The 72089-nt window shown below is 31.6% G+C and overlaps 2 protein-coding genes across 2 annotated transcripts; both read left to right on the top strand.

Annotated features, from left to right (window-relative positions):
* The first annotated feature begins 34537 nt into the window (after positions 1-34537).
* LOC137828496 (probable protein S-acyltransferase 15) lies at positions 34538-41381 on the top strand. The gene is made up of 7 exons (XM_068635105.1): positions 34538-34913; positions 35523-35615; positions 35716-35817; positions 35895-35966; positions 40381-40479; positions 40567-40662; positions 40760-41381. The coding sequence occupies exons 1-7, from the start codon at positions 34659-34661 to the stop codon at positions 40853-40855; spliced, it is 813 nt and encodes a 270-aa protein (XP_068491206.1). The 5' UTR covers positions 34538-34658; the 3' UTR covers positions 40856-41381.
* Positions 41382-51287: 9906 nt separating this feature from the next.
* Positions 51288-52177, top strand: LOC137829028 (uncharacterized). The gene is made up of 2 exons (XM_068635825.1): positions 51288-52115; positions 52160-52177. The coding sequence occupies exons 1-2, from the start codon at positions 51288-51290 to the stop codon at positions 52175-52177; spliced, it is 846 nt and encodes a 281-aa protein (XP_068491926.1).
* The last annotated feature ends 19912 nt before the right edge of the window (positions 52178-72089 follow it).

Genomic DNA, 72089 nt, shown 5'->3' with positions numbered 1-72089 from the left:
AATAAGGATTCGTAAGTAACACTACAAGAAAATCATGAAATAGAAACCAATTTTTAGAGACCAAAATAATTAGTTGTAATAATAACTAAATTAGAGACCATTTTAGAAACTAAAAGAAAAATTGGTTTCTAAATTAGTTTATATTATTGTTAAATAGTTTCTAAATTTGTATCTAATTAGCAACCAAGGTTTTAACTACCAATTATTTAGTTTCTAAATTTGGTCTCGAAAACCTTGGTTGCTAATTAGATACCAATTTAGAAACTATTTAACAATAATATAAACTAATTTAGAAACAAATTTTTCTTTTAGTTTCTAAAATGGTCTCTAATTTAGTTACTATTGCAACTTGCTGATAAAAAAAAAAAAACTATTGCAACTAATTATTTTGGTATCTAAAAATTGATTTCTATTTCATGATTTTCTTGTAGTGTAATACTTATGGATAAGGATATCTGAGTAATAATTTGTAGGTAATGATGAATTTATGTACGGATTCATATCCGTGGGTAATAATTGATAGATAATGTTAAATTTACCTACGAATTTATATTCATGGGTAAAATTGATTTTTTTTTAGTGACAAGTTTCACGATATATCATCCAATATTATATCCCTTACACTTATTAATTTAATTTCTCCCTTTGTATATTGATCTCGTTAATTAATTATAACATTTCATCCACCATTGATTTCTCCCATTAAAATCATTCCTTCTTCCGTCTAAAACTTCAAGACCATTGATTTTCTTGCCATATACAGTTCTCCTTTATCCATAATCCCTTTTTTTTCTAAATTAACATACATTCTTGGATGTTTCTAATTTAAAGGTTTATCTTTTATCCATGTGTCATCCAAAATAAAATCGTCTTCCTACACCTAATTTTCCACATTATATTATTTCTAAACTATTTTCTCCTTTTTTTTTATAAAAAACTTTTATGTTAGACATCACTATGCTACTTGACATCTCAACTAGGCTGACACATCAAGTAACAACAATCATTTGTCATCACATGAAAAAAAAATATTATTAAAAAATAAAAAAAATAAAAAAATATGGGGGAACTAGACCAAAACTCACATGTTAACAAAAACGATACATAGGTAGATTATACATATTAATAAAGAATTATAAGAACAGATTAGATGGAAGCCTATTATACCAATGAAAGGATTATCTATGAATAAATTCTAAATTAGCCAACTTATCAGCACTCGCATTCCCTTTAAAAATATGAGTAACCCTAAATCTGATTTTTCCACAGTAATTAAGACAAGTATTTCATCGATTACGAAACATCCAAGGAACATTTATTCTAACACTAAACGCAGCACAAACCAAGGCAGAGTCACATCCCAACCAAACATTGGAAGGAGTCGTAACTACTCACTTTATTATCATTTAATGATCACCACATCCCGTCTTTTGTCCTTTCTTGATCTCTAAGTCCACTTACCTAGGAAAGCTTTATTGAAACATCTAAATCTCTTAACTACCCTTTTTCTGTAGGTTTGCATATATTTTCTTATCATACTATATTCTTCCCTTCTTGACATTTTATTTCTGTTAGAATATCTTCTTCGTTCTAAAAGTAATGCATTTTAGTTATATTTAAGTCCCACATATCTTGATGTAATGACCATGTGGGACATCATGCACCACAACAATGTTAGCATGTGGCCATGTGTTATTGCGTATAAGTTGCAAAGCAAAGCTGAGAGGAAAGGTTTCATACAGAAAAATATGAATACAAATGACAAAAACGGTGCAGTAGTATTCCATTTATAATGATCATCACAGTGATAATAAGTTAAAATTGGTACATAGTGAATATCTCTTTCGCTAATTTTTTTGTTGGTGGAATTAAAGTTTAAGCAGGGAGAATATTGCTTTGTTTTGATGTTTGATCATGTTATAATAAAGTCTTAACAAAAGGTTACAATATTACTCACGCATAACAAAGACAACCAACAAAAATCAAATTTGAGATTTATGAGTCTACTTTGAGTCACTTCTCATTGCCAAGATAAAATCTCTCCATGCTAATCCTCATCAAATGTGCAGCTAATTAACAATAGTGAAGAAAAAAACAATTAATTAACAATAGTGAAGAAAAAACATTTATCAATGCTAAATTTGTCGGTATTATGAAATTTGTTATCTTCCTATGTGAACACAAACTTTCCCAAAGAGTTCGGTGGAAGAGAAGCATTTATATTATTATATAAAGTGGCTACAAATTTATAAACAGTAGTTGATTCCTGGTCCAATACCCTGAGAGAAGACAGAAAAAAAAACCTTAAAAATTATAGTATAATGTTCTTGATGTTTGAGCATTCATATTCATAAATAACAAATTATGGCTTGCTAATCACCACACTAATTTTTCTTTTAAAGTATGCTTCCCATTCAGATCCCACTCCGTTTATGAAGGTCAAGTTCAGAATGGTATTGAAAATAAATAAAATCCTTTCACATTTTTTCATAATTTTTTCTTTTCCCCTTCTAATCATTATTGTCTCTTTTAATAAATGATTCCATTCTATCAAGTTAGAATTAAAATTTCAATTATGTTTATCATGTTATTTAAGATTGTGCATTATTGTTATAACTAAACATTAAAGTAATATGGCGTGGAAGTAATAGATCTTTATTCTATTTCGCACAGTGCTTTTTTTTTTTTCATTGTTCATTTTTATGATTGAGGCTTAATATCAATATTGGGTTTCGTTTTCATATATCATCATGAGCACAAATTTCCTCACATCTTCAGATTATTTGCATCTCTAAAGTTGGAAAAAAATTAGAAAGATTTTTTTTTCATCATTAATTAAATTATAGTAATTTATAAACATGACTTATTTTTTAAATTAACAATAAACAAGTTATCAGATTCTCACTTCTTATCCAATTACTGCATAAGTTTGATTATTATAACTTTGAATATTTAGTTATACATATTTAGTTTTTATAATTGAACTGATAGAAATCACTTGTTATATAAAATCATTTGTATGTCATGTTAAGTTTTAAAAACACATTAGGTGAAAGCGTGAGAAGTTTTTCTTACATAAAGTGTGAGAAGTTAATCTTAGACATATAATTTCACGAATAACATTTAATTTTTTTTATTAACAATAAATTAATAGAATAAATGGACACTTTAGTATCCCAACAAATAACATTTATGATTATTTTAAAATAAAACAGATTTTGGTCTTTTATTATAATTTATAATTATCAAGATTAGTTGTTTTTTCCTTTTATCCAATACGCTCACATTATTGAAAAACACATGTTAATGTGTTTTATTAATATATATATATATATATATATATTGTAAAATTATTTAAACTAAAATATATTTAAAATAAAATACATTGTATTTGAAAAAATAACAATGGTCTTATTAATAATATTCTTTTATAAATTAAGATTATATTAAAATATAATTTACATCTGATGCACACTCAGTGTAAAATGTAATTACTTATTTAATTTCTATATATGCATAAACCTTCTTTTTTTTAGTTTATTTTAGTTCATACACATAATTTTAACTTTCTTTAGTTCCTAAAACATGTATATACTTTTAATTTTACTTAATTTCTATCATCTAAACGTGTTATTAGATAGATATAAAAAAAATATGTTATCTTAGGTAACATATAATTGGATAAAAAATAAATGTTTACGACTGAAACTTAGAAAAACAATGCAGTGATATATAAAACCCATATTTCACATGGGTACTTTTACTTTTAATTTTATTTTTAATTTGTGTTGCGTCACATTTGGTCCTTTTATTTTCCGTTAGTTGTCGTGACCTTTTTTTTAAAAAAAAATAAAGAAATGATTTTCCGTACGTTCTTCACGTGGGTCAGATTTTGAAAAGAAGAGTAAAAATAAACTATTCTAATTATTACGTTTTTACTATTTATTATAGGAAACGCGCGTGTCTACGTTGTTTATATCAATTACACTTTTTCCACATTTTTAATTTTATTTTAATAATAATATCACATTTATGTATTAGTATATATAGATTATTTATATGAGGGTAAATAGTTTTTTCAAAAACAGAGTAAATTAATCATTTGTATTTTTCTACACCGCTGAGATACTAAAGTTATCTATTAACTCGGTCAAACTTTAAATATAAACTAACTCTGATAAATTAAAGTTTGTTTCGATTTTTTAAACAATTAAAATAGAATAAAAATTATATAATTTATAAAAAAAATTTAATATTAATATAATTTTTAACGTATACATGAACTAATTTTAATTTATTGATAAAATTTATTTTTTAAATATTTAACTTAAAAGTCATATTATTTTAATATTTAATTAGTTTTAGTATTTTTTTTAAAAAAAAACTAACTGCATAAAATTAAAATCTTTATGTAATACTTTATAACAATTTTATTATAATATTAGTTTTATTATAAAGTTGCTCTTATTAAAAAATGTAATTTAATCTCTTTTATGAATAAAATACTACACAAATCTATTATATATTCTCATTTTTTTATACTTTACAGCCTTATTATTTAAAGGAAGATTAAAAAATGTGTACCATTATTAACTCATAACCTAAAAGTCATTCAACCCTAAAGTGTTGGTTGAGATGAAGAAGATAAAATTCCTATACCCTTTTCTTTAAAATCAAGTAAATATAAATTTCCAAAAAATACTTTTTAAACCTAAAAGCTCCCCCTACCATAGGTTAGAACCATCTCCTTCACCTAAAATTTTGGATTGAAAGGAATCCATCATGTCAAGTTCATGTCTTTTAATGATAAATAAAATAATGATTCTCGTTTCTTCATGAAGAACGAGAGAGGACTAAGCAAGCAGCTAGAAATTTTCCAATGAAAATAATAAATTTGTAATTACTCAGTTGAATCTATTTGTCAGCTTTTGGATTATTGTATCAATACAAATTATTAACTTTTATAATAGTTTTTTAAATCATATATAAAATTTAATTTGGGAATAGTATAAAAAAATAATATTATGATAGTATATGAAAATTAAACTCAGTTATTAAAATATGATAAATTCTAAAAATTTATTTTACAAATTATGGGTAAGAAAAAAGAAAGAAGAAACTAAAAAAAATAACTTCTATTTTTTTATCGATAAAAATTAAATAAATTAAATAAGAGATATCTCAACTCTTATGTATATATATTCTATATATATATAGTAAAATTAAAACAAGAAGTCAGCACTTAAAAAAAAAAAAAAACAACTGTATACAAAAAATAACAAAAAAAAATTATCAACTATTCTACTAATGGTTTATCCAAGTAGATTTTACATTTATCAAATATGAATTTGTGTAATTGATAAAAATGGATTAAAAATATCAATTTGTGTGTCTAATCAAAATAATATAATATTCTCATCAAATTATTAATTAGTAATATATTATATTTGTGAGATTGTATTTGACGAAGAATTTTTTAATTTCACTGTTATTTTAGAAAAACTAGAAATCTCCATGTGAATAATATTTGAACACCTATCTCTCTGGAACATCACCCAATTTATTGTGAAACATATTATTCTTAAGTTTGTTACAATACCATACCGACTTGGACCATCAGAAAAAATATTTATAATACCTGTTGTAATTAAATAGTTCACATATAACTTTATGGTTTGTTTCAGTTATTTTGGAAGTTAGAGATTTTTGTAATAGTAGAGTTAATTTGCCACATGTGATTAAATATATTATCTTTGATTACTTATTTACATTGGTATAATTTTATATTTGTCATTTATTTATTTACTAAAAAATATTTATTCTTAAATGCTTATTATAATGAGAAAATATCGAATTTTTTTTTTATCGGCAATAAAAAAATATCGAATTTTGTAATTGTTAAAGTAATTTCTATTATCTCGAATGATAATTAATTAATTTCTGTTAATAACTCAAGGTAATTTTTTGTTAATTGAATACAAAATTAAACTCTAAAAAATATTATATGAAAAATGAGAATATAATTATTGAGAGTTTCACAATAACAGTTAATAATTAAAAAAAAAAAACTTTGTCATCTTTCGCTCTTGACAGATAGTGAAGCCGTTGGTAACACAGCATTTAACATCGCGTGTGTTTGTGTGTGTGACAACCTCAAACTAAACCCTTCTCTACTTTCTCTTTCTCTTTCTCTCTCAACAGTTATATATACAGCAGATTCAATTGCAACTGGATCTTGACCTACCAGCTGCAAGTCTTTTTTTAATATTGCCAAACTTTTACTCATTTCTTCACCCACACCATGTTTCTTCTTCTTCTTCTTCTTCTTCCTTTTTTTATTGTTTTCAATCTTCTATTTCTTTTTTATGCTATTTGGCTCAGTGTTTATTAAATGGAACACAAGGGTGCTCTCAAAAAGACAAACTATATAACCATCCATTTCGTTCTAATCCAAGACCACCATCTGATGGGCATTCTAATGAATCATTCACTGTATATAATCAAAACCACCTATTGGATTGTGTTATTTGCATTATATATATACACAAAATCACCACCAATGATAGAAACACACAGAACCCATGAATCATCCACCAATTAAAGGCTATTTAGCTTTACTTTAACTAGTTTGTCTACTTTAATTGCTTCCCTCCCTTTCATATGCTTTGCTACTGTTCACAATCTTTTTATATCTATTTCTCTCTCTCTCTCTCTATATATATGTGTGTCTATGTTGAATCTGCAGCCTGTGGTGGAAACTGTATATTCTGTTAGGGCTCCCTAAATTGTTCACTTATATTCTGCTATGTATATCTGTCGTATATATAGCAAAGTACCATGGTTGAGGGTGCATGATAATCTTGTTCTCCCACTGAGTCAATTGGATCCAAAATTCAATCATAGCTCAAGATGAGAAAGGAAGTTGAAGCTACAAGGATTTATATCTAGTCGTTGTTTGCAGGTGCAGCAGCATCAAGATTCACACACAAATTCTACCTCCATGGGGGAATGTTTTGGAGTTGAGAATCTTGATGATGCTGCATCAGCAATAGACGATTCATGCTCTTTTCCCAACATTAGGAGATCTTCATCAACTAAACCAGTTCTATTTCTATTTCTCCAACATGGGTAGCTCTTGATAGACTTTCATGTCTGCCGGGTAAGATTGCAATTAATACCCTTAATATTGGTATTTATGTTCATAACATTAATTATTATTATCTTTGGAAAGTTATTAGTCTGTGTTCCAGGCAGTTGAAGTTAGAAAACAATACAGTATGTGTGGATGTAAGTTTGAACTAATGTTTTCTTAAGAATTTCATTGATCGGATGGTTTTTCCTGGTTCAATTATTAGGGTTTTAAGGATATGAAAGCAAATGTTAATTTCATTTCATGTTGCTGCAGATTTGTTCATAATATTGTATACAAGATGCATAAACAATATTCATAATTTTGGTGAGTGTCTGTTATGCATTTAGGTTTCGTTTACCTTATTCAAGTTCATCATCAGGTAAACTACCTTTCTCTGACATACACATGTGCAACCAGTTTCACGTCTCTTCTTAAAATGCAAAATAATGGTTCAGTCATCCATTAATTTATCAACTTCTACATTAATTAAAATTAACATTGCTCACCATGCACAGTTTAAGAATTAGTTGAGTATAAAAAATTTAGGTGTGTATACAAAAAAAAATTATCTAATTTTAAATCACCAGCTACATATCCAATTCCAGTGTTTTTCCTTGAGATGCAGATACAATAAATTTAAGCATTTTTTAATTTGTAAAAAAATTTCAAAGTTAAGAAAACATTAAAAAACTTTATTTGGATTCTGAGTATGTCATTAAACTTCTGCTGTACCACATTTATACATAAAAAAAGTGTTTCATTACATCTACCATAAAAGAAAAGAGCTTATGTCTGAAATCTGAATCAATTGTTTGTTGTTCTACCTATGGTGGATTTCAGTACTAATTGCCAGCTGGATGATATTGCACTTTGAATTGCCACATATAATTTGCAGGGAATATTATATAAACTAGTTAAAGCTTTTAGATTCAGTGCTGGCATGGTGGTGAGTAGACTCCACTTTATAATCTTGTTTCATTGAAAGTACAAGTAGCAGTTATTAATATCCATATTATATATGTTGAATGTATATAATTACGGTTTTGACATGTATTCTACTGAGATGGAAGAGAACCCAATTCACACTTTTGCATAGATCTGCTTTGTGGAGTAGTACTGTACTACAGTTTTTTCTTTCTTCTTTTGGTTGTTATTGTAAACACACAAGTTACGAAAGGGAACTATGAGTTAATTTCTAAAATGGTATGCATGGTTATGATATAATGAGAAGAAAAGTAGCAGTGCAATGACATAAACGATTAAGATTGATGTCTGCTTGATGAGACATGCTATGCAGACAGCCTTTGTGTTGTGCCACTTCATGTCCTCGATGTAAACCAAGGATGCAACCAAGTTTCCAAAGAACTCTTAGTTTTTGTTTTCAGTGGTTAAAATTTAAAAAATGTTACTTTCTAAACTATGCAGTCAAATACATGCAGTGGTTAAAATTAAAAAACAATCTTACTTTCTAAACTATTTACTCAAATACATGCACTCAAATATCTCTTTATAATTTTATAATTGTTTTCTCATTATTTAGAAATCAAGGTTAAACACAGTTTATATATTTTTTTCTTCTTTAATTCGTTAAGATAATTTTTAAAGATAAAACCGTAACAAAACAAATATTTCTACAACTAGAATACCTCAAATATGATAATTTACTTTAAATATATTATCTCTCTCAAAATTGAGGTAAGAACATTAATCTTTAATAAAACAAACTATCTTTTCTTATTGATCAACATTTATAATCTAACACAATCACATATATCTTAAAACTAATGGAGATAAGTTTTAGCATATTAGTATGAGGTTTAATTAAAGATAATAATTTTCTAATTAATACAATAAACATCACAATGATTTTTTTGGTACCTCTATACATCAACTTGTCACTCAGATAATTTTCGATGATAGGAAATTGGAATCATTACTAGTTTGTTGTACATTGGTACTTTTTTTTGCTCTTTACGCATGGATTTAGAGAAAAGAAAACGCTTCATCCAAATTGTGAGGTGTTGGACCACTTCTCTAGAAATATTTCTAAAAATATATATATATATATATCAATTTATTCACAGGTTAAAGTTAATTAAAAATAAAAATTTATAAAAATAATATAAAAGATCATTTTATAAATAAATTTATGTATAAACTAAATTTAATTTATAAATAAATAAATTATTTTTTTCTGAAAATGACCAGGTAACTAGAGGTGTTTGTAGCATCTCTTTAATCTCTTTTGCTTAAGTAGTTAGGAGTCTGTTCTTATGTATCACAGAATAATTATATGTTTTTATGTAGCTCTATACTCATTTACATAGACTTTTAAGTGTTTGGTGGTTCACCTGAATGTTTATTTTGTGCTCTTTCGGATGCATGCCTAATTTTGGATTTGATTTTTTCAAGGTTATGCATGAATTATAAATTTTTTTTTTATAATAAAGTTGAAGAACATTTTAAAGTGCTTCATATTTATTTATTTTATAAAAAATATAAAATTTAATTTGGTTTAGTATTTTTATATTTTAATATGATTTTATTGTATAACTTTTATTAACATATGTATTTAATTTTATTATTATGAAGTGGACTTTAAGCCTAACTCAACTTCATAAAACCGGCTCATGAAATTTGCACCTAGTTATATACAATGAATTGTCCTCATCTCTAGTCGGATGTGGGATCTCCAACATTTATCTTTTTGATATGTTGATTTAATATTATATCTTGATGAATAATTTTATTTTTTACTATAGTATATATATTAGTATTAAATAATTTATTCACACATAATGACAATTTTTTTTATTGGCAAAGGAATTAGAATAAACTATAAAAGCACAAGAATATTTTATGTTTTTACAATAAAGAACAACAAACAAATAATATTGTTGTATTATGACATAAATATTATATACATGATCTACCTAGTCTAACAAACCCAGTGCAAATACTTTGCACACAATATTACAAGAAATTAAAAACATAACATCAAAATAATTAGTCTATCTGAATTGTTTTCTCGTATTTTTTATTTTGTTTTAGCATTTTTCTCCTTGAAGGTTAACAATATAACATTCACCTTATGCAGACAACTCTTATTTCACTTCATTCATATATTAAATATATTACGTTATTCATCTTTCACACATTTAAATCTTCTTTTTACATATATGTCTTTAGAATATGATTGAAATAATAAATAATATAATTATATTTAAATAATTGATTTTCATCTAGTTCAAATTAGTTTCAATGTTAAATCTCAAATCTTACCAAAACGCTCAATTTAAAAAAAAATAAATCCAAATCGATTAAAAAATATTCGATTTTAATTGATTATTAATTTTTTAATCTTTTAGATATGTTTTCATTGTTTCATCGCCTAATATCATATATCATATATCAATATCAATATAATAAATAAATAAATGAAACTTAAGATATAGTTTTACAATCATGTTGTAAAAGGAAGCCTCACCTTTCACAATGCTTCCAAGTGTAAAGAGTGTAAACGCATCATTGATTTTTATATGAAGTATTTGTGATTGACACCATTAAGTAAATATATTCCCATGGCGTGTAAAAAAAAGCCATTTATACCTTTATGTCGATGTTATGGCGTAAATACCACTTATTTCTATCTCTCAAACCTATCTTTCACTTTCTTGATCCTTTCATCTTTATATATTTGCTTCACTTGGCAGATCTAACAACACCTACTCATCACATTGAAAAAGTAATACATACATATATTATTTTTACTTTCATCTCCATTCTCATTCTCCCACCACTTGTATCACTAATTGAGACACTTTTATTTACCAAAAATATTTTTCTAAACCTATCTTTTACAAGACTTTCCTCCACTTAATTAATTCATCATTTTACTAGAATAAAGTGTCACTCAATTCACCATACTAGAATAAAGTGTGACTCTTTTATAGCAAGGACTAACAATGACCACAGGCCCACTAGACTTAAGACCCAACCAGAATAGATGAAAGATTATATTGTGTAATAGGTCATGCTAGTTTTAGTAATTCAAGTTTTAATAGGGAATCAAGGTCCAACTATGTGTATCTGATGGGAAAAACGCACGCGGAAACAACACACATAATCACAAATCAACTGTAGAAAATAAACAACACATGATTTAACGTGGTTTGGTCGCCAACTGCAACCTACATCCACACGGGCAACTATTAGGTTTTCATTATATCTCGTTGCACACCAATTACAAGTACAATGATCTCTTTAAATAGAGATAAATAAAGATAATAAAGGGACACAATGATTAAGCTCACTCACTAAAACATGGTGTCTAATCAGCCCAACCCAATTGGTCCTGGCTTCATTGCCCAATAGTATCAGCCAAAACATCACCTATTTAGGTGACACCAACCATGAATAATACATGAATGAAGTTTTCCCTTAACCTAGATATTGTCTTTCTTAAGGATTCAGTAGCGCAAGCCTAACATTGGTGCTTTCATCGCCATTCCCCATGCCTTCCAAACATAATCTAAAGACCTTGAGGAAATCCTCAAAGCCACCCAGGAACGACTCTCAATTATGCAAGCTTAAATGGAGGCCACCGAAACCAGACAGATGAATATCGAAGCCAGGAATGAATTCCTGCATTCATCACTCACATCTGTAATAGACCAGGTTTCCTCTCTCCCACCTCCTAAATTTTTCCCACATAATTGTACACAGGATTAGTCCCACACTCATCCCCCATCGTTACCCACCATAAGACCACCAAAACTACAACTCAAATTTTTTTAAGGCTCGGAACTTTTAGACTGGTTATTTCTAGCTAACCAATATTTCACGTCCTACCAAATTCCCTTAGAACAAAGATTATCCATGGCTACCTTTCACATTAAAGGGGAAGCTCTTAGCTAGTTTAAATGGATGCATCAAAACAACCTCCTCACTTATTGACCCTCTTTTACCTGTGCCTTAGAACTCTGTTTTGGTCCATCATCATACACCAACCATCAAGTAGAATTATTCAAATTGGTTCAACACTCTTCAGTTTTAGAATATCAAGCTAGATTTGAAAAAAATATGTAACTGTGTGAGGCTTGTCCGTTAAAACCATATTAAATTGCTTCACCTTAGGCCTCCACCCAGAGATTCGTAGGGAACTAGCTATACTTAACCCTTACTCCATATCCCAAGTCATTAGCCTAGCCAAACTAATTGAGGACAAAATAAAGGACTCCAAACCCAAACCCTTTCATTCCACCACCTACCCCCTTTGCCATTTTACCAACCCTCAAACGATCCCGCCTACCCAAACCAATAGTGATAGTTCCACTACCCCACATACCACGACCCACAGTTAAACAACTACAAGAAAGGAGAGCATTGAGGTTATGCAATAACTGTGATGAGAAATTCTATCCAGGACACAAATGCTCCAACTCTAGATTTTTGCTACTCCTGGATAACCCAGATTCCCCTCCAGAACCATCTGAGGACACCATTGAAGCAACCCACAGTGAGGACATTATCCATTTTCATCTCTGACCACAAGCCCTTAACGAAAACCTTTCACCAGAAACCCTAAAATTCACTGGTCTAATTCAAAACCTCCCAGTCACAGTCTTAATCGATTTAGGTAGCTCCCACAATCCTACAACCCCATATTGCCAACTACCTCCATCTACCCATTTCTCTCTCTCGGAAACAAAGCTGTTATCAAAAGCTAAGGCATTTCCCCTTAGTAGATATAGTTATCCAAAACACTACGTTCACCATTCCCCTATACCTTCTCCCAAATGAAGGTGTGGATGTTGTTTTAGGCATTGAATGCGCACCTTGGGCCCTATTACAACCGATTTCTCTATTCCCAACATAGCCTTCAACCACCTCAATCAATAGATCACCCTAAAAGCCATCACAACTACCAAACCAACTTAAGCCGCCTATCATCAATTTTGCCAACGTATCTCCACCAAATCCATGGCATCCCTCCATCTATTATCCATTGACACAACCTCCCACTGCTTCCTTCCCTTAGACATCAACTTACAAACATCATCCTCCCCTTTATACTCTTTTCCATTCTCAATCCAATCCATTCTACTCCAACATCCAACCATCTTCCACGTTCCCAGAGGCCTACCACCTCCTCGCCCACACGACCACCACATTCCACTTCTCCCTAACACTTCCCCCATCCAGGTGAACCCCTACCGCTACCCTCATTCACAAAAAAACATCATATCTATCCTCATTCAATAAATGATCCAAGAATGAATTATTCGGCCCAGCACAAGCCCGTTCTCCTCCCCCGTCTTCTTGATAACAAAAAAGAGGGTACATGGAGGTTTTGCATATATTACAGAGCTTTAAATGCAGTCACCATTCGTGATCATTTTCCCATACCTACCATTGATGGATTGGTAAATGAGTTAGGCTTATCTATTGTTTTCACTAAGATTGACCTATACTCTGGTTACCACCAAATTCACCTCACCCCATAAGACACTCACAAAACAACTTTCACAACCATGGATGGCCAATACGAATTCCTAGTGATGTCGTTAGATTGACAAATGCACCATCAACATTTCAAGAAGCTATGAATGATCTTCTAAGACCATGTCTGAGACTATTTGTTCTTGTTTTCTTTGATGATATTTTAATCTACAGTCCCACTCTACAGGACCACCTAAGTCATTTAAAGCTTATCTTGGATTTATTAGAAAAACATCAATTTTTTGCTAAGTTGTCTAAATGTAGTTTTTCTACCTCACAAGTTAGCTATTTAGGCCACCTAATTTCATCTACAGGTGTGGCACCTGATCCACAAAAAATTCATGCAATCATCGAATGATCGCAACCACGTTCTCTAAGGATTTAAGAGCTTTTCTTAGCCTCTCCGAATTTTACAAAAAATTCGTACACCACTACGCCACTCTCGCATCTCCGTTCACCGATTTACTACAAAATAAACAGTTTACATGGACACCAACGACATAACAAGCCTTTACTACATTACAAATACAAATGGCAACAATAATTACACTACAACTTCCAAACATCCAACAACCCTTCATAGTGGAGAGAGATGCTTTTGTTGTCGCCATAGGAGTCGTCTTCAGCCAGGCAAACCACCCCATTTGTTTCTTCAGCAAAAAGATGTGTCCCCATCTCCAAGCAACATCAGCTTATGTTCAGGAAATGTACGCCATCACTAAATCAATTAAAAAGTCGGGTTAGTATTTATTAGGCACTTCATTCACCATTTACACAAACAAAAACAACCTCAACTCCCTTTTATCCCAAACAATTCAAACCCCACAACAACATAAATGGACTGCTAAACTACAAGGGTATGACTTGATAGTGTACAAACCTAGCAAAACCAATGTAGTGGTTGATGCCCTCCCCTGATAAGAATCGTCGTCCCAGTCGTTTCTATTTGCCATCTCTTCTCCCATACCCACAATCCTCCAAGAAATTCAACAATATTATTCCATTATTGAAGGCCTCAACGTAATTCAGCAGCACGCCCAGAACCAGCCAACCCCATCCTTATTCCGTATGTGCAACAGACTCTTGCTCTTTCGAAATCAAATTTTTCTCCCAAACGCTATGAATTTTCAAAAACAAATTGTGAATGTCACGAATCCCCCACGACAGGACACTCCGGTTTAAAACCTGCCATGGCAAGAGTAGCAACCTCCTTTTATTGGCCAGGTTGAACTCGTGACGTTACGACCTTTGTTCAACATTGCTCCACATGCCAAAGATGCAAATACCTGCCAACAAAACTCAACAGGTTACTCCAACCGTTGCCAACACCAACCCAAGTTTGGGAAGATTTGACCATGGATTTCATCACCCACTTACCTTCTTCAGCAGGGCACACCGTAATATGGGTCATATGTGATCGCCTCACAAAATATGCACACTTCCAGGTGCTTCCTACTCATTGCACAGCTCAAGCCATTGCCCGCAGATTCTCCAGTGAGATTTGTTGCCTTCATAGAGTCCCAAAATCGATAATCTCATACTAGGATCCCATCTTCATTAGCAATTTTTTGCGAAACCTGTTTCAAGCCCAAGGAACCACTCTCAAATACAGTTCATCATATCATACCCAGATAGATGGTCAGACAAAAGTTCTAAATAGGGGATTAGAAGCATACCTCCATTATTTTACAAGTGACCAACCCAATTCCTGGTATCAGTTCCTCCACCTCGCGGAACTATGGTACAATACATCATATCACTCCGCCATCGGAACATCTCCCTTCACGGTGCTCTACGACCATCCACCTTAGACTTACTTCACACCCCACGGTCAGGCACCAACGTTTCCGATCTACTCAACCAACACACCCCCATTCTACACGAATTGAAGCGACACCTCCAATACACATGATAACGAATGCGCGACCAAGTAGATCGCCACTGCTTCAACGCGTTGTTCACCGTCGACAACTGGGTATGGCTCTGCCTCTAGCCGTACCGCCAACAGTTAGTAGAACGACGATAATCACCTAAGCTCGCACCATGCTACTCCGATCTTTATAAAATCCTCCGCCGCATCGGCACGGTGGGCTACGAAATACGGTTGCCGACGACCTAAAAAATCCATCCTGTCTTTCACGTTTCTTTGTTGTGACCCTTCAATGGTTCCCCACCCTCACACATTTCCAACTCAAACTCCAACTCTCTTCCCACCTAAAAGCACCCATGCAATCTCATAAACTCCCTCTCACCAAACTCCCTGACAGCACCTCTCCAATCCACCAATACCCACCATCCACGTCACAAGGCCTATGTGCCCCACTCCCTCGAGCCACTCAATCCCCATTCCCTCAAACCACTAAATTCCCCAATGCTCTAGAGCATTCCTTCCACACCTTTCACTAACCCTAATATTCCCAATGAGGACCCAAAACCCACAAGCCCAACCCAACTCCATCCATCTCTCCACTTTGAGGACAAAGTATCTCCTCAAACTGATGGTATTGTTACAACAAGGACCAACAATGACCACGGACCCACTAGACTTAAGGCCCAACCAACATGGATGAAAGATTATATTGTGTAATAGGTGATGCTAGTTTTAGTAATTCAAGTTTGTAATAGGGAATTAGGGCCCAACTATGTGTATCATAAAAGGATCTAAAATATAACATTAGAGTATAAGTGGTATATTTTAAATGATACCTGAATATTTTATTATTAAAATGAAAATGACATATAAATAGAAAATTCAGTTATTTAGGTTTCATTTTAAAAGAATCACCATCTCTCTAAAAGTTTCCCTTTTCCTTTCTCTCCCTTCTTTGGTGATCGAAGTCTGCCATTGGACTCGTGGCAGCAAAGACTACAAGACTGCCCGATCAGAATCTCTTATAGAGTAAGTTCAGTTTTGTTCCTCGTTTTCCTTTTCTCTTCCTTCTCTTTAAGATGCTGATCTCCTCACTTATCAGTTTGGCGATCGGAGTCTGCCATTGGACTCCTGGCAGTGAACCCTATAAGATTGCCCAATCAAAATCTCAGATAGAGTAAGTTCATTCTTGACTCCTTTTTCTTTTGAGTTAATTTTGATCTTATTTATGTTTTGCATATGATTCTTTTAGCTTCAGGGTTAATTTTGTTAACAAAGGGTCCTAATTATATAGTTAGATTTTTATCAGGATTCTATGGTGCAGGTTAAATTACCTTTAGGCTTTTGGTAGATTTGGAGCTCCTAGTGAGCATCAACTAAAGTTTAGGTAAAGGAAGCTAGTTTTAAATTGCCAATAGAACCCTAGGCTAATGTGGGGGGTGACGTGGTCACCTGTTTCAAATTTTCTTACAGGATCTCTTGTTTTTGTGTAGATTGAAAATTGTTTGAGATTGAAATGAAAAATTTAGATATAGTAGATGGTGTAGAATGTATATAAGTTTGGAATTGAATGAATTACTGAATGTATTTGAAAAAGGTTTGTGATGATTTTTCTTGACAATTTCAGAGCATATATTTTGATTATTTCGTGATGATTCAGTTTATGAACTAAAAATTCTTTGTGACAATTTTTAAATTAAATTGTGAGTTGATTTTTTGGAGAATTGCTATGTTGATTGTAATCTGAATTCTGGTGATTTGGAGATAAATTAGTTGTTGGATTTAACAATTGGTGATCAAACTTTAATTTTCATGTTGTGATTTCCCCATCCTTTTTATTAAATAATGTTGGATACGTGGTGCTAGGTATATCTAAAGTAAAAAGAAGAACATTTATTGTTCATGCTCTTTTCTTTCATTCTATAAATGTTATACAATGTTGGATAATACTTTTCTTTTCTCCTTTTATAATTGGTGTAACAATCTTGCAATAATTCTAAATATTAAAGTATTACAATACATGTTGGAATTAGTTCTTGCTTGTGCAAATTTGAAGAAGTTGAGAGCTGTTGGATATAGTTGTAGTTGAGAGATAATTTTCTTTCATTCTCCTTTTATTGTCTCTCTTTTTGGATAGTAAAACTTGATGTTATTTAGATACACTTTGGAGCCCTTTTGATTAAAGACATTTATATGATTAGTAAATGAATTGTTGTGTGTTTTGGAAATTCTAAAATTTGGAATGATTTGATTGTTTGATGTTGGAGATTGTGATGTTTAGAATATGAATTTTAATCAAAACATAGTATTTTCAGGAAAAAAAAATACCGTGTTAAGATTGTTTAGGATGTGCATTGACTAGGGATTCGTCTAGAAGGAGATATCCTGACTCTCCTGAGATAATGGAATCATATAGATGAAGTTATTCAGGTGGTGAGAGTCGAAGGAGGTTCATATGAATGGGTAAGTTGTTTGAAAGATAACTAACTTGACTTGTTATAAGAGTTAACCCTGTCATACTAGGAGAGATATGATATTGAGATTCTTTATGCGCATAGTTGTTTGGATTTCACAGTGAGATAGTATGACAGGTGCAGATCTCTGAGTCTAAGTCAACGCACGAGTCTTCCGGAAGTAGGGTCAAGTGTCTATGTGTTGTGAGTCAGTAGAAGTCTGACATATGAAAGATGAATTTTATGAATGTAATAGACACTTGATGGTTTGAGAAATCATATGAGAATTGATGAATTATGCTTATTAATTTGAAATTTAAATTATATCAAAACTTTTTATATAGATAGCTGACCCTGTTATTTGTTTGTGTTTGTTTCTTTATCTATGATGACTGTGTTTTACACAGGAGCATATGAGATTGCAGGTAATAGAGCTCTTTAGTGAGCAGCTGGAGGATGAAATAGTTTTATTTGAATGCTTTGTTTTGTTGTTAAAACTTTTGATGTATATATTAAATCCCTATGAAGAAGGATATTTCTTTTGAGATACACATATGAGAAAGTAGTATATGTTTATTTGTAATTAGATATTGCTTGTTTTACTTTTATCTCATTATATATGGGTAAAAATAAGGATGTTACATATCAACCCAAACATCACCTATTTAGGTTATGCCAACCATGAATAATACATGAATGAAGTTTTCCCTTAACCTAAATAATGTCTTTCTTAAGGATTCAATAGTGCAAGCCTAACGCACTCTCATCTCCTGTCATCCATCACACTGAACATGAAACAAATTAACATTTTTCAAAATAAATAAATTAATGTGTTTTTTTTATTGTGGATGCGTTTTTTTTTTATGTTTGACTTTTGGGATTTGGAAAGTTAGTTACATAGGAGGACTGATTATGGGTTTAATGTTGAATTGTTTGATGAGTATAGGGATTGTAAGTTATTAGGAGAACATATTTTATTTTATAAAGTTTGAGACATCTCTCAAATATCTTATCTATGTTTTTTTTTTCATAGTAAAAAAATGAATAAATTAATATATTCCAACCTCCTTCGAAGGTTGAAATCAAATTACAACAAAGTGCCTTCAAATCTTAATTTCAAAACAATGTTTTTTTCTTAAAAAGTAGTATTTTTATCAATCAATTTGATTTTAGTTGCTAAATTCCTACAAATCAACAATTAAATTAGATTTTCGTTGCAAATTTGTATTTATTTACAATCAAAATCAAACTAGTTACTAAATACGAATATATCACTATAAATTAATGATAAAGTTAAAAATTATTTTATTTTTATGATTATAATTATTTTTTTATTATGATTATTATTATAATTATTTTATTTTATGGTTATTATGATTTTATTTTTTTATGATTATTTTTATTATTATGATTATTGTTTTGATTATTATTAATATAGTAGTAATATTAATTGTATTAATAATATTACTAATATGATAATAGTAAACATAATAATAGTAATTAATAATAATAATCAACATAATAATAATTTAATAATAATTATTATTATTATAATAATAATATCATCATAATAATAATATTATTATTATGATTATAAATTACTCACATGCCTTGGTTTTGATTCTTAAGGTTAATAATAATAGTACCGAATTATAGTCACTAAAAATTGTTTAGTTTTAATTATTAAATTTAATTTCATTAATGACCAAATTTTTCATAAATTTTTTGTTATTAAATTGGATGACCAAATCCTTTGCAAAAGAATTGCAATCAATTTTTTTTGTAATCAATGAAAAAAGTGATCACTAAGTAATGGGACTAGAATTTTTACTACCAGTATTTGATCGCTATTTTGGTAGAAAATCTGATTGATTTTTAAACTTTAGGGATCGATTTTGATAATCGTATTTTTTTTGTGTGTAATTGAAACACAATAATTCAATGATTTATTTTACTTTAAGAAAAAACAACCCCCAATATAGCTTTTCACAATCTTGGTTTAAAAGGTAGCCATAAAATATCAATCATTACCAAAAAAAATCAACAATTAGTGATTACATTTGGTACAGAAAATTGTCTTTACTTAGAGTAATTAAAATATATAAGACCAAACCTCTGGCTGCGATCAGAATAACGACCAATTTTTTCGGTTATAATTTTGTGACCAAAGAAAAAATATCATGAAATAATTTACAGTTAAATTTTTACTACCATGTTTAATTTTCAGTAAAAACATAAATATAAGAACCAATTTTAAAGATGATGCATAAAAGACTTTTTTTTAGTGATTCAAAACACAATAATTCAATGATTATTTTACTTTAAAAAAAACAATAACCCACAATAGTGCAAAAATAGCTCTTGACAATCCTGGTTTAGAAGATAACCCATAAAAATATCAATCACTGCTAAAAAAAGTCAACAATTAGTGATTAGATTTGGTGAAGAAAATTGTCATAATTGGTGTTCCTGCCGGTTGACCAAGCGTAAGAGCGTTGCCTCGTCACGGTCTTCCTTCACCAGTTTTAACGCCACGAGCGCTTTAAGTTCACACTACAGATTGTCTCTCTGAGAACCTGAAAACACAGTATGGCGCCTCTGCGGCCGGTGGCGCTCCGACGCTCAAGTCAGTAACAAGAACACCCAAAAACTGAGAGAAAACTAAGTGTTGTAGGACCGTACTCAAATATTCTCAACCAGAAAACAATGAGGCGTAATGAACGTACCCCTGCCAATTCTGTTAAGTTTACCTTTTATACCTAGGTTTCTTCTCTAGACAGTTACGCTTTGGACGCGTGGCTCGCATCCAACCCTGCACGTGTCATCATCAAGGCTGGGGCAACAGGCAGTACCCAACCCTACACGTGTCACCATCTGAGCGGGGGTAACTTGAGCGTCATTTCTATGTAGCATCCAACCCTACACGTGTCATCATCTGGGTTGGGGTAACAGGTAGCATTCAACCCTACACGTGTCGTGTCGTCATCTGGGTTGTGATGGAGATTTGGAATCACATCAGGTTGGGGTAACTTGAGCGTCATTTCTATGTAGCATCCAACCCTACACGTGTCATCATCTGGGTTGGGGTAACATGTAGCTTCCAACCCTACACGTGTCGTCATCTGGGTTGGGGTAACTTGAGCGCCATTTCTACGTAGCATGCAGTTACGCGACCAAGTCTCCTATTCAAGGTGTAACCTAGCATGTAACACGCTCTGGAACGCCACCTGACAAGGCGAGTATCGGATGCAGCAAAGTACACCATCTCTGTGATATCACTTGTCGCAAGTGCCACCTTCCTCTTTGCCACGCCATGCATGTTCTAATTGAGAGGAACTCGCCATCGACGAATGTCCACTCTGGGAATCCCGTCGTCAAGGAGCAAGCTGTTTACTCCAACTCATTTAACCTTCACGCCTCATGCTGACGTAACAATCATCTTTACTGAACTTACACGCTTGAACTTCCTCGCCTGAACCCCCAACAGCTTCAACTGAGTTTACTGGGAAATCCGGCGATGTGCTTCTTGCGGCGATGTCAGACCACCTGATCTTCCGTTATCTAACACGGCGACGACACCAACCTGGTGACAACCGACTATGTACATTGCAGAACGCCACTTCCACAAATGGCGATTATGTACATTGCAAAACACCACTTCCACAAACAACGACTATGTTGACTTCTTGACCACCCACCTTTCTCTTGTCCACGTCATCACACCCGATGACCTGATCGGTACAATTGGTTTTTATAAAATTATATTTTCATTACTTATATTAATTTATTAGTTTAATTTGTCTCTTTTTCTTCATCACTTATGATTTGTTGGTTTTCCAATTGTGTATGTCATGTGCACTAATGTAGTGACCCTGACAATGGGGAAGACCCATTGGTGTCTGCTAAGTAAGTGTGTCTGTAAAGATTATCCCCCAATCACGAGTGCATGCCACAAGCCATCTCATGTGTAATTAGCAACAAAGCTATTTTCTGATATTGACAACTAAAAAAAGAAGATATAGGAATCATTCTCACTTTCCAAGGTCCACAAAAACCTCTTACTACCATTGGTGGAAGGATCCAATTATTAATCTACGACTTTATTTCACTATTATTCTTTTAAAAATAATATTTTTTATTAGAAATAAAAAATATATCAAATAGAGAACATGTTCTAACTTAACTCTTTTTACATATATACTTATTTCTATGAAACACAGACTCAGTAATAATAAAAGAAAAGACAGTCCAAAAGAATTTATGACTACACAAAAGAGTATGATATTATATTTGGCAATTTTTTTGTTAGTAATTCTTCATATAATCTTTGCTTTTTTTAAATGTATGTAATATTAATTTATGGAGAATGTTTGTTTCCAAAAAAAAATTGGGAATAAACTAGATGTTCACTTTTGTAGTAATCAAGAGCAAATTTAAAACCAGAAAACACTTTTTTTGTTTGTTGTTTTAAAAAGAGAATTTTCTTTTGATAAAATAGTTTTTCAACATTGTTTCAAAACTATAATTAATATTTTAAACCAAAAAGGAAAAACACGAGTTGTTTTGGTTTTCTTTTTATATTGTGCATGTTTTCCTTACCTTTCACATATTCTCTCTCACTTTTATTCTCTAAAAACATTTTTTTTTGAATTTTTTTATAAAATATTTATAAAAAACACATTTAAGCCTGTTTTATTTCTATTAAGCATAAAAATAAACTTTCTTGATAAACATATTTATTTTTATTCATAAAATTTTTATATGTCGAACAATAGCAAATTACTCTAAGAGTGACTTTTAAAAACAGTTATAGTCAATTATCTTATATTAGACGCAATAGACAAATTCCATGTGTATAAACTACATATCAGAACTAATATTTATTTTTAAAATAAAAACATTTTGATTTGTTATTCTTTTCTATTATCTTCACATTTTCTTCCTTAGCCACTCGTATTTGAAAAATACTTTTCCAAAATTAAAAGCTAAAAATACATACAAATACACATTTCAATCATTGAAAAAGTTAACTAGTTAATCTCTCTAAAGTATAAATGAGTCACTTTAATCATTTTACTCAGTGAAAAGAAAGATTAAAAAATGTTTCACAATTATAATACTGAAAAATTATTTGATTGTTGTATATTTTTCAAGAATTAAAATGGTCTGAAGCAGGTTTTTTCCAGAAATCGAATCGACTATAAGGTTACAAAATTGTATTACGTTAGTATATCCTTGAATATGGTAATGGTAGAATTTAATTGTGGGATATTTTTCAACTTTGAACTGAAAGGGAAAAGGAGAATAGCAATCAAAAGAGAAAAGAAAAAGAAGACAACAGATAATTCTCCTTATCTTTGAAATGTTCATGATAATAATTGAGTTCTAGCTTTCTATCACTTAAATGGTGGTTATATATAGCTTTCTAGCACTTAAATTGTTCATGAAAGTGTCAATTCAATAATAATTTCAGAAACTAAAAACCTTTATTGTTTCACATTCGCAGAAGCATTTTGGATTGCTGCTATAAGCTCAGTATTTTCTTTAACCATACTATTTATCATGAGAAAGAATGAACACAGTTGTTGGATACTTTAAACTCATACTGTTATACATTATAATTATGATCAAATTAAATTGTTGTAAAGAACACCTTATAACACACACAAGGAATCAAGATTCATATATATATATATAGCTAGTATCTGATGATGTTTGGAATGAGATTTGTCTGAAAGAAAATGTAGCATTCTGAGGCACAGTTACTGTGTTCATAATGAGGAAACTTTTCATGATGGCGTGTTGTATATGTCGCATTTGATCGTGATACATCTTACCTTAATGGATACCACTTTTGCAGTAAGCTTTTTGGTTGTGTTGATTTTGGTTATCTTTTATTTGCCAAAATTAACGGAAAATGAAAGTTCATCTGATATATGGTCCCCAAAAATAGGACGTGATTCTGGTCCCTAGATTTTCATTGACTTATGCCAACTGCAATTGTACCTCCTTCACTTTGCAGTGTTTGGCAAGCCAATTTCACCACTCCTTTTACCAGTTGGCAGTGCTCAGATTCTGTACCAATTCTTATTGTGTCCTACAGCTAACTCATTTTCACTGAATTATCAAGAACAGCCAAATATGCATGTACTATATAAAGGTCCACAAAGAGAAGAATTGCTATCCCTACATTGAAGAATGATCCTCATCTGTGTGCGTGTCCTCAATGTATTGGGTTAAAGGAAACTACATGATAGCAAAATTGAACATTGCTGTGTGGATCTGAATATCTTGTACAAGTTACTTGGAGCCACAAAGGACATTGTTAAAAAGACAGCTTTGTATGTAACATGATAAACAAAAACGTACGAATGTTTTTTTGTTGTCTAGTGAAGCCTTAAATTACTGAAACCCTTACCATTAAAACGATAACATAGCGTAAGTTGTTTAAACAAAATTCTCTTATCAATATTATTCTTAGCGAAATACTATTATTAGAAAAAGAAAAAGGAATGAAACAAATTCTCAATCTTGAGGCTTAAAAACCTTAAGCTGATTGGCTCACGCATTTATGCTGTTGTTGGACATGGTGAAGAGTTTAGTGACTTCAAACCTACTAGTCGTCCGTACCTTGAGTTTCATGAGAAAGCAACACAGTGTATAAAATTAAGCTACAAAGAAGCACTTATTTCTTCAAATATCTCAACTAAACATTTTCAAGGTGAAGTGTTTAGTGTTCAATGTATAGAAGAGGCGAGACAGTCAGATATCACAGGGTCGTAGAGTCCTCAAACCCTGAAACAAGTTTAGATTTTCTGAAATTTCTTAAACCTTTAAGTTACATTTGTGGTATAATGGCATTGCATCTTTCAGTTTTTTCTTAAGATTAAATGTGTGATTTACCTATTTGGAGATCTCACATAGTAGAAAGAAGAAATTAAATACATAGTATGTAAAATACAAATCAATTTTATAAGGTTAATTCACTTCTTCCTAACATATGAAATTAGAAGAGTTGTATTGTATGTGATAGTCATGGTGTTTTGCCAACTATACAAACCTATGGCTTCAACAGTTCCTTATCCTTTTTATGTGTAAACAGAAAAGACTAGAGAGGAGAATCTATCAGCTCACGATGTTCCTACATGTAGAGAATGTGACAGATTCACCGTGTTTAGAAATTAGCTAAAATTGCATATGGACTGTAACTGGTGAATATCCATATCTGAGGAATAGCTACAAGTCTAATGCTTCTCCTAGTTACTAACCAAAAGTACTCAAAACCAAAACCATAGTAGTTAGTATCTTACGATTCACGATACGTATCGTACGAAACGATACGGTTTCACCCTCCCACAATACGAATCGTGTGAAGAATCTTTTTTGTCCCTGAATCATAGCTGTATCGTGTGATTCGTACAAAGAATCGCTGAATTCCGAAACAAAACGATTCTATATTGTGCGAATCAGTGTGGATTTTAAAAAATGAGTAAATAGAAAAAGATAGACATAATTTGTTTAATAACATGTATGCACCATAGAGGTTGTTTTGGTAAAATTGTGTAGTATATATATATAAATATATATAGACATATATATATAATTTATTGTATCTTGCATGTATACATATCTTATATATTTAAATATATATTAAATTTTCTAATGTTTATGAATCTTACGATTCACAATACGAAATAATTTACGATTCATAATATCAGTTCTCCGATATATTACTTGTATCTGGATTCTACTACCATGCTCAAAACCACTGCCCCATAACTGGTTTTCAATATTGCTGTTAAAAACTAATAAAAGTAACTCATAAATTCACCCTTTTTACTAATAGTATTCTTCATAGTTTGACTTTGTTTTATAGATTACATTATAAGTAATCCGTCTTATTTTCACTCAAGGATTCTCATGGTTCAAAGGAATAAAAGGTGCTTACCAAATGCGAATGGGCCTTTAACTTTAGCTTTCTGATAAACAACTGCACTATGATAGACAATTATACAAGCAAATTTTAGCCTATGAAAAATTCACTTTATTTGGTGTTTGTTTTCTTTTTCCCATTTCACTGTACTTCTAATTGTTGCAATGATGATAAACCTGCTAAATACACTAGTCTTAAAAAACTGTAAGTTCAGTCCACTTTCTTCAACAACTCAATTTCTACCTTACCAAACATGATTTATGTCAAACAGATTACAACAAAAAGTAAAGCTCATCACTGATATATGCTTGAGAGAGTATTGAGCACATAAGATACAATATGGATAGGGCTTATTTGGAAGAGTATGTCAAATTTTTCATAAACTTTTCCTAAATGACCCTCATTGATTCAATCTGGTTTTGTAACAAATGTTTTAGATCACTTAGTCACAACCTATCTGATTCTATTGTTAAACCTCATATGTTGTTTCCACATTTGAATTACAAACAAAATGATAAATCTACTTATGCAACCAAGGAAACTAAAACTATTCAATGGTTCTATTATTGTTATGACTATCTTGGTTCTATTATTATAATGATGATGATTTAATACAAAACAAATTTATTATAAGAAATGTTAGTTTGACAAGTATACAAAAACTCTAATTTATAATTACATACAATTTTAAAATTGTTTCATTTTTTATATAAAGTCTACATTTTAACAAAAAACTATTTTCCTTTCTAGTTGAAATATGATTCGGGTTGTCAACCTATAACACTTATTTATTATTTATTTAACAATGCAAAGAAAAAGTTGTATTTTTTTTCGTTTTTCCTATATGCCAACTCTTTTTTTGTAAAAAAAGTCCAGCCCATTAGAGTTGCTTTATAACTTGTACGATATATTTGTATTCCAAGATAATTAGTCTGCTATTTGTAGACAATTCTTTTGAAATATTTCCTCTTTTTAAAAAATATTTATAAATTATACTTAGGGGATCAATTTTTTTTGTCTCAAAACAAAGAATTTAATTTTTATACTTCTTAGCATGTAAATTTGATTTTGTTTTTGGGTCTTTTTTATTGATGGTTTAGTCGATCTATTTTAATTTTAATTTTTTTGTTCTTTTTGCTAGTCATACTATAAATATATTAATCAATGTAATGTAAATTACACAATGTGATTTTAGATAAAGTTATATTTTTATTCTAATTGTGCTTTTCATTTCTTACAAGAATTTGAGTTTTCTAATTAATAACAAAAAAAGTCCAATCCATAAATATAAATTATTAATATAATAAAAATCGGAAGAAGTAAATATCTCTTACACAAAGATTAAAAAAAATTAAGTTCTTTGAACTTTAAAGTGATTTTTTTTCATCGTATTATCTATGGTGTTGTTATTGAATTATCCAATAACAAAAATTATTGCTCAATAAAAATCAAGATTACAAAGATTATCACATATTCTAGATATTAATTACTAGCTTTTTACTTTTTTAAATTTTAATTTATTACATTTTATAATTTTTAAATTGTATAAATAATTTTAAATATTTTCAATTAATTTATAAAAAATAATATTAAAAGAGACTTTACATATGAAATTTTATTGACTTAAATCTAAAACACTATATTTAGATTTGAATATGAGATACGTGGCAGTAATTAAGCAGAGATGTTAAAGTAATTCAAAACGTGTATCTGTGTTACTATGGATTCAGATTGGATTTCACTACTGAAAATTCAATTTCTAATGTTAGTTAAGTGTGTTGTTTAGTGAGATTTTAATCGTCATTATTTGTATTTTGGTCAGTTAATCCATTCACATAGAATTTAGCGTCGTAAAATTTTCATAATGTTGATTTAATACAATCGTCGGAATAACTGTAACTAAAATTATTAAAATCGAATTTATCCACATCTAAATTAATTTTGAAGAATCTGCATTTAAATTTAGTGGTTGTTGTATCAACAAATTCATGATTTTTTAAAAATAAAAATAAATCTAGGAAACCTAACCAAAGTACAACTAGAATGTAAGAAATCATGTTTCTTCATGCACCACCCCATCATTCTTCTTTCTGCACCCCCATTATTTTTTGAAATCCTGAAATTGTCCTCCGCATTTTATTTCAAAACGCAGTTTTCATGACAGTGTGAGTTACAGGTAGGATCGTGGAGGCGGAAAGAAGGTTGAGCTCGATATCACTATAAAAAATTATTAAATAAAAATTAATTTTATAAATCAAAATTAATTAATTATTATAAAATTTATTAATTATTATAATAATTAAATTAAAAAATATTTTAAAAATTAAAAAATTATTAATTTTTTATTAATTTTATTATTAATAAATATTTTTTAAATTTGTATCTAATTAACTATCTAATTTTTTTCTATATGATATCTATCATTGGAAATACTTCAATTGCTTAAATTATAGATGACTGGACAGCAAAAGATGTGTCATGCTTGTACACTTTATTTTTTTACTCCTTAAAAGGATACAAATCAATCTATTTTATGACAAAACAGATTACAATTAGCACATATTTTAGAGAATACATTCTGATATTAATATGAAAATATTATCAATATCTATATGCCTTATCTATAGATTAATAAAGTATTTATTTAATAATATTTCAAGTAAAACTTTTTACTAAATAAGCTCATAGTATTATTAAGAATTCATTCATAAACTTAACTATAAAATCATAATATTTATAAATTCCTAATAGTCATTTTGGCTTATAAAGTGAGAGAGGAAGAAACTTGTGCTACTTGCGGAGCTTTATGTATCAGGACCAATTAACTGTTCATATAAAGGGAGAAATCATTTAACTTCATTTAACTAAAATCATGTTTTGAAATTTGAACACATTAAATTCTATATTGATTTTTGCAAGAACTTCAGAAACAACATATGAATATCAACAATGTGTTGATTTTGGCTTAATTCCAAGTTCTACATCGATGGGTACATTGTTTGGGAATAAGGTTTGAGGGTTATAAATTAAACTCTCCTCCTCCTTCACTGTTAGATATCCCAATTTATAATATCTTCTCCCATAATAATAAAAGAGTGAGTTGATTTTGTTGTGCTCGGAGATTAGGCTAAATTGGCCGAACTCCGTTAACAATTTTCTGGTGTGTTTTTTCCTCTTTATCTCTTTTATTATTCCGCTTTGTTTATTCAATATTATTTGTCGGGTAGCTCTGTTAGTGTTTTGTTTTAGTGGGAAAATTACCCGTTTTTTCCAACAAGTGATATCAAGAGCCAAAGGTTCGCCCTTGGGTTGTTTGAAATTATTTGTAATATTGAATACTATATTTTGAGTTTGTAATGGCAAATCAAGAAGAAGAAGCGAAGGATGTATCCAGAATGTCGGGCTCCTCGTCATCATGGTCGAGGTTCCCGGTGTCCACTTTGAAATTGGCGGTGGAAATATTTGATGGCACTGGACATTTTGGCATGTGGAAAGGAGAGGTCTTGGACTCTCTTTTTCAGCAGGGTCTTGATATTGCTATTGAAGGAGAGAAACCAAAAGAGGTAGAGGAGAAAGACTGTCCAAAACTGCAGAAGAAAGGGAAGGCTCCGCAAGATGCAAATGTTGCAGGATGCAAAAGTGATGTGGAATCAGATATCTCTTTAATTGTCTCGCTTTCAGCATCATCGTATCTAGATGAGTGGATATTGGATTCAGGTTGTACCTATCATATGTGTCCCATTCGGGAATGGTTCTTTGAATTTCAAGAACTTGATGGCGGGGTTGTTTACATGGGTAATGATAATCCATGTAAGACAACTGGGATAGGTTCAATCAAGTTGCGGAATCATGATGGATCCACCAGAATTTTGCGGGATGTACGGTACATGCCAAAGTTGAAGAAGAATCTCATCTCATTGGGGGCTTTAGAATCTAAAGGCCTAGTTGTGACGATGCGAGATGGAATTCTTAAAGCAACTTCAAAAGCACTGGTGATGTTGAAAGGCGTGAGGAAGAACAATTTGTATTACTATCAAGGTAGTACAGTGGTGGGGACAGTAACGACAACAACTTCTAGCTCTAAGAAGGATGCTGAGGCAACGAAGTTGTGGCATATGAGGTTGGGACATGCTGGAGAGAAATCCTTGCAAATTCTTACCAAGCAGGGATTGTTGAAAGGTACAAAGGCTTGCAAACTTGAATTTTGTGAGCATTGTGTTCTAGGAAAACAACGAAGAGTGAAGTTTGGCACTGCAATTCACAATACCAAGGGTATTCTGGATTATGTGCATTTAGATGTGTGGGGACCTGCCACGACTCCGTCAATCGGAGGTAGGCATTATTTTTCATTTTTGTGGATGATTTTTCCAGGAGAGTTTGGGTGTTCACTATGAAGAACAAAAATGATGTGCTTGAAATTTTCCTTAAGTGGAAAGCTCAAGTTGAAAACCAGACAGGAAGGAAGATTAAGGTTCTCTGAACAGACAATGGAGGAGAATACAAGAGTGATCTGTTCCTGAAGGTATGCCAAGATTGTGGCATAGTTCGGCACTTCACTGTTAGAAAAATACCATAGCAGAATGGGGTGTCGGAGCGTATGAACAAGACACTTGTGGAGAAAGTTCGTTGTATAGTTAGGCAAAGAGTTTTGGGCTGAGGCTGTGACATACGCTCAACATCTCGTCAATCGTTTGCCATCATCTGCTATAGATGGCAAAACCCCGTTAGAGGTATGGTATGGAAAAACTGCAACTGATTATGATTCTTTGCATGTTTTTGGTTCTATTGCATATTATCATGTGATTGAATCAAAGTTGGATCCACGGGCAAAGAAGGCTCTTTTCATGGGCTTTAGTCCTGGAGTGAAGGGATACCGTTTGTGGTGTCTAGAGGCAAAGAAGACGATTATCAGCAGGGATGTTACCTTTGATGAATCTTCCATGTTAAAGAAGGTAAATCCAGAAGGAGTTGATAGTACTCCACAACAGGTGGAGTGTGCCTGGAAGCAGGTGGAGTTTGAGCCGACAGTGGTGATCCCAACACGAAATACCATAAGTGACTCTCCTATGGTAGAAGAAGAGTTAGATGAGGAAGAGGTTCCTACCCAAGAATCTCAACAACAATCAGCGCCAATTGCAGTTAGAAGACAAAGACGAGATATTCAGAAGCCTGCTCGTTTCATGGATATGTTTGCCTATGCACTTCCAGTTGTTGATGACATTCCATCCACTTACCCAGAAGCCATTCAGAGTTCAGAGAGTGGTAATTGGGCAGGTGCGATGGAAGAGGAGATGCAGTCTTTGACGAAGAACAAGACGTAGAAGCTGGCACAATTACCAAAAGGTAAGAAAGCAATTGGGTGCAAATGGGTATTTGCAAAGAAAGAAGGATTTCCTAATAAAGAAGATGTTCGCTACAAGGCAAGGTTGGTTGCTAAAGGCTTTGCTCAGAGGGAGGGAATTGATTATAATGAGGTATTTTCTCCAGTTGTTAAACATTCCTCCATTCGAATTTTGTTGGCCTTGGTAGCACAGTTGAATTTGGAGCTTGCTCAACTTGATGTAAAGACCGCGTTCCTACACGGTGATTTGAAGGAGAAAATCTATATGACTTAACAGAAGGATACAAGATTGCTGGTCAAGAAGATTGGGTTTGTAAACTTAGCAAATTGTTGTACGGACTGAAACAATCTCCGAGACAGTGGTACAAACGATTTGATAAGTTCATGAAGGATTAGAAGTACAAGAGAAGCAAATATGATCACTGTGTGTATTTGCGTAGACTTGAAGATGGTTCCTACATTTACTTACTCTTATATGTTGATGATATGCTGATTGCAGCAAAGAGCCAAGTTGAGATTGACAAATTAAAGGCTCAGTTGAGTAAAGAGTTCGAGATGAAGGATTTGGGGGAAGCCAAGAAGATTCTCGGCATGGAGATAAACAGGGACAGAGAGAAGGGAAAACTTTGGCTGTCACAGAAGCAGTATTTGCAGAAGGTACTACAACGTTTTGGTATACACGAAGATACAAAACCTGTAAGTACCCCACTTGCTCCTCATTTGAAATTGAGTAGCCATTTATCTCCGACGACAGATGAAGAACGAGAATACATGGCGAAAGTCCCATATGCAAATGCAGTTGGAAGCTTGATGTATGCAATGGTGTGTACAAGACCAGATATTTCACAAGCTGTGAGTGTTGTTAGCAGGTACATGCATAATCCGGGCAAGGGACATTGGCAAGCTGTGAGATGGATTCTACGGTACCTCCAAAATACCTTAGATGTTGGATTGATATTTGAGCAAGATGAATCACTTGGTCAATGCATAGTTGGATATTGTGATTCTGATTATGCAGGTGATTTGGATAAGTGACGATCTACAACTGGCTATTTGTTCACTTTAGCAAAAGCGCCAGTTAGTTGGAAGTCTACCTTGCAGTCTACGGTGACTTTGTCTACGACAGAGGCAGAGTATATGGTGATTACAGAGGCTGTGAAGGAAGCAATTTGGCTTCATGGGTTGCTTAAAGACTTGGGAGTTGGTAAGAAACAACTTGAGTTATATTCTGACAGTCAGAGTGCTATTCATTTAGCAAAGAATCAAGTCTTTCATGCACGGACGAAGCACATTGATGTTCACTATCACTTTGTGCGTGAGATTCTCGAAGAAGAGGAGATTGTTCTCCAGAAGATTCACACTACGGAGAATCCTGCAGATATGCTCACCAAGTTGGTTACAAGGATCTAGTTTGAACACTGTTTAGACTTGGTTAATATCTTGCACATTTGAAGTTGGCGCTCGGAGGCGCAAATTTGAAGCACTGCAAAGTTTGTTTTTGTTATGTTTTGAGAAGATTTGTTTTAGGTGGGACTTGAAATTAAGCCAAGGTGGAGATTTGTTGATTTTGGCTTAATCCCAAGTCCCACATCGATGGGTTCATTGTTTGGGAAGGAGGTTTGAGGGTTATAAATTAAACTCTCCTCCTTCACTGTTAGATATCCCAATTTGTAATATCTTCTCCCATAATAATAAAAGAGTGAGTTGTTTTTGCTGTGCTCCGAGATTAGGCTAAATTGGCCGAACTCCGTTAACAATTTTCTGGTGTGTTTTTTCCTCTTTATCTCTTTAATTATTCCGCTCTGTTTATTCAATATTATTTGTTGGGTAGCTCTGTTAGTGTTTTGTTTTAGTGGGAAAATTACCCGTTTTTCCCAACACAATGTGGGAGGATGTTATCACTTTCCTTCAAGTGGTTAGAAAGAACACTAGACTTTAGGTATACAAACAAAGCAATTCAATAGTTCTTCATATTTTAACAATTTAAAAAAAAAATATGTCAATTTTCTATATGAAAAGAAAGTCAGACATCACATAAAAAATCATACTTCATGTAAGAAAGGACACAACTTATAATCATCAAATAACAACTTAGTCATAGCATCAATGTTGTCACTAAAAAAAAATTGAATTTACCCACCACTAAAATTCATAGATAACAAAAATTTGTAGGTAAATTAAAATTACCTACCGATCATCCACGACAAATTACCTAAAGTTATGTACAAGCTCTCCAACTCTCACAAATTTGACCGTTCTTCTTGCCACCTACAGCAAGAAGTCAACTTTCAGTTGTTATTCTATCTTTCTCTATAAGATCCATGAGGATGATTCAGAGTGTAGTACAATATGTTTGTCCGATCGAGCTTAAGTAAATCTACTTTGAAATTCTTCTTATTATTTATATACGAAAATAATGTCATACACATAGTACACATAAAATAACTATAGAAGGAATTGATAGTGGTTAGGGTATTAATAATGATGTGACTACTAACAATGGTGATGGTACTAATGATGTCAAGGGAGCTGCAACTGATGTGAAAGGTCTTGATGCAACAAAATGGGTTGGGGAAGATGTGATTGGAAGAATGACTCATCTTGAATGAGAGTGTATGTTTGCACCAACACAATGGGAAAGATGCAACTATAGCTGCAACACCTTCAAAGATAGAGGTGAGAGCTAGGAGAGGAGAAAATGTATGTGTTGGAGTTGGAAATGGGGAAGGTATAGTGCAATGGGTACAACTGGTAGAGATGAAGTATTTACTTTATGATATTATTACATGAAAAAAAATAACAATATTAATAATTGCATAACATTGATTCAATTTTAATAAATGTATTCATAAAACATAATTCAATCATCTTTAAATCCTTATCTGTTAAATCCTTATCTGTTAGAGAAATATTTTATATGTTAAATACTTTATTTTATACTGAAGAATATATCGTAAAAACTACAGTGATTAAATAGTTTTAATACCTAACAATTAACTTAGTCTCTGGTCCACTTTTTTTTTTCTTATCATTTTTAAGAAGCTGGACCAACTACTTTTTCACAAAAAATCTCTTTAAAAAAAGCTTATTCCTAACATTACTTTTTTACATTGGTATACTTTTAATAAAAACTAAAAAAAAGCTTGAATACACTTACAAAGAATTTACATTATGTATAACCAAGAAAAAAAAGGTTTTTATTTACAATAAAAATATGTATAGATATGTAAAATAGAAAGAACATGAAAAATTATAGTTTATGTTAAAAATTACATTTACACCAACTAATAGTTTTTTTACATGTAGTGTAGTGTAAAATGAAGAATTTAGTTGAGAAGATGCAGAAGGAAATAGAAAAACTCCTAAAGATTAGTAATTAAGAAATCGAGTAGCAAGATCAAACGGAAGAAGGGGTTTTCTAATTCTCCATGTCGACAAAGGGCAAAAGGTTTCTGTCAGTGCCTGTGTTGGCAGTGTTTTCGTTAATGTCTTTTGTGTATTACAGTTCAATCTTCGTCTTCCTCCATGACTGGCTCGATTTGCAGAGTTCCCCTGGCACTTTGAATGCGTACCTCTTCTCTCTCTTTGCCTCTCTTTCCCTCTTCTCCTTCTTTTCCTGCGTTGTCACTGACCCCGGTCACGTCCCTTCTTCCTATGCCCCAGATGTTGAATTCTCCAAAGATGTAAGCTTTTCTCAAATCTCTATAATGGGTCTGTGTTGAATGAATCCCGGGAATGCTTAGCGTTTACATTTGATGTTTGGGAATATGATCTGTGTCTTTAAGTGTGTAGCTTCTTTGTGTTCCTTGCGTGAATTAAGTAGGAAATTGAAGTGAAATTTTCTGAATCTTGGTTTATTTGTAAATTGTCAATGGATCAATGCTGCAGGTGCTTCAAATTAGCTGTTGTGTATGATTATTGAAGAGTTTATGGTGCTTAACTTGTAGAATTTTGCTCTTGTGTATATCTTCTTGTTGGAGATCCCGGTTGACTAGTAATATGACCAAAATAATATATATCCTATGAATGAACTTTTGGGGATGAGTTTGGTCCAGATCGGAATTTTATAATTTTTATGATTAGATTAGATTCTCTAGCATTACCTCCTCATTCATTTTGGTTTCTTATGGCCAAGGATTTAGGTGTTGCTTTTAAATTGTGTAAAGTTGTTGTTGATGTGTTTATGACAGATTAAGGTGTTGATTGATATTGTTATTTTTTTTCTTACATATTGATATTGATGATCTACTTTATTTGATCTGTTGCTGAGTTCCTTGATTAACTTGCTGCAGAATGAAGAACTGAAGAAATGTGACAAATGCTTTGTTTACAAACCTCCGAGGACCCATCATTGTCGAGTTTGCAGAAGGTGTATTCTGAAAATGGTAGGTCAGTTGTATGTTACTTTGAGTTCACTTTAGCATTTCAGTTCACAAAACAAGGATTTATTTTGACCTTTTTGTTTGGTTGCTAAATTTGATGTAGGATCATCACTGCTTGTGGATAAATAATTGTGTCGGTTATTGGAATTATAAGGCTTTCTTTGTTTTTGTATTATATGCCACCATGTCAAGTATATATGCTACGGTATGCTTTCAATCTGGCATCTACTGGTTCTGTAGTGGATATTATTCTTATTTGACATAAGCTTTTACAATGTGCAGGTCATATTTATAAGCTGTGTATTTCAGAAGGACTGGGACTCCATTAAAGGGAGTTCTCTTAAGATCTTTTATGTAAGTTGCTTGCTATTGTTATTTAAAGATGTTCTAATATATGTGCAATTGATTTCTACTCCTGTCAAATATATATAAAAACTTATAGGCTATACATGTTTATCCTTTCTAAAGGCTGCAGTCTGTTCATACTTCAAAATCTTTCAACACATTTTTTAACTTTTGAATCATTAAGTTAATTTCAAATGCTGGAATTTGTCGTAGTTACTTGTAATCTATTCGTGTTATTACATGTCTCCTTCTAGTTTATTCAATTGCAAATAATTTTAATTTCTTTTTTCTTCCAGTTATAAGCTAATACACACTCTTATGTTGAGAGAACCCGTGTACCTTTCCTTATTTAGTTTGCTTAAATTACATTTTTACTTCATCATACCTGATTATATATATAGCATGCACCGTAATGGGTTTTGTAGTCGCTCCAACAACAACCACACTAGTCTTAACAGAGTGTTCCAATGCAATAGCTACCCTACCACGGAAAGTTAGCAATTGATCCAAATAATCATAAACTGAAAGAACCAAGGATTACACATAAATAGAATTTCATCTGGATGGAATTTGTTACTGCTTGTCTAGTATTGCTTACTACCAGTACTGATGTTTAAGATTGGGTTAGCATAATTTCTATTTTGGAATTTGGACTATTTTGCATGTAATGTCAAAAATTGGGATTTTATGTTTGTCTGGACATAATTTCCATAATGGGTATTGGATTGTGTAGACACACAGTTTATTATGTTCGGATGTGATGTGATTATTGGAATTTTTATTACGTGTATCATTTTTTATTTATTTAAAAAACTGAAAATTGTTCCAATCCAAACTTATTTAAATTGGATTGGATCAGATTTGGTAAAAAAAAAAAATCAAAATTGATCATATGCAAAACCACAATGATTGGAATAGGTTTTTTTTTCCTCTAGACTAATCCAGTCCAAATTGTGAGCTCCTTTAAGTCTTATCCCTCAGACTGATATAGGTTACTTGGATTACACGGTACCATTGGACATGGTTAAAACCAAATTCTATTGGATATTATTCACCATCTCACCCCTTTTAATAATTTGCATTATCGGTATTGGATAGTGTATTGTGTCACAAAAATTTATTATGTTTCAATGTAATGATTGTGTATTGTCTTAATTGATAAATTCTCTTAATTTGAAAAACTGAAAATTGATCCAATAACAACTGATTTAAATTGGATTGAATCAGATTTGAAAAAAATTTGATCAAATGAGGAAATGACAAAACCACAATTATTGGATAAGGTAGGTTATTTCCCCTCAAAACTGAACCAATTGAAATTGCAAGCTCCTTTAAGTCTTATCTCTCTAAGTGAGATAGGTTACATGGATTACACGGGCTCATTAACATGGTTAAAAGCCAAATTCTATGGGTATTATTCGGCGTGTCATCCCTTCTAATAGTTCTTGTAACGTCGTTCTTGGTTTGTCTTTCTCCCTTTTCATAGTGCTAATAAAAACCACACGATCTACTCTCCTAACTAGTGTCTCTACTGATCCTTTCATGTGCCCAAACCACTTTAGTCAATTTTCTATCATCTTTCCTTCCATGGTTGCCACAACAATATTTCATTGTATACAATAATTTATATCATGTCCGTTCTGTTGTGATCACATCCATCCTAACATGCTCATTTTTGGTACTTAATTTTTTTCTCGTCCCTTTAAAGCCCAACATTTACTACCACAGATTATAGCTGGTCATATGGCCATATTGTAGTAACTTGCAAGACATAATCATGATTTGAAATATCTTGAATCACCCAATCTTATATCCGGCAAGTAAGCTGCTGGAATAACCTCCATCTGTTGCCCTTATATTTGCAACTTTTTCATCATTTGTACCCTCTATCCTAGTTCGATTTGATGTTTGATTGTGAACAAGAAAAAAAGTTCCCTGAATCTTCCACTTTTTGGAAAATGGTTTCTTTGTAGCCCCTTTCTATCAATTCTTTTTGTTGGTTTAGTTTTCTACCCACTGTTTTATACGAAAAGAAACTAGCTACTGAGACACTATGTTGTTGATGAATTAATTTTCAAAAGTAAAGCTCAGGATTGCACTTGCCAGATCCTGTAAGTTGAGGCTTGTTTTTTGCTTTTTCCCTTTCATTGCTTTTGCAGTTCACTATTACTTAAATATATCTTTATTAAATATTTATTTTATCATACTCTCCGTAAAAATGAACAGTTGCTTATTTCCTTTGAGTTTTCAAAATTGTGTAAGCCTAGTGTTTGCTTCTACAGTAGACAACACTTATCATATGGAGATTATTATCAGACACAGTAAAACAATTTATATCAGATACAGTGATACTCTATGTCACACATACAGCATATCAGCATGGCATTTTACAGTTCTGAAGAGCAGAAATTAGAGAGAATTGCGAGAGAAGTGAGAAAATCATGTCATTGAATGGAGTGGAGATGGAGCTTTCAACATAGATGAGAATTGTGAGAAAAAAAGTAACAAAACGCTGCCTTAATGTGGGAGAGAGAAATGAGAAAGTCATGCACTAATTGGGAGAAAGAAAACGAGCATTGACTCTGTATTAGTCACACCTGAAAACTCTTGATTTTCTGTCGGTTTTTTTCTGAAGTGTTACAGATCACTGAACATGCACAATTGATATAGAATTGTGAGTTGGATGAGAATTAACCCTAGCGTGAGTTGAATTAATTGAAGGTAAGCTGTGCCCTCGTAAGGTTTTACAAGGTGGATTGACAGTTTGACAGCCATGCCAATGATTGGGCATATCTATGTTGGAAGAAAACGGGATGGGCAATGGCTGATAGGTCCCAAACTGACCCAATAGTTAGTTAGTTAGAGAAGTTGTTAAATCATTTAGTTACTATCTGTATCCTAATAGGGAAAGGGGCTTTTAGCTGAGACTGTTGATTGTTTGTGATATTAGAGTCTAGGGTCTCTTGAATTTCTGTATGTATTTCATTTGCACTACACACAGTTTATACACTTTGCATATGCAAGCATAATGCTGCATAGTGACCCTCCCCTGTACCATTATAGCGAGGAGTCTTTGGCACAAGGGTACATTAGTCTTAGACCCACTTTACACTGAGTCTAGTCTGGAATTCAGTTCTTTAATAAAGTAAGATCCATGTCTCTTGTTAATTCTGCAGTCCCGGTTGGCATTAGAGTTCTTAGATCTAGAGAGTGACACAAGATTCAATCAAGAAAAGGGTTGTGTTGTGGGAGACCACTAGACACAATAAATTTGACCCATAGGGATCTCAAACCCATCTAGAGGATTTCTGACAGTAGATAGAGGAACCTCATTGATAGATGGATGCGACGCAGGGAAAATCTCAAGACACTGGAGACATTGATGATTCTGGTACAGAGGCTGTGCGACAGAAATCCTGTGGTGGGTGGGACCTGAAGGATAGATTGCCTTTCTCCTTGGAGATTATGTATAAGCTTATAGGGAGAAACCACTTGGATATGTTGCCCATGGGAAGTCTAGATTGATTTGCTGCTTCTGTCATTCTATGATGTTTGTAGTGAGACAAACCATTTCATACCCTATTGACACTCATCCCAAGTTCAGGTTGTCTATTTAATTGTTTGAGTTGAGATGATGTCACTTTCATTATGTGCTGTGATGAGGCAGGAATCTATCAATTGAAATATCTTTGATCACTTTCTGACTAAGGATTTGGGTCACCTTGTGTGTTTTCTAGGTATTGTGAATCTGTGATGGCTCAATCTGGCACTATGGTTGCAATATCCTAGAAGCTTCATGCTTGTTAGAAGACATTCCCATGGATCCAAATGGAAAACTTCTGCGGGAGAAAAGAGTCATTGCATATACTTCTTTCTAGTATTTCAAATTTGTTAGAGATCTCACATCAAGGTTTGTTGAGCCTGTTATGACATCCACCATTGAACCACCCACAAATATCTAGTTCCACGCACAAGATGTCCATGCCTCGGCATGAGGGGTGTGTGTTGAAGATCCTACTTCGACTAGAGATATAATTTACAGTATATAAGTGAGAGCAAACCTTACCTTACAAGCTAGTTTTGTGGAGATGAGTTAAGCTTAAACTTCTTAATATAATTTGTGACTGCGATAGGCAGTGAAATACTTTAACACATTAAATAAGTGGTCTCTTGATAGACTACTTTCTCTATCCACACTTATTTTCATCACAAGTAAAAGATGAAGCATCCTGGTTTTATTTTTCCTCTTTTGGTGATAATTATAAACTTATAATTTGCAACTTAGTGTTAGAGAATGATTGTTGCTTTACATGGCTTTCTATTGAGAAAACATACTGAAAACATGAGTAACTTGTTCTTCTTTTATTAATCCTTATTTTTCTTAAATCATAATCTAACAATAAGACTTATAAATGGTGTTCAGGTCTTGTATGGAACGATGGTGGTGGGCCTGACCATAATTCTTTTGACTCTTTTTGGATGGCATGTCTACCTTATCCTTCGTAATATGACAACCATAGAGGTGGGTTTTCATTTGAATGTACTCCCCTAAAATGCTTTGTCTTTATCTATGTCATGGAAGATGTCATTTGGTGCCCTTTTCCCACAGTATTATGAAGGAAATCGTGCAAAATGGCTGGCTATGAAGTCTGGGCAGAGCTACCGGCATCCATTCAACATTGGTGCATACAAAAACATAACTTTGGTCTCTCCCTAATCTGTGGTCTTTACTGACACCAATTTGCATGTATGTACTGATTAAGTTCCTTGCTTAACACTATGTGCATCTGTTTCTCCACCAGATTTTAGGTCCAAACATGCTGAAATGGTTATGTCCCACGGCAGTAAGCCATCTAAAGGAAGGGGTTAGCTTCGCGGCACTACGTGATAATTCTTAGGCCTTTCTGGTCAGGCCAAGTCCTGAATTAACAGCAGGCGATACCTATGGGTCTTCAAATGAGGACTTAAAGCTCATTGATCTGAATTTGATACTCAGGACAGAGTCTAAATAGAAAAGGCATTGGTCCTTTTAGCAAAGTTTGAAAAGTTAAGCTTATGCAATGTGCCCATAGATATCTTTACCCGAAATGTTTTTGAATGTCAGTCTTTCACCATCTAGGCTCCATCATAGATTGTTGAAAATGGAAACTTTACTAGAGGTTGTAAATCAGGTAGCACAATTTTTCTTTGATTTCATTCCTTACAACAGAGTTCAGTTGGCATATTTAGAACAATTGCAGGCATGTCATAAAGGTTTCCTGGTAGTGTTAATGGAGAATTTCAAGATTTTTTTCATTTGTAGGTTTAGCCATAGTTGCGGTATCTTTTCTGTTCATCTTATTGAGAAAGAAATGACCTTCAGTTTTATATTTCATGTGTATAAATAACCTTTAGTTTATATGACTACTACATATTTTCTTTTCATCTTGCTGTATCATGACACTTCTATACAGATTGTCAAAATTAGTTTCATGAATACTCGTTCAAAGACATTGCTATTATTCCCATGTTTGTTCTAGAGTAATTTCCAAATTAAACTCTCCCTCGTGAAGGGAAGGAATACAAGTGTCTGGTGTATTTTTGGATATTTCAAGCACAAATTCTTTTTATGTATCTATTCTATAGATGCACATTTTCATGTAGTTGGCTTTAAAATCATTAGTGGAATGCTGTCATGAGTTTTTATATTTTTATCTAAATTACATCACACTTCCTTTTGGTTAAGCTAAAGATGAAAACTTTCCTATGATATTAGATAACTAATAAAGTCTCTCCTTTGCTGATGATGATGCTAGTAAACAAAATATCTGAAAAAACAGAATAATTTCTGTTCTCCGATTATTTTCATTGATACCAGATAGGCACAATAGATACGGAATATATTTCCTAAATAAACCATCTAAAAAGATATAAAAAGAAAGATCAGTCTTCCACCACTGTTCAAATTTAACACTTAATGTTCATAAAGCTAAGGGCCCCTCCTAAGGGGACAGAAAAGAAAACGGAGAAGGTGTTGGAGGTAGAATCTCATGTTTGTTTCAACCAGTTATGGAATATGATTGAACAATGATGGATAAAATTCTGAAAAGATAGAACGAAAGGTATAGTGGGGATTTTCGAGTAGTGTCTTGAATAAAAAGAGATATTTATTATAAAGTTTATCTCTGTAAAGTGTTGGCGGGTGGAATTTCTGTTCAAAGATACAACTTTTTGTTGTCAACCCATGATTTTATAGTGAACCATTTAATTCCCACATTGGAATACTTTTATATATGGATGTTTCTTCTTGCCCCTCTATAGTTTCTCTTGACAAGTTATAGTTTTTATGAAAATATCATTTTATCCTTAAAAATATTGTATATATTCTAAATTGTAGAATTAATCCAAAAATACTATTTGAATTTTACAATCCGTAATGTATTTTTTTTCTATTGGAAATATCCGAAAGTACCTTTTGGATTCTATAATCTAGTATATATTTCTTTTAATTTACATATCTTGAATTAGAGAATTTGGAAGATATTTCTGGTTCTTGAATATATTTCTTTTAATTTACATATCTTGAATTAGAGAATTTGGAAGATATTTCTGGTTCTTGAAATACCTTTTGGATTCTACAGTCTGAAATTTTTATTTTCTTTAAAAAATACATTCTAGATTATATAATCTATAAGTTATTCCTGTATCTAAAAATACCTTATGAATTCTATAATCCTGTAATATAATCTTCTAAAGAAAATATTATAGTTTATAGAATTTTGAAGGTATTTTTAAATCTGGAAATAGTTTTTGGATTCTATAATTTGGAGTTTTTCGGATCACCCATTTCGAAATAAAAAACATAAATAGAATAAAATAAATTTGTGATATTTTAAGAAGTATGGGAGAGTGAAAAGAAGTTATGGAGGTGCAGTAAAAAACAACTTGATATATTAATATGTATATCCTGATGATGATCCAACCAATAAGCAATGTTTGTCTTGGACACTAGGTAGAGAATGAAGGACAAGAAGCTTTGTCATTGAAAGTTTTCTATAGCAACCTTTCCCCTTCAACAATGAGACACCATCAAGTTTTGAATAGAAACCCTAAATTGCAAAAAAAAATTATTTTAATAAGTGATTGTTACTATAATTAAACTTTTTAGGTAAGTTTGCTAAAAGTGATTTTAAAATTGTGGTTAGGGTTTAGGGTTGGCAAAGAATAATTTTCTAAAAAAGACAACAGCCAGCAATAACTTGTTTTTGTAAATATATTACTTTAAAGACTATTTAGAAGAATTTGTTTAACATGTGGAGGAAATCTTCTTCTTTCTTAGTATGAAGACATTATCATGTTTATAAGTGAGCAATTATTTGTTTGGATGAAGGGATAAGATTATTTTCATGAATAGCCATTCTAACTAATTAAATCATGAAAAGATAGGGATATCCTCATTCCACACTCTCCTAAAACCCTCATGAAACCTCTTATTGGGTTTGAAGAATCCAAGTGCACAATCATTGATTTGAAGTATGATCAACAAGAAAGCTTAAATCACTGAATATGTTTTCTTATAATGATTTTTTATTAATCTTCTTATTACTCTCAGCAAATAAATATGTAATATTTTTAGAATATAAAAAAGTATTACTTTTTCATTTGTTAATTAGAACAGTTGTTTATAAAAATGTCCCTTGGGTTAAAACTGTAAGGTAAAAAACTTGAATTATTTGTCCTTTATGCGCAATCATGTGTGCGATATAGAAAGTGATTGAAACTTTACCATAAAAAAAAGTTTTGGCTAATATAATATTCACATGAGCACCCAGATGTCATCATTAATTCTTTAAACAACTTGTAGCATATAATAGATTGCTTTCAAATTTTAAAATAGAATGGCTTAGTGAAGTTTTCAGCATAACTGTAGCTATTTTCAATTGAAATTTTATATAAAAAGTTTTGTTTTATTAATTAAAATATTTTATATTTTATAATTGGATTTTTATCTTTGTTTTTAATTAGGATTACGTGACTGTAATATTGTATTAGCATATTTATTGCTTATGTCTTTCAATATAAAAAATGAAAAATAACATAATTATATTTTAAATTTTTCATAAATTTAAGTATCTTAAGTTGTTATTAATACCATTATACCATTATTTAAGAGATTAAGCATGTTTATTTTTTGGTTTTTTAATCTTTTTTTATATTAGTGGTTACCCTTGACGTAGCTTTTATGCTATGATTTTAAATTGTTATTAAGAGAAAAATAAGAAAATAATTTATATAGACTAAATAAAAAATTCTCTTCCATACACTGCTAGATATAATTACTAATTCATAAATATGGTTTGGAGTGATTTACAATAAAACACTTGAAACTTGTTTCATTCATTTAAAAATGGAATTAATAAAGTATTAAATAAAAAATAAAAAACATACAATAATAAAAAATAATGCACATCATCATAAGAATTTTACGGATTGTAATTCTCACATTCCATACATTCATTATAATAGAAATAAACACTTACCTTTATTCATGAGAATTCCTATATGAACAGTTTCTTTGTTCTTCTCACACCCTTTACTGATTATCAACCGTGAGACAACTTTCTTTTGCAAAGAAAACTATATTTCTATTATTTCCCAAATCATATTCAAGTTTAAAATCCAACATCTATTTCATATAAATCACATTATAAAATTAATTTACATAATCCAACTTTGAATTCTTATTGAGCATTGGCTTGCAATTGAATCTCCCATTTAAAGAGCTCTATGTTTTTAATATACATAGAGAGAAAAATGGATATATATATATATATAGAAATATGAAGAATTTTGTTTAATATGAAATATCAATGGTATAGTTTAGGAATTACATACTAGTGATGAGAATGTGGATTGATCCATCCGCGTCCACGTAAGACCGCATCACATTTAATTTGAAAAATGTAAATTGGTTGGCTCGTTAAATATGGGTCAGGTTGACTCGTCCCGCATAAGGACTAACACGCAGGCATGTGGGTCAGCCAACATAAGAAATATAAAAAAAAAATAGAAATTTTGAATAAATTTAATTATTTTTTTATTTAGATTGATTAGGTGAATGATCTCACAATATTATTCTCACGACCCATGTATAATAAAATGTGAGTAAAAATTACAGAATCTGAATTTAAGAGACTTCCAGGGTTATAGAATTTGGAAGTTAAAATTTGTGTTTCGAATTGTACAATATTCCAGATTACACAATCCAGAATAAAAAATTGTATTTCATATTGTAAAATTTGGAATGGATAATTTTAGAATTTTTTAGAATATGAGACTACATCAAAAAATATGGAGTGCATAATTTTGTTTTATTTAAGTTATATGAATCATGCGGGTTAGCCTACCCTACCCTACCTTCCACTTAGCCTTCATTAACTACATATTGTGTAAAACGGACTTAAACAGACTAGCAGGTTGGATTAGATAGATGACATTTTTTTTTTCAGCGGATCCGGACTCCTTTATCATCCCTAACCTATGTCACATATTTTCTTTGTCATCATGGGGTATGTACATAAAGAGAGAAAAAGTAAAATTGACAAGGCTATTAAAACAATACCAATTTTGGATATTTTGTTATAAAACACTAATGAGACAAAGAGAAATATGATAATGGTATTATATATCTTACCCAGGAATAGTCTTGCATCCATAGTATAGTGATTGATTATTTAATATTGAAGAAAAGGTTTGGATTAGTTGTGGATTCTGACATGAGGATAAGTATGAGCGGATTCTAAGAAATAAAATAATGTGATTGAATCTTGGTTCTTCTTAAGGTTCTGCCATTTATTTGTTAGTAAGGGCAAAGACAAATCTATGTAAACAGAGTTGGGTGGAGATATAAGTATCATCACCATTATTTTTTATTATTATTTTCATTTTTAAATCAAGCTTGGCCACATGTTATCATTCATTATATTTGTTTTAAATTAGAACACCAAGAAGTGCAAGGATCACTGAAACAAGAAATAAAAAAATAAAAAAATCAACAACTTCATCAGTTATATCATACCAAGTGCAGAAATAGATTTCAATGATGACAATCCTAATTGATTTTTTCACATGAAAGAAAAGAAACAAACCTTCTTGGCAATGTTTTCATAGCTAGACTTGCTTATGAGAAAAAAAAAAGTAAGCATAAATCAGCAATGTGATGAAGATAACTCTCACTTGTATAATAAACCCAAATAAAGAGACAAGAATAAAAAATAATTGTCTTATACACAAAACCACCCACTTTGTCAATTAAGGATACTTTAGAAAGGTGAAAGGTTGTCAACTTTCAAAATTAATACAAGTTTCAATGATAAGATAGATGTCTTGTAATGTTTTTTCCTTATGTATCAAACAATATTTTGCTTTTTGTATACATGTCTTGTAATGTTTTCCTCGTCATAAATACAAAAAATATTATTATTTACAATACTTTTGTTCAGTACGATTCCAATTTTAGATTCGTGAATTTACCATCTTTTCTTTCACATTTCAGATCATTATAGTTATGTTAAAGTTATTAATCATTTATCTAAAGGTGTGAGTCCAATTCATTTATCATACAAATGATGAAAATTATATATTAAAGTTTTTAACCTAAAAATATTACAAATATATAAGGAGAACAAATAATTAATTTATAAAAGTTACCAACAATTCATCACTCCTACAAAATAAACAACAAGGAAAAAAATAGAGAAAAGAATAATAGTTCTTTTTCTCTTAATATCTAAACAAATAGTAAAAGAGTGTATTTATATAGAAGTGTTGAATGATAATAAATATTAAAAATTAAAACACAAATTAGATTATTGAGATTTTGTGAATGCATAATCATGCGTATTGTTTATAATCATGAATATTGTTATGTCTAAATGTGTGACTAACGGTTGAAAATATGTCATTAATATTAATTGAAGTTTATTGAAATTCCATGAGTTTATTATTTATTAAATTTGAAAAGCAAATCTTTTTAAATTGTAGAGGTTGAATTTGAAAATATTTGCTTTGAATGTTTGAGGATAAAAAAAGTTTAGTAAGTAGATTTATAATTGGATAAGAAAAGGAGATAGGTACTAAGTGAATGAGACCATCTTGAAGTTTGTCTCCAATTAAATGATGATCAACTTCAATATACTTTTGTACGCTTATGAATGCAGGATTTTTTTATTGTGTGTATAAATTCTCTATTATCACATAAAGTTACAAAAGGAGTAGGAAAAGAGATTAAAGTCAATGCATGAATAATACAACCATTAAAGTTAAATAGCAAGTGAGACTAATGTTCTATTAGCTTTTAGAGATAGTCTTTTACTTCTTGAACTTCCAAGAAACCAAAGCATCCCAATAAAAAATTCAATATCTTGTGTTAATTAGAATGCCTACTGTGAGGACAACTAGCCCAATCAAAATCTAAAAAAGTTTGAATACTACAATTGTTTTGTGAAGAAAAAAAATAGGCCAATATCCGGATATCCCTTTAAATATATGAGAACATGATGTTCAACTTGCATGTGAGGTTGCCTTAGTTGAGAAAAATATTGACTCCAATGTTGGACAACAAATATCATATAAGTCTTCGGTACTTAGGGGGGTTATCCATCAATTCTCCTTCATCAATGCACAAAGAGCAAGATAGATTCATAGGAGATTATGCATGTTTGCAAGTTAACATGTCACTATCAGAGTGTAGGTCAAGACAATACTTTCTTTTATTAAGTACATACCATTATTAGAAGGACAAATCTCCAATCTTAAGAAAAAGTGAAGACGACCAAGGTCATTGATTCTAAAACTAGCATTAAGATGGTTTATTACAACATTCAACTCTTCTACATTGTTTCCAGTGAGTATCATATCATCAACGTACACAAAAATAATAAGAAAAAAGGAACCCTTAGTATTTGCAAAGAAAGAGTAACCAAAGATACTTTGAACAAAACCCAAAGATATAATAGTGGAAGTAAGTTTGAAATTTCATTCTCTACTAGCTTGCTTTAAACCATAAATAAAATTTTGCAATTTGCAAACTTGTTGTGGATTACTAAGATGTAAACCTGGTGGTGGAATCATATATACCTTTTCTTGCAAGTCACCATGAATAAAAACATTGTTTACACCAAGTTGCTCTAAAAACCAACATTTTGATGTTGCAACTGATAGAATAAATCGGATAAAATTAAGTTTTGTCGTTGGAGAGAAGGTTTCAAAATAATCTAAATTATTTATTTGTGTGTACCCCTTAACAACCAATCATGCCCTAGACTTATGGTTAATTTTGTAAACCCATTTACATTCAATTGGGTTCTTTCTTGGGGGAAGTACCAAGCACCAAGTTTGGTTTTGCTAAGAGCAATAACTCCTTACTCATGGCTTCTTTTCAACAATCATATTTAAATAACTCATAAGAGAGGTTAACCCATTTTAAGATAAAAATGGTAGAACAAGAAATAATGTGTGACTAAACATAATTGACAGGAGACAAAATACTCTAAGACTAATGGGTAGTACCTTAAGAGAGAGAAATTGTGTGAAAATCCTTTAAGTACTCAAATCTTTTTCTTGTATGAATAGAAGTATGTAAAAGAACATTTGATGATGAACTCATTTATATTTCCACTATAGTAATAAAACTAGTTGATTCATTGTTTAAATATGTTGGGAAAAAATTGTGTCCAATATTTTCCTCAAATGAAATGTTGGTATGATTATTATCTTATTAGGTACATAAGCAAAAGACTGGTGCATCGGACAACCTCTGAAAAATGTTAAAAAATAATTCATAAAGATGTTGTCCAATAATTCAATAGAAGATTTTATGTGTCTTTATCATGATCAAAGGACAACACATTTTCATAAAATACTACATTTCTTGAAACAATAATGCGTCAAATTTTCAAGATGAAAAGAGAATAACCTTTTGTACCTTTCCTATATCCTAAATAAACACATTTTTTTTTATCTCTTGAACTAAGCTTGTGACATAGGCATTGAGGGTACTAGCAAAGACTAAACACCCAAATATTTTTAAATGGCTAAGATTTGGTGAATGACCATGCAAAGTCTCAAATGGAGTTTTCTTTTTCAATAAAGGAGTTTGTGTCCTATTAAAGAAATGAACAACATGTGTGACAACAAATGACCAAAGAGTTGTAGGATAATTTGACTGAAAAATGAGAGCATGATCAACATTAATAATGTTGGTGCTTTCGTTCTACAATGGCATTTTGTTAAGGATTTCAACACAACTAGTTTGGTGAACAATTTCTTTATTGGTAAAACAATGCATGCATTGAAATTTCATCATCATTATCACTTCAAAAGATGTTTAATTTGCTTTCAAAATGATTTTCAAGTTTAATTATAATATTTTGCAAAGTTGTTCTTGCTTCGTTGTTTCATTTTAACAAACATATCCAAGAGAACCTAGCAAAGTCATCCACCAAAGCAAGAAAATATTTGTAAACAAAAGGGATTCTAAATGGTCCCCAAATATCAACATGTAATATTTCAACAAATTTTTAGACTTGATGTTACTAAGAAAAAAATATAGTTTCTTTTATTTTGCAAAGTGACATATATCACAAGGATAACAAATTGATGAGAAAATAAAATATGTTTTAAAGAATCATCTATGAGATGTTCCATGTGACAATACTACAACTTTATTATTTCATGATCTGTACTAACTTTATTTTTATTACAATGTAAAGAAATGTTATCTTACAATTTGTATTAATACTTCTTTTCGTACAACATGGTGTATAGAACAAAAAATACTTAAAGTCTTCAGCTAATATAAGTTCACCCTCTCAGTTGTACCAATCAGTCTCTCTGAATTTTCTTGAAAAATAAAACAGTTTGAAGAGTGAAAAAAGTAACATAATGAGCATATATTTATTCACACTCACTAGCCTTATTCATAGATTATTGGACTATAATAATAAATAAATCCATTGTTTTAATTAATATTCTTATAATTAGGTTTATTTGGGTCTTAACTATTATTATTGTTAATTTTGTGTTTTTAAAGTAAATTATCCAGAGGAAGCATCTACCTTTGTGAATGGGCTAAATATGCAAAAGTCCAAGTTGCTTCTTTGAATCAAAACAGAAAACAAATTATGAGGAGAAGAAAGAGAAAATAAAAGCTACAAGATCCCAGAAACAGAATTGGAAGCAAATCTTCTACAAAATAAAAAGAATTATGGAAAGTGGAAACTGTTTACAAAATCTAAACTGCAATATTTTCCCAAGATCCTTGGAGCAGAAAAGCCTATAAAAGGACACAAGCATCAAGGAGAAAAGGGAGCTTCATAGGGCTTTCTTAGTTTCTTTTATTCTTTGTAACTATTTTGTTTTGCCTCCGCATGGAAGGCTAAACCTTATTGGTTGATTCTTTTGTAATTCCCCATTGAGTTATGAGGTTTTGTTCAATAAAAGTTTCATTTTTCAATTCTTTATAGCAGTTGTTTTTATTGTCTAATCTCCTGGAAAACTAGTTTTTGTGAGAGGTTGTACTTGAACGCATGATTGAGAGTCTTCCTTGTCTTAAACTTTGGTTTCTTAGTTAGTTCGCATTGTTCTAACTAATTTCTTGGGCGCATGATTCAAGAGAGAGGAGATAAGCATTCCCATGGAGTATACGCATGGAACAAAGTGGGTATTGATTAAACTAGTAGACGCATGTTTTACTGGTGAGTTTCAGTTGAATCAGATCAGCGCATGTTCAATCTGGTTTAGCTCTATTGGAGGATTGCGAAAGGATTAATTGTTAAAATATCTTTCTGTTATTGTATTTGTTTTGGAGTATTTTTCTGTTACAGCAACCATTACATTTTTTTCAGTTTTCTGTTTTTGGGCCTTTGTGGGTCTTTGGGCTCTTACGTGTGCCTATATTGTTTTACTTTCTGAATAACACTTGTACTGTACACTTTTCATTAATCAATTAATGAAACCTTCTTTCTTTCTCTCAAAGCTTCTCTTCACTCTTTCTCTGAACTTCTCTGTATTCACGGTTCTTGTTTTTGGCTCTCTCTTTTATTGCTCTTTTACTGCAATTGGCCATTTTTGTGATGGTATCAGAGCTCTTCTTGGAAGAGCTCTGCTGCGTTTCATCTCTGATTCTTCATTGATCCTGTCTCACCGATCTTTCTTTCCCTTCTCTTTCACTCTTCCGCCCCTCCTCTATTTTCTTTAATTTCTTGTTTTTTTTCTTGTTCTGTTTTTTTTTTCTTTTCTTCTAATCTTAATCCTTGATTTGGTTTCCTTTGAACAGATTTACCTCTCGGGATGAAGAAGGAAGATGAGAAATCAGCCCCAAGTTATCTGTATCTTCATCCAAGCGAGAATCCAGCGACTCCTCTTGTCTCCCCGGTGTTGGACCCTAGCAATTATCATCCATGGAGTCGGTCGATGCTCACGGCGTTAAGCGCTAAGGATAAACTCGAGTTCGTCGATGGAACCGCTACACAACTAGCAAAGACAGATTCCACCTTTTCGGCATGGAATCGGTGCAACAACATGGTGGTCTCGTGGCTGGTCCACTCTGTTTCCGTCCCCATTCGTCAAAGCATCGTCTGGATGGACAAAGTTGTAGAAATTTGGAGCGATCTCAAGACAAGATATTCTCAAGGTGACCTCTCACGCATTTCTGACCTCCAAATGGAGGCATCCTCCTTAAACCAAGGTGAGCTCTCAATAACCGACTATTTTACAAAGTTAAGGGTGATTTGGGATGAGTTGGAGAATTTCATACCCGAATCTGTTTGCATCTGCAAGAACTATACTTGCAATATTTCTTCTATTGTTTCTCAACGAAAAAGAGAAGACCAAGCCATGCAGTTTTTGAGAGGTCTAAATGATCAGTATAGCAACGTTAAATCCCATGTCCTTTTAATGGAACCCGTCCCACCTATATCAAAAATCTTTTCTTTAGTAGCTCAACAAGAGCGACAATTGAGTAGTCATGCTTTGATTGCTAATATAAAGAATGTTCAACCCATGGTTAACAAGAATAATGTACAGTCTTATGTTGTTTGCTCCTTTTGTGGTAAGAATGGTCACAATGATAGTGTGTGTTTTAAGAAACATGGTTTTCCCAATCAGAATGAGAAAAAGGTCAGTCACAATAGTAATAGAAAGGTCTGCACACACTGCAACAGAAATGGCCACACTGTTGATACATGCTATAAGAAGCATGGTTACCCACCCGGTTACAAATTCCAAAATGGTAAAAATTATTCTGTCAACAACATTGCCACCCAAGAGGAGTATGATTCCAACAACAATGAGAATGGTGATACTCATTTTACTCATCAGCAATATCAAATCTTAACCAACCTTCTCAAACAAGCAAACACCTCTGCTGGACAAGTTCAAGTGAATCAGGTTGGGTCTTTTGCTGCTGATACAAGTCAACAAGACCGGGACTCTAGCTCTGCAGGTAACACACATGCCTTAAAGATTCCTTCATTAAATAAATATACTTGGATTTTAGATTCTGGAGCAACAGATCATGTTTGTTTTACTTTATCTGATTTTTCCTCCTATCATCGTATCAATCCGATTCTCATAAAATTACCCAATGGCCACTATGTTACTTCCAATTATTCAGGAACTGTTAATCTCAATTACAAAATTAGCCTCACAAATGTTCTATATGTTCCAGCTTTTTCTTTCAATCTAATCTCTATATCAAAACTTACTTCTTGCCTTCGATGTCATTTAACTTTCTGCTCTAACAAGTGTATCATACAGGACAGCAGAACCAGAGACAGGATTGGTTCAGCTGATTTCATTGGTGGCTTATATTGTTTAGATAGATCCATTTCACAGCATGTTCCTCCTCTCTTGAATTGTATAACTAAAACTGTTGGTCTTTGGCATCAAAGATTAGGTCATCCTTTTGATGAGAGACTAAAGACTTTACAAACCTACTATCCTGATATATCTGTTGAAAAATCTTATTTTTGTGATGCTTGTCATCAAGCTAAACAAAAGAAACTGCCCTTTTCTCTTAGCACTACTCATTCTGCACATATATTTGATTTAATTCACATGGATGTATGGGGTCCTTGTTCTGTTATCTCTATGCACGGCCATAGATATTTTCTCACTGTTGTTGATGATTTTTCCCGCTTTACTTGGATTTTCTCTATGCAAAATAAGTCTGAAGTTAGAGCTAATGTTGTGAGTTTTGTCTCTTACGTTGAAAATCATTTTCAAACAAAAGTCAAATCTATTCGTACTGATAATGGTGTTGAATTTGTGATGAAAGATTTTTTTTGCTTCAAAGGGCATTTTACATCAAACTTCATGCATAGAAACACCCGAGCAAAATGGTGTTGTTGAACGAAAGCATCAACATATTTTAAACGTTACAAGATCTCTCCTTTTTCATTCAAAACTCCCTGCTAATTTCTAGAATTTTGCTGTCCAACATGTTGTTTTCTTAATTAATTGTATTCCTACTCCTTTGCTCAAAAATGAAACACCATATGAAAAATTGCATGGAAAGTTGTGTGACATTTCTGACTTGCGTATCTTTGGTTGTTTGTGCTATTCCTCTACTCTTGTTGCTCATAGAAAGAAGTTGGACAGCCGCGCTGTTCCTGGTGTCTTTCTTGGTTTTAAACCACACACCAAAGGTTTTGTCTTTCTAAACTTAAAAAATCACAAAATTGAAGTTTCCATAAATGTTGTTTTTTATGAAAATTGTTTTCCATATTTTTTGAAAAATGAAAAAGATCCCAACAGTCTTTCGCTTCCCATACCACAACACTATGCTCAAACTTATGATGACATAAATCTGCATAATGACCATAGCTCTCCTGATAAAAATGATGATGATCTTTGTGTTGATAACAATGACGTGCCTGCTGTTACACTCAGAAGATCTGACCGTAATAGAAGGATACCAATCTATTTGCAAGACTTCCAGACTAGCAGTAATCAGGTTAGTACCAAGTATCCCATACAAACTTACATTAATTTTAATTCCCTATCCTCTAATTTTAGATATACCATAATGTCTATCTCTTCTCATGATGAGCCTCAAAACTATGAGGCAGCCATTCAGAATCCTCTTTGGGTCCAAGCAATGCAGAATGAGTTAGCAGCCCGCGCTGTTCCTGGTGTCTTTCTTGGTTTTAAACCACACACCAAAGGTTTTGTCTTTCTAAACTTAAAAAATCACAAAATTGAAGTTTCCATAAATGTTGTTTTTTATGAAAATTGTTTTCCATATTTTTTGAAAAATGAAAAAGATCCCAACAGTCTTTCGCTTCCCATACCACAACACTATGCTCAAACTTATGATGACATAAATCTGCATAATGACCATAGCTCTCCTGATAAAAATGATGATGATCTTTGTGTTGATAACAATGACGTGCCTGCTGTTACACTCAGAAGATCTGACCGTAATAGAAGGATACCAATCTATTTGCAAGACTTCCAGACTAGCAGTAATCAGGTTAGTACCAAGTATCCCATACAAACTTACATTAATTTTAATTCCCTATCCTCTAATTTTAGATATACCATAATGTCTATCTCTTCTCATGATGAGCCTCAAAACTATGAGGCAGCCATTCAGAATCCTCTTTGGGTCCAAGCAATGCAGAATGAGTTAGCAGCCCTTGCAGCTAATAAGACCTGGAGTATTACAGATCTTCCCCCTGGAAAATCTGCCATTGGTTGTAGATGGGTTTACAAGATCAAATATCACTCAAATGGTACTATAGAAAGATATAAAGCCAGGCTAGTAGCGAAAGGCTACAATCAAATGGAGGGTCTAGACTTCTTAGATACGTTTGCACCAGTAGCAAAGTTAACCACTTTAAGGCTTCTCCTGGCTCTTGCTGCAGCAAAAGATTGGGATCTTAAGCAATTGGATGTGAACAACGCTTTCCTTCATGGAGACTTAAATGAAGAAGTTTACATGAAGCTTCCCCCTGGTTTTCCAGTAGCAAATAGGAATAAAGTGTGCAAACTTCAAAGGTCTCTGTATGGCCTCAAGCAAGCCGGACGCCAATGGTATGCCAAACTTTCCAATTTTCTCAAATCTCATAACTATAATATCTCCACTGCTGACCACTCTCTTTTCTTGAAACATGATGGAGAGAAAATAACTGCACTTCTTGTCTATGTGGATGACATAGTCTTAACTGGGAACAACCTTGCTGAAATTAATCAAATCACAACCTTGCTTCATCAGCATTTCTGCATCAAGAATTTAGGGGATCTTACATACTTTCTAGGCCTCGAAATTGCAAGGAACAGCACTGGTATCCACCTTAGTCAACGAAAATACACCTTAGATCTCCTTACAGAAACTGGTATGCTTGCTTGTGCTCCTTCTCTCACACCCATGGCACATACTCTTCGCCTCACTGCTGATAAAGGAGAAAGACTCAATGAAGAAGAAGCTACATCCTATAGAAGACTGGTAGGACGCCTCATTTACCTTACCAATACACGCCCAGATATTGCCTATGCTGTCAACCACCTCAGTCATTTTGTATTTGCACCTACCAACATTCATTCTCAGGCAACTTTTCATGTTCTCAAATATTTAAAGGCCTCACCTGGTGCTGGTATCTTTCTCCATAACAATACTCCTGTGCAGATCAAAGCGTACAGCGATTCAGATTGGGCCACTTGCCCCGAGACCAGAAAATCCATCACGGGCTTCTGTGTATATTTGGGTGAGACTTTGATCTCCTGGAAATCAAAGAAACAACAAACGATTTCAAGAAGCTCCTCTGAAGCAGAATACAGAGCATTAGCTGCTACCACATGCGAAATTCAATGGCTGGTCTACCTTTTACAAGATCTTCGAATTCCCTTCATTCAACCTGCTCTTTTATACTGTGATAGTCAGTCAGCAATCCAGATTGCTCACAATCAAGTTTTCCACGAACGAACAAAGCATATAGAGATTGACTGTCATGTAGTTCGAGAAGAACTCAATCAAGGACTGATCAAGTTGCTTCCTGTCTCCTCCTCCATGCAAACTGCAGATTTTTTCACGAAACCTCTACCACCTAAGATGTTCAAGACCTTATATTCCAAGCTGGGAATGAAGAATATCTATTCCCAGCTTGAGGGGGGATGTTAAAATATCTTTCTGTTATTGTATTTGTTTTGGAGTATTTTTCTGTTACAGCAACCATTACATTTTTTTCTGTTTTCTGTTTTTGGGCCTTTGTGGGTCTTTGGGCTCTTACGTGTGCCTATATTGTTTTACTTTCTGAATAACACTTGTATTGTACACTTTTTATTAATCAATTAATGAAACCTTCTTTCTTTCTCTCAAAGCTTCTCTTCACTCTTTCTCTGAACTTCTCTGTATTCACGGTTCTTGTTTTTGGCTCTCTCTTTTATTGCTCTTTTACTGCAATTGGCCATTTTTGTGATTAATATTTACAGAACCTATGAAGAATTCAATGGTAGAAGAACTTGGGATCAACCGTTTTTTATTTTCTATTTCAATCTCTTTTATATTTTCTGCATAATTATCTTAACCCCTTTTTATTATTATTGTTATTACTAACTTTTCATTGCTTGTAGATAGATTGTGAATTTGGTTAACTGAATCACTATTGGATTCGTTGGGAGACGACTTGGGGTCATTTTACCACAATTATAATATCATCTCTCTAGTGTTGAACAAGTCTACGCTAGAATTATATTAATTTGACAGCAAAACGACAGCTATCAAATTTGGCGTTCTTGCCGGGGATTCCAATTTGATTTTGGTTATCAGATTTTTCTTTTTTATTTGCATAATTTTTTTTTTCCTAATTTTTTTTCTGCATATTTAACTTGTGTTTTCTTCCTATTAGTTTTTATTTATTTAGTATAGCAATAAAAAAACGAAAAAAAAAATCTAATATTTAGGATATCTCTTATCTTTATTTTATTTTGATTTATTTTTATTTTCTTTCTTTATATCTTTTATCTTTTTTTTGTTTTGATTTGTTTTTATTTTATTTTATCTCATATATCTTTTATCTTTATTTTTTTTGTTTTGATTTGTTTTTTTTTATTCCTTTATATCTTTTATCTTTATCTTATTTTGCCTTTATTTTATATATTTTCTATTTTTAGTTATTTATTTTATTTTGTTTTGTCATCTTTATTTATTTCTATTTTTGTTTTTGTTTACTGTTTTTATTTTCTATATTTTATTTATTTTTACATAATTTTTTTTCTAACTATCTTTTTAAGCATTAAGTGTAGCATTTGCATTAGTTTTATTTTATAGATCTTGCATTTAGGGTAGACACTTCAATTGCTACTCTTTGATTTTTTAATATTGAAAGCAATTCAGGGAAGACTCTGGCTAGGAAAGACTTGGTTTCTAAGTTTGTCCACTTGTTACTCACCTCTCTTTCCTAGGAGTTTACTTGGTTTGCTTTTCAATTTAAAAGAAAAGTTTGCTCTGAGGCGTCTAATAGGTGTTGGTGTCCATTACATATCTCCCCTGTTTTCAATTCTAAAATGGAACGGAAATTAGCTGAACAAATTTACAATTATGATATTCATTGTGAGCCATATTTGAAGCAATTTTCACAGTTTTATAAACAACTTTTACCGCAATGTGAACCCTACTTTCAACAGCCTTAACATTATAATTCATATTATCAACAATGTGAGCAGCCTTTGCAGCAATGTGAACCCTACTTTCAGCCACCTCAACATTATAATTCATATTATCAGCAATATGAACAGCCTTTGCAACAATGTGAGTCTCACTTTCAACAGCCTCAACATTATAATCCATATTATCAATAGTCTTATGAGCAACCTCAACAACAACCATATTATCAGCAAAACTATTTTGATGAAAGTCAAACATCTTTTCAACCATTTGTGCAAACTGATAATACTCCTCGTAATCTTGAAGAACCAACTTTAGAGGAGTTGATGAGGAAAATGACGGACATTAACACAAAATTTCAAGAATGGACGACTGAAAAAATTGATATTCAAAAGGAAGAACCAAGGCAAATGAAGGAGATCAACATGAAATATGATCAAGAATGGGCGGCTAACAAAATTGCAATTCAAAAGGAAGAACCAACTTTAGAGGAGTTGGTGAGGCAGATGAAGGAGATGAACATGAAATATGATCGAGAATGGGAGGCTAAAAAATTCTAATGCAAAAGGAGGCTGATGTTGTAGCAAGAAGAGAGAAAACTGATCAAATGATTGGAGAGATTGCAGATTATGTTCAAGAGATGAAATCACCTCATGATCTAGATATAACTCTTGATTCAGGCACTGATGGAATGTCTAACCTTGAAGCACCTACCTCTGCCATAGACACTCTCGAAAAGAAGTGGGGCATATCAACTCTTTTTAAAGTTAATCCACTGAGCTTGCTGAACCTAAGATTGCTACACCATTGAATGCTACTGTCCAACCTCTACTGATGGAGGAGAAATCATTGCTAAATCATGAGGGATTAAATTGTGACATGTGAAGATCATTTAGTGCATCACATAAACACTGAGGATGAAAATGTGTTTGAGTTTCCAAGAGATTTTAACTTCTCCAATCCAATTAAATGTACAGATAATGAGATAGATGATTTCTTAGAATGCACTGACTCTTGTGATGTAGGTCTTGATAGAGAAGTTGTTGATGTTGCTATACTTGCTGAATCTACTGAAAAAGATTGTGCACTAGCAGATGACTCTGACATGGTTTTGGAGGTAATACAAGAAGAGGAAGAACAGACATTACCCATATTTCAAGTAGATGCTGCTAGTGGAGAAGAAGATGATATTATTCTTCCATCCTTGAAACTTCAAATAGTGCAACTTCCACTAATTAAGGTGAAACCCATATCACTCATTCCATCATCTCCACTGGCTACACCTTTTATCATAGTTGGAACATTTGAAGCACCATCTACCAGCCACCACCACCACCTCTTAACTTACATTTCATTCCATCTCCCACCCCAACTAGACCGTATACCCTAGCTAGACTGTCAAGCCTTAGACCACCACCCTTAGACGATCCCCAAACAGTTAACCATATCAGATCGTCTATGATGAATAAATTTTTTTCTTCCATCTATACTCTAAAAAGTACCATCATCCATTCATGAAAGAAACTGTACCATTTCACACACCCTCCAGACCTACCCCAGTTTCATCCACTATTTCAAGGCTTCTTCATCATAATATTTTTGTTACATAGTTTACCAAGGTACTGCATGCTTTGGTTAGATGCTCCAACTGATAGTGTTTCTACACCACTATGGATGAAGAGTCTTAGTTTGTATTGTAGAGAGGATGGTTGAAAAAGTTGCAACTGCCACTTCCCTCAAGCTGAATGAGGGAGTACTTCTTCTCGCAGTTTTATCGTACACATTTATTTATTGATTTTACATTGAGGGAAATGTGTGATTTAAGTGTGGGGGAGGAGAATGATAGTTTAGGATTTATATTTTGTTGATTTGTTTTTGTGTTTTTTGTTTTTCTTTTATTTCCACTCATGTTTGCTTATAATCTAGAACTTAGCTTGATTCTTTTTTTTACAACTGTGATTTACGTGCATGAACTGATATGATAGAGGCATTCTTTATTTAAATTAATGCACTAGCCATATTAGCTGTGGGGGTGTATCTCATTTTCATAGTTTACCTCTTCGGTTTTAAAAGAAGAAAAAAAAGTAAAGGGATAGAAAAAAAAAAGGAATACAACAAGAAAAAGAAAAGGCAAAGCAAAAATAAAGAAAATAAGAGTGGATCCTCTAATACATTGGATTGACTGTCTATTATATGAAAAAAAATGATATCTTGAAATAAAAAGAGGAGTTGAATTGTCATAATACTTACACTTGTTTTCAGACCTATCCTCTATTGCTCCTTTGTTTTTCTATGGTTTTTAAGCCTAATTTCCCCCTTTTACCTACCTTTACCTTAGCCTCATTACATCCCTTATGAAGTCCACTTGATCTTTGATTGCATGTTTTTTCGGTTGTTGTGAATATTAGATTCTTGCTAAGCATATGGTAGTGTTTGTCTGCATGGGTGCTGAGTGTAAATACAAACCCTAAACACTTGAGAGTTGGAGAGTGTCCAGTGAAGTTTTGTCAATTTTGATTCAACCTTCGATTTCAAATTACCTGCTTGTATATTAAAAATATAGGAATTTCCATTCACATTTCTCTATTCCTTGATGTATTGAAATTATATCATGTTTTCATTATGCATTCTTAGAATTTGCTATTTTTTATTTGCACTGTTTTTCTTTTCTTTTTAAACCTAAGAATGTTTTGCCCGGGAGTGCAAAAGGATAAGTGTGGGGTATTTGATGAGCATATATTTATTCACACTCACTAGCCTTATTCATAGATTATTTGACTATAATAATAAATAAATTCATTTTTTTAATTAATATTCTTATAATTGGGTTTATTTGGGCCCTAACTATTATTATTGTTAATTTTGTGTTTTTAGAGTAAATTATCTGGAGGAAGCATCTACCATTGTGAATGGGCCAAATATGCAAAAGTCCAAGTTGCTTGTTTGAATCAAAACAGAAAACAAATTATGAGGAGAAGAAAGAGAAAATAAAAGCTACAAGATCCCAGAAACAGAATTGGAAGCAAATCTTCTGCAAAATAAAAAGAATTATGGAAAGTGGAAACTGTTTACAAAATCTAAACTGCAATATTTTCCCAAGATCCTTGGAGCAGAAAAGCCTATAAAAGGACACAAGCATCAAGGAGAAAATGGAGCTTCATAGCGCTTTCTTAGTTTCTTTTATTCTTTATAACTATTTTGTTTTGCCTTCGCATGGAAGGCTAAACCTTTTTGGTTGATTCTTTTGTAATTCCCTATTGAGTTATGAGGTTTTGTTCAATAAAAGTTTCATTTTTCAATTCTTTATAACAGTTGTTTTTATTGTCTAATCTTCTGGAAAACTAGTTTTTGTGAGAGGTTGTACTTGAACGCATGATTGAGAGTCTTCCTTATCTTAAACTTTGGTTTCTTAGTTAGTTCGCATTGTTCTAATTAATTTCTTGGGCGCATGATTCAAGAGAGAGGATATAAGCATTCTCATGGAGTATACGCATGGAACAAAGTGGGTATTGATTAAACTAGTAGACGCATGTTTTACTGGTGAGTTTCAGTTGAATCAGATCGACGCATGTTCAATCTGGTTTAACTGTATTGGAGGATTGAGAAATGATTAATATTTAGAGAACCTATGAAGAATTCAATGGTAGAAGAACTTGGGATCAACCGTTTTTTATTTTCTATTTCAATCTCTTTTATATTTTCTGCATAACTATCTTAACCCCTTTTTATTATTATTGTTATTACTAACTTTTCATTGCTTGTAGATAGATTTTGAATTTGGTTAATTGAATCACTATTGGATTCGTTGGGAGACGACTTGGTGTCATTTGACCACAATTATACTATCATCTCTCTAGTGTTGGACAAGTCTACGCTAGAATCATATTAATTTGACAGCAAAACGACAGTTATCAAATTTGGTGTCGTTGTCGGGAAACAAGATATACTTAAAGTCTTAAAATAATATAAGTTCACCCTCTCAGTTGTACCAATCAGTCTCTGTGAATTTTCTTGAAAATAAAACAGTTTGAAGAGTGAAAAAAGTAACACAACCCATTATGTTTTACAATCTTGAGATAGAATAAAATTGACATAGAAGGAAGGAATGTATAACACATTATTCAATTCAAGAAACTCAAATATTTTAATGGTTTTAGCAAGATTGACAAGTACACTATTAGGAAATTGTTAAATAATAACCGATATTTGTGACCGAAAAATGTCATCATTATTAATGATCAAATCATTGATCGAAAAAATGTGGTCACTATTAGTTATCAAAATTTATTTTTATAATTTAATAATCGACATAGTGATTACATGTTTAGCCACAGAAAAACGGTCACAATATTGGTCACAAAATCGATCACCAAATCAATCATAAAATTGATCAAAGAAAATCAGTAACAAAATCAGTCACTAAATTGGTCACAGAAAATCAATGACTACTAAATTTTTTTCCCTCAACATTTTATGTATATTTCCCTCTTCCAATTTTCATGTTCATAATAACATTATTGAATAATGTTAATATTAATAAAATTAATAATTATTACAATAACATTGATCACTAAATGCCTTTGGTCTTCTGGTTACAGGCTCTTGTACTTAGTGGACTTGGGTTCAAATACTTCAAGCAACTAAATGTTAATTTTAACTTTAATAGCTTTAATAATTATATAGTAAAAATATAATTGTAGAAATAAATTATAAGAATGATACATTTATAAATAATATTTTTAAATTATTAATAATAATAAAAATAATTTTTTAGTGACTGGTTTTTTGGTTAAGATTTATGGTTATTCTTGTTGTTACCGTTATGAGACACACTAAAATTTCAGGAGTATTTGTGAGTGAAAGGATAAATAATCTTTATCAAAGTAAATGTGATAAGTAGCCCATGTGGCTAATATCTAAAGGTTTTGACTTTTCCCTGAATTCACATTATTAGTGATTATCATATGAGGTGCTGACATGATTGAAAGTATGATGAGAGGAATCAACTTGCGATTGTTAAAGATGAATCATAATTTTTTTTATATTGCTTGAGTTAATCCTTGCTTGGAATGTGTTGAATCTTCCTTACAAAATATCACACCTTAAAAGTTCTCGATTTTTGAGTGACTAATGTCAGGAAAAATAATTTCAAAAGTGTTGGGTCTTTAAAGGGAAAATTCACCAAGGAAATTCCACAATAATGACACCTCAATCAAAATATGGGATTGATATCACCCCAACACAAAACCTTAAAAACAATGGGCTTGTAGATCTTCTTCCTTATATATTTCTCAACTTTGTTACTTCTACTCAGTGTGGAACTTAGACTCATATTTGGATTCCTAACAACATCAAGAAGACTTTTGATAAAAGGATCATATTGTACTTGTCTGAGTCGGTCACCAAGACGAATCATCGAATTTAAAACCATTATTGGGTCTTTCAAGGAGAGATTTTGATGGAGGACCATCCACCTAAAGGCAACCACCACAACTCAGGCTAAGATCATAGATGAAAATAGATTAGAAATCCATAAATTCTACATTTTGGCCTTGTAAAACTATACAAAGTAAAGTAGGTTTCCTTTCTCTGGCTTTGTATTCTAAGCCATAGTTTTCCTTTATTTTTTAGGCATGTTTAAAGCTCATCAAAAGGAAGAAGGAGAGGCTTCTAGAAACCTTAACTTGGGAAGCAAGCTAGGGTTTCTAAGAAGCATGGGCGTCAATGTTGATCCTAACCCTAACTTGTCATGCAAGCTAGGGTTAACGTAGCTTCACTTCCACGCTATCTTCCCTTTTAAATTCCTATAAATAGGGTTGCCTTCTCATTGTATTTTCAGACTTGATAAATGAGTAAAGAAACTCTGCATATTCAGAATTCTTACTTTCTTGCCTCACTCTCTCTTTTCTAGAGTTCCAAGAACCTAGAGCTAGAGAAACCTTTGAAGAAGCTTATTCTTCTTCAAGCTTTACATGCAACTCTTGCACTTCCCCCAATTGAAATTCATGCTTCTTTCATTTGAAATATTTCGTTGCAAATCCTCCAAGCCTCCTTCCATCAATTCAACTTGGAATTCCATGAAGCAACTCTTCCTCCATCAGATTTACTAGGGAGATTCCACAACAATGAGACCTGAGTCAAACCCACGTATGGGATTGATAGTTTTCGTTTTACTATCAAATTAAAATGATTCCAACATAGGCCTGTCTAATGCTAGAGAGATGATAGTATAATTATGGTCAGATGACCCTAATTCGTCTCCCAACAATAATAAAATCAGTAAATCAGTGTTTAGAATTTATCTACAAGTAAGAAAAGTTAGCAATAGCAATAAAGAGATTAAAACAACAAATAAAAAGTGGTTGATCACCAAGTTCTTCCACCAATGAATTCCTCACAAGTTCTTAAAAGATTATTTCTTTCTCAATCCTCAAACATAATTAAACTAGATTCAACATGTGTCAATTTGATTCAACTTGAAACTCACCAGTAAAGCATGCGTCTACTACTTTAATAAGTACCCACACCTACTTTGTTCCATGCGTATACTCCATGAAAATGCTTATCTTTTCTCTCTTGAATCATGCACCCAAGAAATTAATTAGAACAATGTGAACTAACTAAGGAAAACACTCAATCATGCGTTCAAGTACAACCTCTCACAAAAACTTGTTTTTCAGGAGATTAGAATATTAAAACAACTGTTATAGAGAATTAGAAAACAAAACTTTTATTGATCAAAACCTCATAACTCAATAGAGAATTACAAAGGAATCAACCAAAAAGGTTTAGCCTTCCATGCAGAAGCAAAACAAAAGAATTACAAAGAAGAAAAGAAACTAAGAAAACCCTATGAAGTTTTTCCCTTTCTCCTTGAAGCTTTTATATTTTTATAGGTTTTTATGCTCCAAGGATCTTTGGAAAATATTATGGTTTAGATTTTGTTAACAATTTCTGAGTTTCCTACTTTTCAGAATTCTTGTATTTTGCAGAATATTTGCTTCCAATTCTGTTTCTGAGATATTGTAGATTTTTTTTTTCTTCTTCTCCTCGGATTTTGTTTTCTATTTTGATTCAAAGAAGAAACTTGAACTTTTGCATATTTAGCCCATCTGTAAAGGTAGACACTTCCTTCAAACTAATATAAAAAACACAAAATTAACACAATAAAAATAGTTAAGGCCTAAATAATCCCAATTATATAAATCTGAATTAAAACAATGGATTTATTTATTATTATAGTCCAATAATCTATGAATAAATCTATTGAGTGTGAATAAATATATGCTCATCAGGGATTGACACCACCTCCAACCCAAAACCTTAAGGCAATGGGTTTGTGGGCTTTTTCCTTATATTTTGTTCAACTTTTTCACTTCTACTCAATGTAGGACTTGGACTCACACTTGGATTCCTAACATGATGCATGAATCAAAGCTCTCTACCATAGCTGGCAAAAACTCATCCAACCACAACATATACTGAATAAAAAGGTCAAAGACCTAGAGCCCTGATTAGGAGTTAACAAACAAATTGGGCATGCATCCATCCTTGTTGCATCTAAGAACATATTTGAAAGGGTCAATTTTAAGATAACAAAAAGTATAGGGCAACTAATGGAAGATATCTAATCTAGGGAACAACCATTAGAGCCATGACCATAAGAATATATGAAGATTGGATCTCAACCATCAGTAGACCTAAGCTTTTATCATCATGGATTAGGCTTTAGTTTGTAAATATTGTATATAATATAATAGGTTTTGTGGCCCTGGTATTGGGCCATGTAGTGTAATATAATTGAGCCTTTTATTTGGGCCAAGTAGATAGGATTTTGGGTATGTATTTGGATCTTGAGTATATTATGGTTAAATTAGGGCTTTTTGAGTCTAGTTCGGATTTTAATAGGGCTTCCAAAGGCCCACGAGAAACCCTAGGTTGGTCAAGGTTAAGAGTAGATGCATGCTTCCCTTACTTTAGGCATGTGCTTAAATGTCAAAAGCATAAGTGGAGAAGTGACACTTGATCCACAACAGGTGTCATATTTGAAGGAGATTTTGAATTCAAAAGCTATGGTTTCCTCTCATGAATGGACAAGTGGCGCATAGAGTGGATCAAATGCTACTTGTCCCTTCATGCTTTCTACATTTGTGAACATGCCTAAAACAAGGGAGACATGTGTCTCTTCTTAACCCTAGAATGGCCTAGGGTTTCTCTTGGGTCTTTGGAAGTCCAATTGAAACCCTATCTAGCAAGAAATTCTTCTCTAAACCTAACCTACTCAAGTCCCAAATATAATTCTAAAACCCTAAACTACTTGGCCCAAATACATGGCTCAATTATTTTACATTGTTTGGCCCAATATAGAGGCCAGACAATTTGTTCTATACTATACAATGTTTACAAACTAAAGTCTGACTCATGATGATAAAAGTTTGGGCCTACTGAGATCAGTTGAGACTTAATCTTCTTGTATTTTTCTAGTCATGACTTTAATGATTGTTTCCTGACTTAGATGTATTCCATCAACTGCTTTATACATTTTATTGTCATAGAGTTAACCTCTTCAAAGATGTTCTTAGATCAACAAGGATGAGTGGACGCTCAATCAGGGTCAATATTCTTGTAGGCTCTTGGTCAACACTTTAGATCTTCAACCTCTTTGTTCTATAAATGTTGTGGTTGGATGAATTTTCATAAATAACTCTAATATCGTATTAACAATTTATCATCAATAGAAAATAATAATAAAAAAGTATCTAAAGAAGACGAATGATTTTTTCTCTTATTAATATGTAAATAATCAATTATGCATTATTTGTAATTGTTAAGATTATGTGAGTCTAACACATATTAATCAAATTCTGATTGATTATTAGAAATCTTTAACTGATTAATTTAATTTAAGTTTTTTGTTGGAATCGATGACTTCAGTCTTAATTAAGAAAAGTTCTTTAAATACATGCACATTAACTAATGAATAATTAAATAATTTTGAATGCATAATAAATCCTACAAAAACATTATTAAATAAAAACTAATTTTATAAAAAAATATTTAATTATTATATTAATTAAATTAAATATTATTTTAAGAATTAAAAAAATTATTAATATTTAAATTAATTTCTATTATTAATAAATAGTTTCTAAATTGATATTTAAGAAACTATCAAATTTAACTACAACTTTAAAACAGTAACTAAAACCTTTATATCTAATTAGACATTAATTTTAAAATTAATTTAAAAATTTTATTAATAATAAAAATTATTTTAAATGTCAATATTTTTTAAAAACTTAAAATAGTATTCAATTTAATCAATATAATAATTAATTATTATTTTATTTTTAAAATTAATTTTTATTTAATAATTATTTTATATTAAAAGTATTTTTTTATTCAATTTAAATTGGTTTAGTTTTCATTACAAGATCTGTAACCTAATCAAATTAAAAAAAATAGTTAGTTTTCGATTTTTTTATCGATTTTTGGTTTGTTCAAGTATTTAATTTTTAGGGCAATTATTGTAGTTTGTATCTGGCTAGATCTATCATTGAACACTTTCAAGCTTAGCCTACCATAGTTCATGTGCCTACCTTTAACTTTTGTCTTCGCTTTCTTATTTCATATTTGTTGTTACTATCATGTCTAGATCTAAAAAATAATTTTTTTAAACCCAGTATAATATGTACACTTCTAATGATTTCAAAATAGAAACTCAATTCAATTAATAATTATAGTCATATACTCCAATTATCTGCACAATCCAAATATAAGATTTGTCATTTTGAATACATTTTAAATCTAAAATTAAAATTTAAACTATTGGCTTAATTCGTTTTATCAACCATTGTGATTTGGTTCAAAAAATTATACTACATTTTAATTAAAAAAAAATACACAACTCATTGAGCATTAACTGAAGACCATGATGATGACCAAATTCATGCTATCAAAATGACAATTTTTTTTTCTTTTAATAAAATGAGGCACTACATTCCAACACCACAAGTGAACACTAATTAAGGAGATCTTCAACTCTCGAGTGAAATGAAAAGTTGAAAAAGCATTTAAAATCTAATAATCACTCAAATTGTTATATTTTTTTTATCAACAATATATAATGATATTATTAAAACTTGACATCTTATATTATTTTAAAATATGATAAATATTTTGAGAAAAAACTAAATATCTAAAGTGAGTAACAATCACTTTATTTGCCTATGGAGGAAAGAATTTGCTAGAAATTACTCCATATCACGTTCCCAAAAGAAGGAATTTCTTGTGAACGTGTATTGTGTGTATGGTGTCCAAATTCAATGTAACATCATGACATTGTTCCACCTACCATATGTTTACAAACAATTAAACAAAATTCTGTTTATTAATAATTGATGTCAATGATTTATCTATTATTTTTCAAATTTAATGGCCCCCCTTATTAATATGGAACGATCAAAATTAATTTGATTAAATTTTCATAATTAATTTCTTTTAAATGGATTGATATCCATAAAAAATAGATGAACTTAATTGAATGCTTACTAAATGAATTAAATTAAAATCAATTAATTAATTCTTTTACTGAATCCATCACTATCCAAAATAAGATTTATCTAACTCATCATCTTGTTATCCTTATCGATGTAATATGTTTCTGCTTGATATATCTCAAATGCTCATAAATACAATTTGTTACTATATTATTCACATATTATAAATGTAATTTAATGAATATATTGTTGGTGTAAGAAGGTTATACAGTCAATTAAAAATTACCATTGATTATGTATTTTAAAATAATGATTAATTAGCTAAAAAATATTATTACTGTGAATTTTAAAACAATTATGGTAAAAACAATAAATTTTAATGATAATTTATGATTAGCAAAGATACAAAGTTGTTTTTCCTATACATCACATATTTTATATTGAAAAAAATCCAGAAATTTATAAGTGATCGACATATAAATTCAGAAGCATATTACAAACATCTTATCAACAACACTGTGGAGATGATTTCGGAATAAAAAAACTTATAAATAGATGATTTCGGAATAAAAAAACTTAAAAGATTTGTAAGTATTTATGACTGGTCAAACTAAATAAATATATATATATATATATGCTAATAATTCAGAAGTATGACTAGCATTATCCACAACGTGAGATTGTCTCAAATGAAAAACATCCTACAGATTTGAAATTTTTTATATATTTTTTAATCAACTAAAATAATAAAAAAATGTTCCTGTTAAGAAGATGGACCTAGAGAACTATTAAAGACTTCGTTTTCTTCATTTCTTTGGACAGGTTACTAAAACTTCACTACAATCATTTTGGCCTTCACGCTACTCCTTCGGCTCCCGGTCTCTCAATCTCACGTGAATGCTAAATGAGAGAAGTATCTGCAGAAGACACTCCGACACTTAAGTCAGTAAAAAGGGTATTCGACACTCGAAACAGTGATAATAACGTATCTTTCTTTTTGTAATGTGCGCTATTTATATTATTTTAATGTGCTTACCTTATTGGATCTGAATAGTGAAATGAATTACACTTACGATTGTATTACCTAATACTTAATGATAGTTCAGTCTAACTTTGATTTAAACGTTAATAGATTAAATATGTCAATCAGTCTGACTGTCCGTGTAGATTTCGATTAACTTGGTTAGAGAAACCGAGTTAGCAGTCGATCAATACCAGTAAAAAAAAATATCATCATTTCTAAAATTTTCAGTTTTGAGCAAGTCAGGACGACACATATTCCTTACTGCTGCTGCACTCATTTCATTCAGAGTAAATCCTAAACCGAAAATGGAGAACCACGCTGAGGCACAATAAGTGAAGAATTAATCTCTTTCATGACCAAATTCTCTCAACAAAAATTATCTTTTGAAACTTTTCATTTCACTTATATTCACTTAACAACTACTTTTTAAATAAAATATTATCTTAAAATGACATAAATAAAATATCATAATAAAATAATAATTTATAAAGTTATAAGAGAATTCCCAATTTTACCAGATCAACCTAGATCTACAAAATATTAAAATAATAATATTTTGCCACTTGTAGAATTGTCAACTCAGACTATGACACGTGAATATTATATTGGGACTCGTTAATTTTTCTTGTGGAAATTTAAAGAGGTTGAATGTACATAATTTTTTTTCTAAAAACCTCATGTCTAATTTTTATAAAAATGTTTAAGGACTCCTATTTTCTTCTATAATATCTCTGCTTATAAAAAATATTCCTTCCTCTGTAAAACTATAAATAAAATACTGAAAAAGTAAAAGCATATATCATCATAAATGTTGTCATTGGAATTATTGTATGCAATAATGATATCATTGATGATGACTACGTAAAAAGTAAATGAAATGTGAAAATAGCATAATAAATGAAGATAATGACAAGGCGAACATTGCACTTTTTGAGATGTCTATGGAACGAGAGAAAAATTTGTATCCACTGGAAATGATATTTTGATAGCCTTTTTTCGAGAATAATGTAATTGTTAAAAAAAATTGTAATTGTGAAAAAAAGTAATGAATATAAAATAATATATAAATTTATCAGGTTATAATATATCATTGTGGTATCTGTTCTTACAAAGATTAAATGTAGTTAATTAATGTGAATGCCCCCAACACGTTCATTCATATTAATTATTTCAGGACAACACGTACATAATCCTTAACGTCTGTTTCAGAGGAAGCGGAAAATCGAAGGCGTTGGTTTCCCAATAATTCATTCAAAACATCAAAATAATTAACCAAAATAACTGCTATGTTATGTAATATGAGATATTTATAAAAAAAATTATATCAATTACGTCATTTGGAGAATATTCAACTAACGATCTTGATCGAAAGCTGAAAAAAACCATAATGCACATAATCTTGGAAAACTGAAACACAACAATATTTAATTAATATATTTAAGACATATTGGATATTTGCAAAATATATCAAAGTTGAGTAAAACTTGCTTCATATTTCTATATATAAATTGCAAAACATTAACGGATAATTTATTGGGAAAGACATTTGTTAATTTGAATGTCATTTGTTGCAGAATTGGAGCAGTTGATTCTTCCAATAACTCACCACAGCATATGACATGGTTGCTTTTAATGATAAAATTCCAATATTGTGATGATCATTAAACATTGGTTTGGTCGTGATGTGAACATCTATGTCTGGTCGAGATCGATACGTACTGGTTGAGAGAGTTTGGAACGTTGTTCACAGGAAGACCACATGTTCAATGTTTTTTGCTGGTTTGTTGTTTCTGGGGATCAAACAACAGCACTCGATCACATGCTTCGGCTCATCTTTTAATTATTTATGCAGTAAAATTGTTACGTTTGATTTAGATGTATGATGAAGATATTGATGCATATCATAATAACTTATAGAATTTATAAGTTAGTATTAAAAGGCATAGTTGATGTTTTATACGATGTCTCACTTTATCCATGAACAAAAACATTAATTGTCAAGTTGCCCTCATTAGACACTGGGAATATTCTAAAGCATCTCTTTCAACAAAATATAATAAGAGAGAATTAAAGTACAACGAGTAAGCATATGCTTGTTTTGGATTTTAGTTACTTGATTTTATTATTAGTTTTAAAAATAATTCTTTTAATAAAGGGTAAATTTTTTGGCTATTTCTGCTTGATAATAATGCTTTTAGCCTGGAAAGAATTAAATTAAAGTAAAAGTTAAATATATTTTATATTAGTGTACCATAACATAAAATTAATTTTCGTTCTTTAACCATAAATCATCTAGATATTATATTTTGATGGTCTAAAGTTTAAATTAAGTATAAAAAATCATTTTCTGATTATAATAGAGGGACAAAAAATATATTTATTTAACCTTTAAATTAAGAAACAAGTAAATCGTTTGTAAAATAAATTAGATATTTTTTAAAAATGTTTCATATTTTAAATTGACTTAGTTGGTGAAATTTTTTTAAAAAATAATCGTCTTAACATTTTTCTCTTATGTGTTTCTTGAGAATGAAAGGAGAAGAAGATAATGGTAAGGAAGAAATATGAGCGGAAAAAAGTTTGGTTGAAATTATTTGAAATAAATGGTTAAATTTCCCAGAAGAAAATAACTGAGTTGATAACTAATCAAGAGAGGCAAAATTGATTATGTGATAATTTCTAACATAAATGAAGAACTTCATTATCATATATATGATGTCTGTATAATCAATTATTTATGCATACACAATCATTTTTTTTATTAAAATCTCATACAACTATTAGATATAAACCCCAAATGCAATTTCCTCTCATTTTAAAAAATAAACACATTTTCTCACTTTCTTTTTCACTCTATTCGACTTCAAAGAAACAATTTCACTTTTTAATTTTCATTTATTTTTCTTTGACTCCTCCATATTTTTTCTCTCACTTATTTATGTGTAATTTAACATACATCTAGA

Source organism: Phaseolus vulgaris, chromosome 7, assembly GCF_000499845.2.
Source record: "Phaseolus vulgaris cultivar G19833 chromosome 7, P. vulgaris v2.0, whole genome shotgun sequence".
NCBI classification, from domain to species: Eukaryota; Viridiplantae; Streptophyta; class Magnoliopsida; order Fabales; family Fabaceae; genus Phaseolus; species Phaseolus vulgaris.
Note: the sequence above shows the minus strand (reverse complement) of the source record. Positions and strands in the feature narration are given on the sequence as shown.

Bases quoted from the DNA above. Each gene is read 5' to 3' on its own strand.
- LOC137829028 (XM_068635825.1), top strand. From the start codon at position 51,288: ATGAAGAAGGAAGATGAGAAATCAGCCCCAAGTTATCTGTATCTTCAT.
- LOC137828496 (XM_068635105.1), top strand. From the start codon at position 34,659: ATGTCGACAAAGGGCAAAAGGTTTCTGTCAGTGCCTGTGTTGGCAGTG. The intron at 34,914-35,522 runs GTAAGCTTTTCT...AACTTGCTGCAG, and splicing joins ATGTTGAATTCTCCAAAGAT to AATGAAGAACTGAAGAAATG. The intron at 35,818-35,894 runs GTATGCTTTCAA...TACAATGTGCAG, and splicing joins TGTCAAGTATATATGCTACG to GTCATATTTATAAGCTGTGT.